Genomic DNA, 71162 nt, shown 5'->3' with positions numbered 1-71162 from the left:
AATAACATCATGAATACTTCATAAATTATAGATACATTGGAGACATATCAACATCCCCAGGCTTAATTCCTACTCGTCCTCGAGTAGGTAAATGATAAAAGAAATAATTTATGAAGTGTGAATGCTAGCAAAGTGCATAAGTTTGATCAAAGATAATTTCAATCACTTTTCCTAGCATCATAACATCAATTCTTTCTGATGAAACTTCTCATGGTATAGTGGCAACCAATTCACATGTTAAGGTTCAAACAATGAATTCTCTTGAAACCCAACAACATATGTTCTTAGTCACCAAGCAATTGCAATTCAACTTATTCAACATAGTTTAAGTAAGAGCTCCACATACTCAACCATCATATAGTCTTCTATGATTGCTAACACTCACCGCATACACATGAGCCAAACGTTTCAACCGGACACATAGAAAGATAGGGGCTTATAATTTTGCCTCCCAACGTATTCACCTCAAGGGTGATGTCAACAATAATAACTTATGCTACCCATATTCAACTGGACATATGTGCCTAGATCTTTCCTCACCACATGATGCTTGCCAAAAGAGAAAAATAAAAAGGAATAGATAGGAATACTTTGACTCTTTGCATAAAAGTAAATACTAAAAAGTAAAAGATAGGTCCTTCGCAGAGGGAAGCAGAGGTTGCCATGCGCTTATTTGTTTGTATGCTCAACCCCTTAGTGCAAAAGAATGTCACATTATATTTCCCCTCATGATAGCAACCTTTATTATGTAGTCCGTCATTTTTGTTACTTTGCTATCACAAGTTCGTACAACGCTCGATTTTCTCTTACACTAAATGATCTTACACTTCTAGAAGCAATTTGTATTGCCTTATTGCACCGATGACAACTTACTTGAAGGATCTTGCTCAATCCTTAGGTAGGTATGGTGGACTCTTGAAAATAAGATTTGGGTTTAAGGGTTTTGGATGCACAAGTAGTATCTCTACTTGGTGCGGAATTTTTGGCTAGCAAAGATGGGGGGGCAAACACCACATGTTGAAGGATCTATGACAATATAACTTCTATGTGAATATGAACAAACATAAACCATTAAATTGTGTTCCTTGTCCAACGTTAACAATTTTGGCATATAATATTTTGATGGGGGCTCACAATCACAAAAGATTTCCATGATAGTGTATTTATATGTGAAAGTTCTCTTCCTTATACTAATTATTCGTGAATTGCTTGTATGACAAATATTGTGATTGTCAAGCCTCAAAAGATTTCACTTTCTAAACCCAATGTGAAGCTACCACTAGACATGATATGATTTCAACTTCATGACATTTAATTCATTAAACAATTTACTCATAGGATATAAGTGAAGCACAAGAGTAATTCCATAGAAAAGAGCTTTGTTGACGAGATGTGAATGTCGTTTACTTGGCCTCCCTGGAAATTATTTGAGGACTCTATTTTATTTAAAAACTTTCAGATCTAAGTACTTTATTAAAACAGCAAGCGCAGTGAAAATAAAATGACAATCCAAGGATAGCACGCATCATGTGAAGAAGCAAAAACTTAGGCTCAACCGATACTAACCGATAATTGTTGAAGAAGAAAGGTGGGATGCCTACCGGGGCATCCCCAAGTTTAGATGCTTGAGACTTCTTGAAATATTAACTTGGGATGCCTTGGGAATCCCCAAGCTTGAGCTTTTGTGTCTCCTTAATTCTTCTCATATCACGGTTTTCCTAAATCTCAAAAGCTTCATCCACATAAAACTCAACAAGAACTCTTGTGATATGTTAGTATAAACCAATGCAAAAACCTTATCATTCTCTACTGTAGAAAATCACTGAAATTATTATTCAACATTGCATACTAAATGCCTCTGCACATTTAATACTCCTATCCTCAAATAAGTGTAATATGGATGGTAGAAATATTTTTTTATAATCCGAATAAATAAAAACAGCAAGGTAGCAAATAGTAAATGGGCACAAAAACGGTATTGCAATGCTTAAAAACAAGGCCTAGGGTCCATACTTTCGCTAGTGCAATCTCTCAACAATGCTAACATAGTTGGATCATATGATTATCCCTCAAAGTGCAGTAATGAATCACTCTCGAGTTCCTATTAGCGGAGAACGAAAGATAGGAAATGTTTGTAGGGTGCGAAGCCACCTCAAAGCTATTCTTTCCGATCCATCTATTCAAGAGTTCGTACTAAAATAACACAAAGCTATTGTTTCCGTTCGATCTATCCTAGAGTTCGTACTAAAGTAACACCAAAGCATATTCATATTCATAATACTCAATCCACACAAAGAACTATAAAGAGACCCCGAAGTTTCCATCGGAGAAAAACATGCATCAACCCCTATGCATAGATTACCCCAATATCACCGCGGGAATCCGCGAGTTGAATGCCATAACATATATCAAGTGAATCAATAAGATACCCCAATTGTCACCTCAAGTGTTCATACTGCAAGACATATATCATGTGTTCTCATCTCTGAATATTCAATCCGACAAGACAAAACTTCAAAGGGTAAATATTCAATTCATCACAACAAGAGTACAGAGGGGAGAAACATCATATGATCCGACTATATTAACAAAGCCCATGATATAGATCATGAGAGAGATAGAGAGATTAAACACATAGCTACCGGTACAAACCCTCAGCCCCAAGGGTGGACTACTCCCTCCTCATCGTGGTGGCCGCCGGGATGATGAAGATGGCCACCGGAGATGATTTCCCCTCCGGCAGGGTGCCAGAACGGGTCTAGATTGGTTTTCGGTGGCTACGGAGCCCTATGGCGGCGGCGGAACTTATGATCTAGGTTAACCCCGAAGGGTTTTGGAATATTTGGGAATTTATAGTGCAAAGAAGGGGTGCGGGGGGCACCGAGGTGGGCACAACCCACCTGGGCGCGCCAAGGGGGGCTGGTGCGCCCTGGTGGGTTGTGCCCCTCGAGGCACCCCCTAGGTGCAGCTCTGGCCCAATGTGTTCCTTCTGGTCCAAAAAAATCTCCATAAAGTTTCGCGGTGTTTGGACTCCATTTGATATTGATTTTTTGTGATGTAAAAAATAAGCAAAAAATAGCAACTGGCACTAGGCACTAGGTTAATAGGTTAGTTCCAAAAAATGATATAAAGTTCCTATAAAATGATTGTAAAACACACAAGAATGATAAAATAACAGCATGAATACTTCATAAATTATAGATACGTTGGAGACGTATCAGTGATCTCATCTGGAAAAATTTTGACAGTTGTCACACTTACTAACCAGATCCTCTGTATCAGCATGAGCCGTCAGCCAATAGAACCCATGACAAAAAGCCTTAGCCATGAGAGACTTAGAGTCTGCATGATGACCACAATCTCCTTCACGGATCTCTCGTAGAATCTCACGACCCTCCTCAGGAGAAATACAATGCTGAAACACCCATGTGACACTGCACCTGTGCAACTCACCATTGACAATAGTCATTGACTTAAACCGCCAGGTTATATGCCTAGCCAATGTTTCATCTTCAGGTAATTCACCCCGGGTCATATAAGCCAAATATGGAACTGTCCAATCAGGAATAACATGAAGAGCCGCCACCAACTGTGCCTCCGGGTCAGGGATAGCAAGATCCTCCTCCGTAGGCAATTTGACTGAAGGGTTATTCAAAATATCCAGGAAAACATTGGGTGGCACCGACTTACACTAAGAGCACAACTGACTTAACGTATCAGCCGCCTCATTTTTCCTATGATCAACATGTTCCACCTAATAACCTTTGAAATGACGAGCAATAGCATCAACCTCTCGGCGATAAGCCACCATGAGTGGATCCTTGGAATCCCAAGTTCATGAAACTTGCTGAGCCACCAAATCCGAGTCACCAAAGCACCTCACTCGGCTTATATTCATCTCTTTAGCCATCCGAAGACCATGGAGCAAGGCCTCATACTCAGCTGCATTGTTAGTACAAGGGAACATCAACCTTAAAACATAACAAAATTTATTACCTCGTGGGGAAGTCAAAATAACTCCAGCCCCCGAGCCCTCCAATTTCCTGGACCCATCAAAATGAATAGTCCAATATGTGTTATCAGGCTTTTCCTTAGGCATATGTAGCTCTGTCCAGTCATTGATGAAATCCACTAGTGCTTGAGACTTGATAGATGTGTGAGGCATGTATTTCAAACCATGGGGTCCAAGCTCAATGGCCCACTTGGCCACCCGGCCTGTTGCTTCTCTATTTTGAATAATATCCCCCAAAGGAGCAGAACTGACCACAGTGATGGGATGACCAAGGAAATATTGTTTCAACTTATGACTAGCCATGAACACTCCATAAACCAGCTTTTGCCAATGTGGGTACCTTTTCTTAGTCTCAATGAGCACCTCACTGACATAGTAAAACGGCCTCTGAACCGAATATTCGTTGCCTAATTCTTTTCTTTCCACAACAACCGATGCGCTGACGGCTCGGCTATTAGCAACCACATATAAAAGCAAGGGCTCCTTATCAATGGGAGCTGCCAGAATTGGCGGCTTAGCCAACTGCTTTTTCAGTGCCTCAAAAGCCTGATCAGCAGCATCACTCCATACAAAGTGATCCATTTTCTTCATCATCTGGTACAAAGGGATAGCCTTCTCTCCCAGGCGGCTTATAAACTGGCTCAAAGCTGCGATACGACCCGCCAAATGCTGGACGTCATTGATACATGCCGGTTTAGCCAAAGAATTAATAGCCTTGATTTTCTCTGGGTTAGCTTCAATGCCTCTCTCAGAAATCAAAAGGCCCAATAACTTGCCGGCTAGTACACCAAAAACACACTTGGCCAGGTTAAGCATCATTTTGTAGACCTGGAGGTTGTCAAAGGTCTCCTTCAAATCATCTAACGAGGTTTCCTTCTTCCTGGAATTCACAATGATATCATCCACATAAGCATGAACATTGCGTCCAATCCGGTTGTGAAGGCAATTTTGAACACAACGCCGATAAGTTGCCTGGGCACTCTTAAGCCCAAAGGGCATAGACACATAGCAGAAGGCTCCAAACGGAGTGATAAAGGCTATCTTCTCCTAGTCCTTAACTGCCATCTTGATCTGATGATAACCAGAATAAGCATCTAAAAAACTCAAACACTCACAACCCGCTGTAGCATCAATGATCTGATAAATACGAGGGAGAGCAAAAGGATCAGCCGGACATGCCTTGTTAAGGTCTATGCAATCCACACACATACGCCAAGTGCCGTTCTTCTTAAGTACTAGCACCGGGTTAGCCAACCACTCAGGGTGAAAAACTTCAATAATAAACCCAGCCGCCAAGAGCCGGGCCACTTCTTCACCGATGGCCTTGTGCCTCTCTTCATTAAAACAACAAAGAAATTGCTTGACCGGCTTAAACACTTTAGATCAACATTAAGCGTGTGCTCAGCGAGTTCCCCTCAGTACACCTGGCATGTCTGAAGGCCTCCATGCAAAGATGTCCCGGTTCTCATGGATGAACTCGATGAGCGCGCTTTTCGATTTCGGGTCCATATTAACACTGATACTGAACTGTTTGGATGAGTTGCCAGGAACAAAATCAACCTGTTTGGTCATCCACCGACTTAAACTTCAACAAAGGGTCATGCTCTGACGTTGGCTTCTTCAAGGGGGTCATATCCGTCGAGTCAACATTATCTTTGTAGAACTTCAACTCCTCTGTTGCACAACTAGACTCAGTGTAAGCAGCGTCGCCCTCTTCACACTCCAAAGCTATCTTCTTGTTGCCATGCACCGTGATAGTACCTGTACGACCTGGCATTTTAAGCTGCAGATAAACATAACAAGGTCGTGCCATAAATTTAGCGTCGGCCGTCCAAACAAGGCGTGATAAGGGCTCTTGATCTTGACCACCTCAAAGGTCAATGTTTCAGCCCTGTAAGCATGCTCATCACCAAAAGCTACTTCCAAAGCTATCTTACCCACCGGATACGTCGACTTACCAGGCACCACCCAATGAAAAACAGTAGAAGACGGCTTAAGATCTTTGTTAGTTAAATTCATATGGCAAAAAGTATCATAATAAAGGATATTGATACTGCTGCCTTCATCCATAAGCACTTTTGTAAATTTGTATCCTCCAACCTGAGGGGCAACCACCAAAGCCAATTGACCCGGATTGTCAACCCGGGGTGGGTGATCTTCATGGCTCCATACAATAGGCTGCTCAGACCATCACAAGTATCGAGGGATTGCCGGCTCAACCGCGTTCACTGCCTGCTTATGAATCTTCTGGTCTAGTTTGCATAAGCTTGTGGTAAACACATGATATTGACCACTATTCAGTTGCTTCGGATTACTATGATAGCCAGACTGCTGTTGTTGATTCCCTTGACTAGATTGATGATTAAAACCACCTTGATTGCCTTGACCCTGAAACTGAAGCTTGAGCCGCCACCTCCAAAGCCAGGTCCATGAGAGCCGGATCCTGACCCGCCATGCGGGCCATGATTGTTCTAAAAAGACCAGAATTTCTATACTCCCTCGCGATGAAGCAATCTTTCCATAGATGATAGGCCGGCATCTCTTGCGTACCGTGTTTTGGGCAAGGTTGATTCATAATCGCCTCAATTTTGAACTTTGGCCTGCCAAACCGGGGTGTTGACGATTTCCCCTTATGATGCTGATTATTACTCTGCTTGTTGGTATTGGCCACAAAGTCTGAACCGCCGTCCATCTGCTTATGCTTACCATTATTACCTTGACCCACCCTATTGTGCTGATGCCCCTTTGCATTGCCATTCTTCTTCCCCTTGTCAGCTTTCTCCTCATCAGACTCAGGATCCTTAGTACTATCAGAGTCGGCGTATTTGACGAGAGCCGTCATGAGCTCTCCCATATCATTGCAATGGCGCTTAAGCCGCCCCAGTTTTTTCTTAAGGGGAAGGAACCGACAATTCTTTTCCAACATAAGGCGCTGAACCGACTGTTCGATGAGTGGATAATTGCCGAGATCCGACGCCCCAATTGGTTGTTGATTCGCCTTCACCCTGCATACAACAGTCTAAATCAAGAATCGACATAGGCTGCTTGCACGTGTCCTTAAATTTTTGGATAAAACATGTTTTCAATTCAGCCCATGATCTGATGGAATTAGGGGGTAATCCTTTTAGCCAAGTATGTGCCGGCCCATCCAACATCATGGTGAAATATTTAGCGTACGCAGCATCGCTGACGTCCAACATCTCCATGGCCATCTCATAACTCTCAATCCAGGCCTCTGGGGGCTGATCCGCCGTGTAATTAGGCACCTTGCGGGGGCCCTTAAAATCCTTGGGCAAGCGCTCATTACGTAAAGCCGGCACTAAGCACGACACACCAAGGGTTCTAGAGGTTATTCCTGCCTCCATAGACACCGATGGGTAAACCGAAGAATGTTGATGAGCTGCCAACTGAGCTGCCAACTCAGCCTCCCAACATGCCCTGCCCTGATCCACCAAAGCCTGAGCATTGTTATCAGCATGCGGCGGGTCATGCCTACGAGGCTGGTTATGGTGCCGCTCACTGCTTGAAACCGCCGGCGAGTCAATATGCTTGCTATAGCTCCGTCTCTGATGAGGGGTTGAATGAATCCGATCACGACTATACAAGTAAGCCGTCTGTTGAGCCACCGTTGTCTAAAGAAGCCCTCCGGCCCTCCATATCTCCATCACGGCTTGGGACTCGCCTTCAACAGGGAGAGCCGCCAATCGCGTGGCTGTCGCGATCATATTGTCCAGAGGGTTAGAATAATGACCCGGCGGTTTCAGAACATGCTGAGGCGGGGTCAAATTCAAACGAGGCGGGTCCGCCACACATGGTTGAACCGTCGCTCTGGTCACGGCGCCTCGACAACCCGGTTTACCATGGGCAGGTCACTGGTTCCTGCCCCAGGTGTGTTGAAAAGGTTCCTAGCCTCAAACTCTATGGGTAGACGAGTCTGGTGCCTCCTCCCCATGACGGCGTTTGAAGCGTTCTGGTCCAAGGTAAGCCGGAACGACTCGGCCTAAATCCGTTGTGTTGCAATGTCCAAAGCGGCTTGTTCTGTTGCCATCCTAGCATTCTCAACATTAAACTCCTCCTTGGCTTGAGCTATCTCATCTTGCAGTCTCGCAACATCCACCTTATGATGTGCCTGATTTTCTGGTGTCACCTCTGCAGCCAATAAGGTCGTTAAAGCCTCCAAAAGCTCGGATAACACTTGAGCCGGCGTGCGCGCAGAGCCGCTCACCCCGGCCGTCGCCGCAACCATTGAACTGGAGGTCATAGCTGTAGTAGTCGTTGAACCGAGCACGGGTTGTGTGACGGCCATGAAGATCGCAACCCTATTCGGCGGCTCATAGGAGTCCGAAATACTATCGCCATCGGAACAACCCCCAAGCCCACCATCTTGCAATTGATATATGGAATTGGTCTTGCCAGTTGAGGATTCATCACCAGAGTAGATGGTCATCTCTCCACCAGAAACAGACCCTTACTCAAGATCCACTCTGTGAGTAAAACCCACAAAAGCATGCTTCACAGCGGCTTGAATCTTGGCGGGTCGTGCACGCCGAGCCGTCTCGACGATGTTGGTGCAGGTGTCCGACTCAGGCTCTGACTCACTGATCTTGCCGATGAAGATGTGTATTCCATCGAAGGGGACCCGGTACCCATACTCTATTGAGCCGGCCTCGGGGCCCCAGCCAGCATCGTCGATGCAGAGCTTGCCACAACGGCTTTTAGTCATCCGGCCGACGGCGTATCCCTTGATCCCTGCGAAGCTGCCCATCAAGAACTCGAAACCACCATGCGCTGGCACCATGGTGGGTGCCAACTGTCGTGGACTTAACACGGCAGATGTCCTAGCAAAAGGACTTAGGTGTGGAGCCATCGCGGCTAGGTTAGATTAAAGGGGTTAAACGGGATAAAGGACACAAAGAGTTTACCCAGGATCGGCCCCTCTCAATGAGGTAAAAGCCTACTCCTGCTTTAGGTTGTATTGCTTGGGTTTCGATTACCAGGGAGCGAATACACTTGGCCTAGTTCTTGATGAGTTGTTTCTTGAGTTAACCCGCCGCCGGGTCACCCCTTTATATATAGGTTGATGCCCGGCGGCTTACAGAGTACCGACCGGCTTACACAAAATGTAACTGGCTCAGTTTCTAATAAGCTTGCATTACAATACAAGTTAAACATATGGCGGCTCATCCCTTTGGGCCTTAAGTCGCCTCTGGGTCTTGGGCCATGAATAAGCCTGCTTCATGAACCGCCATCTGTAGGGGAACATAGTAATTCAAAAAAATTCCTAAGGTCACGCAAGATCTAACTAGGAGATGCATAGCAACGAGAGGGGAGAGTGTGTCCATGTACCCTCGTAGACCAAAAGCGGAAGCGTTTAGTAACGCGGTTGATGTAGTCGAGCGTCTTCATGATCCAACCGATCCAAGTACCGAACATGCGGCACCTCCGTGTTCAGCACACGTTTAGCACGATGACGTCCCTCGAGCTCTTGATCCAGTAGAGGGTCCAGGGAGAGTTCCATCAGCACGACGGCGTGGTGACAGTGTTGGTGATGTGATCCGCGCAGGGCTTCGCCTAAGCACTACGACAATATGACCGAGGTGGTAAACTATGGAGGGGGCACCGCACACGGCTAAGGAACAATTGATGTGCCTTTGGGGTGCCCCTGGCCATGTATATAAAGGAGGGGGGAGGAGGCCAGCAGCCAAGGAGGGCGCACCAAGGGGGGAGTCCATCTAGGATTCCCAATCCTAGTTAGATTCCCTTTCCTATTCCAAGAGGGGGAAGGAGGGAAGGAGAGGAAGAGGGAAAGGAAAGAGGGGGCCGCGCCCCCTCCCCCTAGTCCAATTCGGACTGCCCTTGGGGGGGCGCCACCCTGTAGGCTGCCCTCTCCTACTACCTTATGGCCCATTAGAGCCCATAACTTCCGAGGGGGGTTTCGGTAACCCCTCGGTTCCTCGATAAATATCTGAAACGTCCCAAAACCTTTCCGGTGTACGAATACCTTCGTCCAATGTATAAATCTTTACATCTCGGCCATTTCGAGACTCCTTGTCTTGTCCGTGATCTCATCTGGGACTCCCAACAAACTTTGGTCACCAAAACACATAACTCATAATACAAATCGTCATCGAACGTTAAGCGTGTGGACCCTACGGGTTCAAGAACTATGTAGACATGACTGAGACACATATCTGGTCAATAACCAATAGCGGAACCTGGATGCTCATATTGGCTCCTACATATTCTACGAAGATCTTTATCGGTCAAACCGCATAACAACATACGTTATTCCCTTTGTCATCGGTATGTTACTTGCCCGAGATTCAATCGTCGGTATCATCATACCTAGTTTAGTCTTGTTACCGGCAAGTCTCTTTACTCGTTCCATAATGCATCATCCCGTAACTAACACATTAGTTACATTGCTTGCAAGGATTTATAGTGATGTGCATTACCGAGAGGGCCTAGAGATACCTCTCCGATACTCGGAGTGACAAATCCTAATCTTGATATATGCCAACTCAACAAACATCATCGGAGACACCTGTAGAGCATCTTTATAATCACCCAGTTACGTTGTGATGTTTGATAGCACACAAAGTGTTCCTCCGGTATTCGGGAGTTGCATAATCTCATAGTCATAGGAATGTGTGTAAGTCATGAAGAAAGCAATAGCAATAAAACTAAACGATCATAATGCTAAGCTAACAGATGGGTCTTGTCCATCACACCATTCTCTAATGATGTGATCCCGTTCATCAAATGACAACACATGTCTATTGTCAGGAAACTTAACCATCTTTGATTAACGAGCTAGTCAAGTAGAGGCATACTAGGGACACTCTGTTTTGTCTATGTATTCACACATGTACTAAGTTTCCGGTTAATACAATTCTAGCATGAATAATAAACATTTATCATGATATAAGGAAATATAAATAACAACTTTATTATTGCCTCTTGGGAGTTCCATAATCTCATAATCGAAGGAATATGTATTCGACATGAAGAAAGCAATAGCAATAAAATTGAATGATCAATATGCTAAGATAGCGAATGGGTCTTGTCCATCACATCATTCTCCTAATGATGTGGCCCCGTTATCAAATGACAACTCATGTCCATGGTTAGGAAACCTTAACCATCATTGATCAACGAGCTAGTCATGTAGAGGCTGAAGGAAATATGCCCTACAGTCAATAATAAAGTTATTATTTATTTCCTTATATCATGATAAATGTTTATTATTCATGCTAGAATTGTATTAACCGGAAACATGATACATGTGTGAATACATAGACAAACAGAGTGTCACTAGTATGCCTCTACTTGACTAGCTCGTTGATCAAAGATGGTTATGTTTCCTAACCATAGACATGAGTTGTCATTTGATAAACAGGATCACATCATTAGGAGAATGATGTAATTGACTTGACCCATTCCGTTAGCTTAGCACTTGATCGTTTAGTTTACTGCTATTACTTTCTTCATGACTTATACATGTTCCTATGACTATGAGATTATGCAACTCCCGAATACCGGAGGAACACTTTGTGTGCTACCAAACGTCACAACATAACTGGGTGATTATAATGGTGCTCTACAGGTGTCTCCGATGGTACTTGTTGAGTTGTCATAGATCGAGATTAGGATTTGTCACTTCGATTCTCGGAGAGGTATCTCTGGGCCCTCTCGGTAATGCACATCACTATAAGCCTTGCAAGCAATGTAACTAATGAGTTAGTTGTGGGTTGATGCATTACGGAACGAGTAAAGAGACTTGCCGGTAACGATATTGAACTAGGTATTGAGATACTGATGATCGAATCTCGGGCAAGTAACATACCAATGACAAAGGGAACAACTTATGTTGTTATGCGGTTCGACCGATAAAGATCTTCGTAGAATATGTAGGAGCCAATATGGGCATCCAGGTTCCGCTATTGGTTATTGACCAAAGAAGTGCCTCGGTCATGTCTACATAGTTCTCGAACCCGTAGGGTCCGCACGCTTAACGTTCGTTGACAATATAGTATTTATGAGTTATGTATGTTGGTAACCGAATGTTGTTCGGAGTTCCGGATAAGATCACGGACATGACGAGGAACTCCAGAATGGTCCGGAGATGAAGTTTGATATATGGGACAATAGTGTTTGGTCACCGGAAGGGTTCTGGAATTCACCAGAAGGGGTTCCGGATGTTTCCCGAAGTGTTTGGGTACGAGAACACTTTATTTGGGCAAAGGGGAAAGCCCACAAGGTTTTTGGAAAGCGCAAAAGGAAGTTTTGCAGAGTCCAGGGGCCAGACGCCAGGGTCCCTGGCGTCTGGGTACAGACGCCGAGAACCCTGGCGTCTGGCCCTGGAGTCCAAGGACTCTTGCCTTTCGGGTGAAACCGACTTTGTGGAGGCTTTTACTCCAAGTTTTGACCCCAAGGCTCAACATATAAATAGAGGAGCAGGGCTTGCACCCAAGACACATCAAGAAACACCAAGCCATGTGCTGGCTACCCCGTCCCCTCTAGTTTATCCTCTGTAATAGTTTTCGTAGTGCTTAGGCGAAGCCCTGCGGAGATTGTTCTTCACCAACACCGTCACCACGTCGTTGTGCTGCCGGAACTCTTCTACTACTTCGCCCCTCTTGCTGGATTAAGAAGGCGAGGACCTCATGTGAACGTGTGTTGAACGCGGAGGTGTCATACATTTGGTACTTGATCGAGACGGATCGTGAAGGTGTACGACTACATCAACCGCGTTGATAAACGCTTCCGCTTTCGGTCTACGAGGGTACGTAGACATACTCTCCCCTCTCGTTGCTATGCATCACCATGATCTTGCGTGTGCATAGGATTTTTTTGAAATTACTACGTTCCCCAACAGTGGCATCTGAGCCTGGTTATGCGTAGATGTTATATGCACGAGTAGAACACAAGTGAGTTGTGGGCGATACAAGTCATACTGCTTACGAGCATGTCATACTTTGGTTCGGCGGTATTGTTGGATGAAGCAGCCCGGACCGACATTACGCGTACGCTTACGCGAGACTGGTTCTACCGACGTGCTTTGCACACAGGTGGCTGGCGGGTGTCAGTTTCTCCAACTTTAGTTGAACCGAGTATGGCTACGCCCGGTCCTTGAGAAGGTTAAAACAACACTAACTTGACAAACTATCATTGTGGTTTTGATGCGTAGGTAAGAACGATTCTTGGTCAGCCCATAGCAGCCACGTAAAACTTGCAACAACAAAGTAGAGGACGTCTAACTTGTTTTTGCAGGGCATGTTGTGATGTGATATGGTCAATACATGATGCTATATTTTGTTGTATGAGCTGATCATGTTTCGTAACCGAGTTATCGGCAACTGGCAGGAGCCATATGGTTGTTGCTTTATTGTATGCAATGCAATCGCCCTGTAATTGCTTTACTTTATCACTAAGCGGTAGCGACAGTCGTAGAAGCAATAGTTGGCGAGACGACAACGATGCTACGATGGAGATCAAGGTGTCGCACCGGTGACGATGGTGATCATGACGGTGCGTCACAAGCAGAAGATGATGATGGCCATATCATATCACTTATATTGATTACATGTGATGTTTATCTTTTATGCATCTTATTTTTCTTAGATCGACAGTAGCATTATAAGAAGATCTCTCACTAAATTTTAAGGTACAAATGTTCTCCCTGAGTATGCACCATTGTGAAAGTTCATCGTGCCAAGACACCACGTGATGATCGGGTGTGATAAGCTCTACGTTCACATACAACGGGTGCAAGCCAGTTTTGCACATGCAAAATACTTGGGTTAAACTTGACGAGCCTAGCATATGCAGATATGGCCTCGGAACACTGGAGACTGAAAGGTCGAGCGTGAATCATATAGAAGATATGATCAACATATTGATGTTCACCATTGAAAACTACTCCATCTCACATGATGATCGGACATGGTTTAGTTGATATGGATCACGTGATCACTTAGATGATTAGAGGGATGTCTATCTAAGTGGGAGTTCTTTAATAATTTAATTAACTGAACCTTAATTTATCATGAAGTTAGTACCTGATAGTATTTTGCATGTCTATGTTGTTGTAGATAGATGGCCCGTGTTGTTGTTCCGTTGAATTTTAATGTGTTCCTTGAGAAAGCAAAGTTGAAAGATGATGGTAGCAATTACACGGACTGGGTCCGTAACTTGAGGATTATCCTCATTGCTGCATGGAAGAATTACATCCTGGAAGCACCGCTAAGTGCCAAACCTGCTGCAGGAGCAACACCAGATGTTATGAACGTCTGGCAGAGCAAAGTTGATGACTACTCGGTAGTTCAGTGTGCCATGCTTTACGGCTTAGAACCGGGACTTCAACAGCGTTTTGAACGTCATGGAGCATATGAGATGTTCCAGGAGTTGAAGTTAATATTTCAAGCAAATGCCCGGATTGAGAGATATGAAGTCTCCAATAAGTTCTACAACTGCAAGATGAAGGAGAATAGTTCTGTTAGTGAACATATACTCAGAATGTCTGGGTACCATAACCACTTGACTCAACTGAGAGTTAATCTTCCGATTGATAGTGTCATTGACAGAGTTCTTCAATCACTGCCACCAAGCTACAAGAGCTTCGTGACGAACTATAACATGCAAGGGATGAATAAAACAATTCCCGAGCTCTTCTCAATGCTAAAGGCTGCGGAGGTAGAAATCAAGAAGGAGCATCAAGTGTTGATGGTTAACAAAACCACCAGTTTCAAGAAAAAGGGTAAAGGGAAGAAGAAAGGGAACTTCAAGAAGAACAACAAACAAGTTGCTGCTCAAGAGAAGAAACCTAAGTATGGACCTAAGCCTGAGACTGAGTGCTTCTACTGCAAACAGACTGGTCATTGGAAGTGGAACTGCCCCAAGTATTTGGTGGATAAGAAGGATGGCAAGGTGAACAAAGGTATATGTGATATACATGTTATTGATGTGTACCTTACTAATTCTCGCAGTAGTGCCTGGGTATTTGATACTGGTTCTGTTGCTACTATTTGCAACTCGAAACAGGGACTACGGATTAAGCGAAGATTAGCAAAGGACGAGGTGACGATGCGCGTGGGAAATGGTTCCAAAGTCGATGTGATCGCAGTCGGCACGCTACCTCTACATCTACCTTCGGGATTAGTATTAGACCTGAATAATTGTTATTTGGTGCCAGCATTAAGCATGAACATTATATCTGGATCTTGTTTGATGCAAGACGGTTATTCATTTAAATCAGAGAATAATGGTTGTTCTATTTATATGAGTAATATCTTTTATGGTCATGCACCCTTAAAGAGTGGTCTATTCTTTTTGAATCTCGATAGTGGAGATACACATATTCATAGTATTGAGGCTAAAATATGCAGAGTTGATAATGATAGTGCAACTTATTTGTGGCACTGCCGTTTAGGTCATATTGGTATAAAGCGCATGAAGAAACTCCATTCTGATGGACTTTTGGAATCACTTGATTATGAATCACTTGGTACTTGCGAACCGTGCCTCATGGGCAAGATGACTAAAACGACGTTCTCCGGAACTATGGAGCGAGCAACAGATTTGTTGGAAATCATACATACTGATGTATGTGGTCCGATGAATATTGAGGCTCGCGATGGGTATCGTTATTTTCTCACCTTCACAGATGATTTGAGCAGATATGGGTATATCTACTTGATGAAACATAAGTCTGAAACATTTGAAAAGTTCAAAGAATTTCAGAGTGAAGTAGAAAATCATCATAACAAGAAAATAAAGTTTCTACGATCTGATCATGGAGGAGAATATTTGAGTTATGATTTTAGTCTTCATTTGAAACAATGTGGAATAGTTTCGCAACTCACGCCACCTGGAACACCACAGCGTAATGGTGTGTCCGAACGTCGTAATCGTACTTCACTAGATATGGTGTGATCTATGATTTCTCTTACAGATTTACCGCTATCATCTTGGGGTTATGCTTTAGAGACGGCTGCATTCACGTTAAATAGGGCACCATATAAATCCGTTGAGATGACTCCTTATGAACTGTGGTTTGGCAAGAAACCAAAGTTGTCGTTTCTTAGAGTTTGGGGCTGCGATGCTTATGTGAAAAAGCTTCAACCTGATAAGCTCGAACCCAAATTGAAGAAATGTGTCTTCATAGGATACCCAAAAGAGACAGTTAGGTACACCTTCTATCACAGATCCGAAGGCAAGACTTTTGTTGCTAAGAATGGATCCTTTCTAGAGAAGGAGTTTATCTCGAAAGAAGTGAGTGGGAGGAAAGTAGAACTTGATGAGGTAACTGTACCTACTCCCTTATTGGAAAGTAGTTCATCACAGAAACCGGTTCTTGTGACATCTACACCAATTAGTGAGGAAGCTAATGATGATGATCATGAAACTTCAGATCAAGTTACTACCAAACCTCGTAGGTCAACCAGAGTAAGATCCGCACCAGAGTGGTACGGTAATCCTGTTCTGGAGGTCATGTTACTAGACCATGACGAACCTACGAACTATGAGGAAGCGATGATGAGCCCAGATTCCACAAAAATGGCTTGAGGCCATGAAATCTGAGATGGGATCCATGTATGAGAACAAAGTATGGACTTTGGTTGACTTGCCCAATGATCGGCAAGCCATCGAGAATAAATGGATCTTCAAGAAGAAGACAGACACTGATGGTAATGTTACTGTCTACCAAGCTCGACTTGTTGCGAAAGGTTTTCGACAAGTTCAAGGAGTTGACTATGATGAGACCTTCTCACCCGTAGCGATGCTTAAGTCCGTCCGAATCATGTTAGCTATTGCCGCATTTTATGATTATGAAATTTGGCAAATGGATGTAAAGACTGCATTCCTGAATGGATTTCTGGAAGAAGAGTTGTATATGATGCAACCTGAAGGTTTTATCGATCCAAAGGGTGCTAACAAAGTGTGCAAGCTCCAGCGATCCATTTATGGACTGGTGCAAGCCTCTCGGAGTTGGAATAAACATTTTGATAGTGTGATCAAAGCATATGGTTTTATACAGACTTTTGGAGAAGCCCGTATTTACAAGAAAGTGAGTGGGAGCTCTATAACATTTCTAATATTATATGTGGATGACATATTGTTGATTGGAAATAATATAGAATTTCTGGATAGCATAAAAGGATACTTGAATAAGAGTTTTTCAATGAAAGACCTCGGTGAAGCTGCTTACATATTGGGCATCAAGATCTATAGAGATAGATCAAGACGCTTAATTGGACTTTCACGAAGCACATACCTTGACAAAGTTTTGAAGAAGTTCAAAATGGATCAGGCAAATAAAGGATTCTTACCTGTGTTACAAGGTTTGAAGTTGAGTAAGACTCAATGCCCGACCACTGCAGAAGATAGAGAGAAAATGAAAGATGTTCCCTATGCTTCAGCCATAGGCTCTATCATGTATGCAATGCCGTGTACCAGACCTGATGTGTGCCTTGCTATTAGTTTAGCTGGGAGGTACCAAAGTAATCCAGGAGTGGATCACTGGACAACGGTCAAGAACATCCTGAAATACCTGAAAATGACTAAGGATATGTTTCTCGTTTATGGAGGTGACAAAGAGCTCGTCGTAAATGGTTACGTCGATGCAAGCTTTGACACTGATCCGGACGATTCTAAATCGCAAACCGGATACATGTTTATATTGAACGGTGGAGCTGTCAGTTGAAGCAGTTCTAAACAAAGCGTCGTGGCGGGATCTACGTGTGAAGCGGAATACATAGCTGCTTCAGAAGCAGCAAATGAAGGAGTCTGGATGAAGGAGTTCATATCCGATCTAGGTGTCATACCTAGTGCATCGGGTCCAATGAAAATCTTTTGTGACAATACTGGTGCAATTGCCTTGGCAAAGGAATCCATATTTCACAAGAGAACCAAACACATCAAGAGATGCTTCAACTCCATCTAGGATCAAGTCCAGGTGGGAGACATAGAGATTTGCAAGATACATACGGATCTGAATGTTGCATACCCGTTGACTAAGCCTCTTCCACGAGCAAAACATGATCAGCACCAAGACTCCATGGGTGTTAGAATCATTATTGTGTAATCTAGATTATTGACTCTAGTGCAAGTGGGAGACTGAAGGAAATATGCCCTAGAGGCAATAATAAAGTTATTATTTATTTCCTTATATCATGATAAATGTTTATTATTCATGCTAGGATTGTATTAACCGGAAACATGATACATGTGTGAATACATAGACAAACAGAGTGTCACTAGTATGCCTCTACTTGACTAGCTCGTTGATCAAAGATGGTTGTGGTTCCTAACCATAGACATGAGTTGTCATTTGATAAACGGGATCACATCATTAGGAGAATGATGTAATTGACTTGACCCATTCCGTTAGCTTAGCACTTGATCATTTAGTTTGCTGCTATTGCTTTCTTCATGACTTATACATGTTCCTATGACTATGATATTATGCAACTCCCGAATACCGGAGGAACACTTTGTGTGCTACCAAACGTCACAATGTAACTGGGTGATTATAAAGGTGCTCTACAGGTGTCTCCGATGGTACTTGTTGAGTTGGCATAGATCAAGATCAGGATTTGTCACTTCGATTGTCAGAGAGGTATCTCTGGGCCCTCTCGGTAATGCACATCACTATAAGCATTGCAAGCAATGTAACTAATGAGTTAGTTGCGGGATGATGCATTACGGAACGAGTAAAGAGACTTGCCGGTAACGAGATTGAACTAGGTATTGAGATACCGACGATCGAATCTCGGGCAAGTAACATACCGATGACAAAGGGAACAATGTATGTTGTTATGCGGTTCAACCGACAAAGGTCTTCGTAGAATATGTAGGAGCCAATATGGGCATCCAGGTTCCGCTATTGGTTATTGACCAGAGAAGTGTCTCGGTCATATCTACATAGTTCTCGAACCCATAGGCTCCGCACGCTTAACGTTTGTTGACGATATAGTATTTATGAGTTATGTATGTTGGTAACCGAATGTTGTTCGGAGTTCCGGATAAGATCATAGACATGACGAGGAACTCCAGAATGGCCCGGAGATAAAGTTTGATATATGGGATAATAGTGTCTGGTCACCGGAAAGGGTTCCAGATGTTTCCCGAAATGTTTGGGTACGAGAACACTTTATTTGGGCCAAAGGGGAAAGCCCACAAGGTTTTTGGAAAGCGCAAAAGGAAGTTTTGCGGAGTCCAGGGACCAGACGCCAGGGTCCCTGGCGTCTGGGTCAAGACGCCGGAAACCCTGGCGTCTGGCCCTGGAGTCCGAGAAGGAGTCTTGCCTTTCGGGTGAAACCGACTTTGTGGAAGCTTTTACTCCAAGTTTCGACCCCTAAGGCTCAACATATAAATAGAGGGGCAGGGCTAGCACCCAAGACACATCAAGAAACACCAAGCCGTGTGCCGGCTACCCCGTCCCCTCTAGTTTATCCTCTGTAATAGTTTTCGTAGTGCTTAGGCGAAGCCCTACGGAGATTGTTCTTCACCAACACCATCACCACGCCGTCGTGCTGCCGGAACTCATCTACTACTTCGCCCCTTTTGATGGATCAAGAAGGCGAGGACCTCATCGAGCTGAACGTGTGCTGAACACGGAGGTGTCGTATGTTCGGTACTTGATCGGGACGGATCGTGAAGGTGTACGACTACATCAACCGCGTTGATAAACGCTTCCGCTTTCGGTCTACAAGGGTACGTAGACATACTCTCCCCTCTCGTTGCTATGCATCACCATGATCTTGCGTGTGTGTAGGATTTTTTTTGAAATTACTACGTTCCCCAACAGAGGCTCACTAGGGAAACATTGTTTGTCTATGTATTCACACATGTATTTAGGTTTCCGATCAATACAATTCTGGTATGAATAATAAACATTTATCATGAATAAGGAAATATAAAATAACAACTTTATTATTGCCTCTAGGGCATATTTCCTTCAGGGTGCTTATTTTTGCTAAGTTCTTACAACTCTCGTTCTTGAAACTATTGCATTTTTGAGTTGTAACACTTAAACTTGATGGTCGTCTGCCACTTTTGCTGCTACCTTATGATGCAATGATAAATCCCGCATGAAGTCATTCTGCAGACGCCCATTTTGCATTATGCATTTCATTATCTTCATTACTTTTATGTATGCATGATGAATTGTCTTCATGTGTTGAAGAAGATCTCCACAAAGCAAAATCTGCCATGTGCATTTGCATTCAAAGGCAAACTACTTATATGCACATCTTGAGGGGGAGCCTCTTACAACCTATGAAGACAATGCCTATGAACTTTAACTTTCACATACTTTTATCCCCGTTGAAAACTTCAACCAGTTTGTCATCAATCACCAAAAAGGGGGAGATTGTAAGTGCATCTAGTGCCACTCCTAGTTGGTTTTGGAGTTTTGACGACAAACATGGTTGAAGGACTAATGTGTTTGTGAGAATTGCAGGATAACATAGGTAGTAGTCCCTCAGTGATTCAGTTTACCTACCAGAGATGACCCCTAAAAATGTATGAAGACATTGAAGACAATGCTGGTTCGTGAAGACATTCACGTTGAAGATACTGACGATGAAGACATTCACTTGAAGACTATGGAGTGCGAACACATACTTTCTTTCGTAGTTTCCTTTTATTCTTTCTCGAGTCATAGGAACCACCGTACTGTTAAGTGGGGTCCAAGTGAACAAAGTCAGATGACTAAAGTGATGCTCAACCAAAATCCTATGTCTTCGAGCGAAGACAATGATAGAAAATCTTGTCCAGAGTTGGATGAGTCAGCTTTGCTTGTAGCCCAAGTCAAGCTGCCGCGTGTGTTTGAAATCCGACCGTTGGACATGTGTTGGTTCCGTAGTGACCCAGGGTCATTTCAGACATATCATGTTGGGTTGCATCCTGACTATAAATAGCCCACCCCCTACACCATAAATTGGTGGCTTCTCTTAGTGCACGGCTTTTGTCGTTTGAGAGCAACCCACCTCCGAAGCCTTTGAGAGAGAGATCCTTGCGAGGACAAAGCCCAAAACACCCAGAGCCAAAGAGTGTTAGGCATCACTGAAGTCTTTCTGTCCGCGTGACCTGAAGACATGTTACACTTGAGGACTGTGCATCCTCCAGTCGGTTAGGCATCACGTTTCGAGGATCCAAGATTCATTGTGGATCGCCAGCGAACGGAGTCTGTGAAGGTTTAGAAGTTTACCTTGAAGACTTACCAGAGTGATTGGGCGAGGACTGGGTGTCCTTAGCTCAAGGGGAATAAGGTGAAGACACAGTCTTCTGAGTTCAATCTCGGCCTCCCTAACTAGACGTACAGTTATTACAGCAACTGGAACTGGTCTACCAAATCCTTGTCTTCACCAAGCTACTGGTTCTATCCCCTACATTCTTTACATTTCAATTTGTCTTCGTGAAGTCATTGCTTGTTTGCCTGATCTGTTTGACTTCACTGTGCGAAGACTATTACCTGTTTGGCTTCATATTGTCTTCCATTCGGTTCCGCACTACCTAGCTGCTATTAGTCTTCGTGCTTTCTCTATATTGCTTACTTGACTATGGCTTGTCTAGTGTAGTTCATCTTTCGCTGCATATCATATAGGCTCAATTACTTGTTTGTCTTCAAAGACCTCGGGTTTTGAAGACTTTCATAAAAATCGCCTATTCACCTCCCTCTAGTCGATAAGTAGCACTTTCAACAACTGTGTCGATCTGGGATGATAAGTGGATCCCAAACATACTAAAAATGACCCCAGTAGCAAGGCTTGGTAATGCTCAAATTTCTCTTGTCTCGGATCTTATTGATAATGAGAACTGGACTTGGAAAAGTGATCTTGTGAAAGCTTCTTTTATACCCCGGACGTTGATGCAATTCTTAATATTTCTTTGCGCATAGGAGGGGGAGATGATTTTTTGGCTTGGGTGGGTGAGAGGAATGGGACTTATACTGTAAAGTTGGTGTATCAATCTCTAATGATTCAGAACAAGCAACATGCTCTAGAAGAAGGGACGATAACGAAATCTTCAGAGACAGATAAACAGTTGTGGTCCTATATTTTCAGAGGTTGATAGGGCAAAGCTTGCACCAATCATGTGGTCTATCTGGACATCTCAAAATAATATTACCCATGACAATGGTCGGATTGATCATGTTCAATCTATGAAGCTGATGAGAGAAACACTGGCGCTTCTTAATCTACCTCGCGAGCATGTACGCATTATGCTTGGGCATGGCTGGCGACCTCCAGAGGATGAAAGGATGAAGATTAACACTGATGGTAGTGTTTCTATGGACGAGCGTCGTGGAGGTGTGGGAGGGTGGCTCGCTCCTATACTTCCCTACACACAATATGGTGTAAACCATATGCCGGCATCACGGACCCGCTTATTGCCGAAGCTCTGTTATTTTTGCAAAGCTTCGGGACTATGATAAAGTCGTCGTCGAGACGGACTGTTTGGAGATTGTCAATTTCTGCAACTCGCGTCAGGTTCTTCCAGCTGTCACGGCGCCCATGCACCTTTGTTTAAATTTTTTGTTATTCAACATGTATTTAGATCAGCAAACTTTGTTGTCCATCTTTTTGCGAAGTAGGCTAGCACATTGGAGGTGACAGAGTGCTGGATAGATTCTACTACTCCTAGTTTTCTTGTAACTTGCGATTCTGCTGGGATGGTTGATGTTGAATAAAGCTCCCAAATTAACACGCAAAATAAAAAAGTTGAGGACCAAGCGTGCAGTCGGCAGTCTCTTATCCCACGCGAGCACCGCCCCCCCTTCCCACAACACACCTCCCTAATTCCCACTCCCTACCACCCGACCCCCTCCTACCTGGCCGCTGTTAGCCGTTCCCGGATCTCCGCATCCAGATCGCCGAGACGCCCCCCTCTGGAGTAGCTGGCGTCCTCACCGCCGGACCCAACCTCTGTCGCCTATTCCCCCGCCCAGCTCACTCTTCACCGCCGGGACCCCCTCCGCCGCGTGCTACCTCGCCAACTCGTCACTCTCGGGATCAGGTTAGCTTGTTTGCCATGGGGTGAGGTTGGTTCTAGTGGATCAGCAACTTCATGCCTACCTCGAATTGTATACCGTAGATTTGACTCTCTGTGTTAATTTTATACGGGTTGATCCGAAAGTTCATCTGACCCTTCATGTGCTACTATGATGTATCGTAATGATTGAAACTACATATAACTGATGCACCACATTTCAGTTTGCTGATTAATACATTAAGTGCTGCTTAACCTTTAGTTTCCTGATCACAACATGTTCTGTATGCTAGCAATTTGTCCCTGTTTTTCATCTTTGGGATTATGCTGCCAAGACCAGATTCATGTGCACTTTTAATGCCGGCCTTCCTTTTGCTGGCATTGATATGCTTTTCTTCTCTCTAGCATTCTTTTCACCGTTCATTAGCGCAGACAATGTTGAAAAGGTACTACTATATGGCCAGTAAACAACCATACTAAGGCTGTGTTCGGGAATCCTCTGCTCCTCCGCCAGAGAGCGGAGCGGACGGAGCACCCCTTTCGCTGCTCGCTAAAATTGAACTGCATGCCGCTCCGCTCCGCGGCGGAGTTACAGAGCGGAGTGATTCCGAACGGCCCCTAAATTCTCAGTGCTTTTCTCAACGCTCACCGCTTATACCAATGCTAAGCATAGTACATTGTGTGATTCTATTTTTTAGATGAATCATTTTGGTAGGAAACGACAACACCTAATTGTGAGACTAGCCAAACCAGTTGTTAAATGTGGACATACATGCTGTTTAGCTTAAGGGCTAGAGAAAGTACACATGATATAACATATGGCCATTTGGTCGATAGATATATCTAGTATAGGAAATCAAACTTGAGATAGTACTCCAAGGACACAAATTGCTCAAATCAGCTTAGGATAACAAGGGCCCAAATTTTCATTTGTGCACTGCCGTACTTCGTTTAGAGATTGAGAGCTATTGTAGAGCAGCATCCTATCTCTGCTGGGGAACAAGTAGTCATGTTCCTCTTAGTACTCGACCATAACCACAGGTTTAGGTCTATGCAACCGACGTTGGGTGGGGTAGGCAAAATTCTGGACGGCATGAGGCAGGGATGTGGGTCGAATCGGGGTGTGAAGAACAAGAATCTGTTGAGGAGGCAAATTCTGTAGAAGTTGAGGTCTTCGGCATCAATCTGTCAGCTGCTGCTGCTGCCTAGCCGCAAGGTTGGAAGGAGTCCGGAGACCAACGAGGTGGTGAGATGAGACCACAAGAATTTCAAGGAGACCATTCCTACATGACACTCCACTAATTCTCTTATTAAAGCTCTTCTGAGACCAATCCACGTCCATGTTGTGACATGTCAGCGTCGCAGGATTGTATTGCTAATGTTTTGGTGCCATACTGATCTTATGTAGATTGTATATATGCGCTTATTATTATTTACTTCCAATAGAAAGCTACATATTTTGGGCCGTTCCATACTTACATTAAGAGAGTCTTAATTACTATAATGCCAACATCTACTCCCAGTTTCAAGTCAACTTAATAATTTATGCTAAAAAGATGCACAGATCATACTGTCCCTTAAGTTGGCAAAAAGCATGATAGCTTTTTCATCAGCGGTATTCCAGAAATTTTGGACTTTAATTACAGCTCAGGAAACCAGCCTAACTAAAAGCCAGCCCACCCATGTCCCTGGGCAGCCAGCCAAAAGCCATTTCTGGAGAAGCTTTAGCCTCCAACATGTCAAATCATATGGTTGAATGAACATGTTACAAGAGTTTGTCCTCTGCGGCCTTTGCTAAAGATGACATTTACTGCATTGAGTTTGCAATAGGTTGTTAGCGCACAATGGGCAAATTCAAGGATAGTTCAGACTATAGGTTTTCTCTGTGCATTTATACTAACTTTTTATAGAATTTGGCCCCGCTATAGCCAAGGCTTGGGAGGGAAGCAAGGTATGATTAGGATTCGCATGCTTCTTGCTTAGGAGGCAATCAACATAATCTTCATCACTGTAGGATATGTGACAGTGAAGCTTTTTAATCTGGTTCAGCGACCTGTGAAGAGGCAGGGAGTTGATAGGCCATAAGGTGTGCCGAGACTCTGATTGTCAGTGGCGGAGCTACATTCATTTCTCTGGGCGGGCCAAAACAGGCCAGGTTAACAAATACCATTAAAACTTTGCTCTTAGGGCCCAGATTCAGCGCTGCTCTTGACTGAAATCTTGCTGGATTGGGCGGGCCATGGCCTGGTTTGGCCCAGCCGTAGCTCCGCCACTGGTGATTGGTATCTAATGTTGCCATTGGTTTCTCCATATAGGCTACCTGCATTATAGCTTCTTGTACTCATAGTCCCATGGACCATATGACTTGAAATGAATCTTCTCTTGACTCCTTAAAGGTCAGCAGCCTAATGCGTAAAATGCGGTTCTTACCGTTCATCTTGGGAGATCGACTGATCATTGACTATTGTTAGATGTCCTGCTCGATTACTCAATGTTTTTCTGATCTTTTTCGTTTTTGGGTTGGGTGGCATGGAGGTCATGTTATTGAACATCTGTTGTTCAAGCTTGAGATTATGAGGGTGTGGTTGTATTAATCTCTGTCTCACAGCAACCCAGAGCATGTTGTAGTTTACTTTGTCTGAATCTCTTTCTCTTCTTATTATAGGATGTGAAATACTTACGAAGGTCGCTTTTGAGCCATTCCTATTCTGGCCACTTATGCAGTTCATATTTTTGTCCTGTAAATTATGACCTGAACTCAGTAGTTGCTTTTGCAGGTGGATGTCCACCTGTACTTTGATTGAAGACAACTAACTTTGTTGTTCCTGAGGGCAAGAAGTAATGATCCGACCAGGCTCCAAGGAGTCACAAATTTATGATAACAATAGTCAGAAAGTTTATCCTCAGCCAATTGATGAAACTATGAATCAGAACATGGACACGATGGACAGTATGATTGGAAGGATATTCAACAACATATCCTCTTTAAAAGCTGCATACATTCAGCTGCAGGAAGCTCACACCCCTTATGACCCGGACAAGATCCAAACTGCTGATAAGCTTGTCATAGATGAGCTCACGAGGCTTTCAGAACTCAAGCATACTTACAGAGAGAAAAATCCTAAGCCAGTAGCAGCATCACCTCAAGATTCACGCTTGCTTTCTGAAATACAGGAGCAGCAGAACTTGCTAAAGACATATGAGGTCATGGTGAAGAAGTTCCAGTCACAGATCCAGAATAGAGATACCGAGATTACCCTTTTACAGCAGCAAATCGATGAGGCGAAGCATCGGAAATCAAAGCTGGAGAAGAAATTGAAACAGAGGGGCTTACTTAACAAAGAATCTGAGGAATCTGATGAAGAAGAGAACTACTTCTCTATTGAGCTGACACCAAGTTTATTTACATCTGCTGCTGATAATGCATACCAATCAATACACGATTTCTCAAAGCCCTTGATCAACATGATGAAAGCTGCTGGGTGGGATCTCGATGCGGCTGCTAACGCAATTGAACCTGATGTAGTTTACACAAGGAGAGCTCATAAGAAGTATGCATTTGAGTCCTATATCTGCCAAAGAATGTTCAGTGGTTTCCATGAAGAGAGCTTTTCCATCAAGGCTGCTACTGCCAGTGTGTCCAATGAGGCTTTCTTCCACCAGTTCCTTGCAGTGCGAGCCATGGATCCTCTTGATGTATTGAGCCAGAACCCAGATTCGGTTTTCGGGAAGTTCTGCAGAAGCAAATACCTGTTACTTGTGCATCAAAAAATGGAAGGCTCTTTCTTCGGTAACATGGATCAGAGAAACTACGTCATGAGCGGTGGCCATCCAAGGACAGCTTTCTATCAGGCATTTCTCAAGTTGGCGAAGTCCATATGGTTATTGCATAGGCTGGCATACTCTTTCGATCCAAAGGTCAGGGTCTTCCAAGTGAAAAAGGGAAGCGAGTTCTCGGAGATTCACATGGAAAGTGTGGTGAAGAACATGGTCTTGGATGAAAGTGCCGACAGGCCTAAAGTAGGTTTAATGGTGATGCCTGGTTTCTTGATTGGGACTAGCGTCATACAGGCCCGAGTGTACCTTTCAGATGTTAAATATGCTGACTGAAAATGCTGCAGTTGCTTGGGAAGATTCAGGGCGTATTAGTTCCTGTGGGCTCATTTAGTTGCATCTGAAATGGCGGGGGACTTTGTGTGTCTGTGTCGTGTGTGATGCTACCTGAAAGGATGTTATTCAGATGAAATGTGGTAGTCTATAGCAACACGTTTGTGAAAGACCTTCATATGCTTGTCTTTTTAAGACTAGAATGTTTATTCTCTCTGTTGCGTGATGTAATCCTGTCCAGTGTTTGGTATATATATATTGTTGGTCTGATTTGGATGTTGCAGCCTATGTGATGACTGCACAACCCTTTTCATGTTGCCATGTACTGTATGTAAGTATTCTTGTTGGTGTCTAATCTGGTTTTTGTACTGTAATACTATATGTGTACAGTAATTTTGTTTGTGTTCTGTACTGTGTAAATTTTGAGGTTTCACAGTTTTTCGTGAATACGCAAAATTCTGTGTATCTTACATTTTTTTTGACATCACTGTGTATTTTCCCATTGATATAGGAGATTCGGAGGTTTACACACTTGGGATATGTTTTTTTTGAGACATACACACTTGGGATACGTACACGTACAAATGGAATAACTGTAAGCATCAACGTCCAGCGATGGGGATTTATTTCAGGATTTCCTGCGATGTGCATTCGATGAGGAGACGTTTCTGTCGACGACGAGACGCCTACAGTGACTTCGTGAATCTCAAGATGATATGCCGGTTCAGTCTCTCGGAGGTGTTTATAGGGGTAGTGTGTGTGCGCGCGTTTATAAGGGTAAGCGTATGCGCGTTTATATGACCGCTTGCATCTGTACGGTGTTAAAAAAAATGTCCCAGTGATGCCCGGCTGCCGATTTCTAGCATTTACGCCCTGGCTCGTTGGGCTAGGCCTTCTAACTGAATGGGCCCGAGCCTTTCCAAAATGGGCTGCACGGCTTTACCATCGTGCGGGCTTCTTCTCTTCTACCAACCCCCCCATCCGTTCTGGCCAATCTCATTCTCGCCGGCCCTGTTCGTGCGAGAGCAGAGGAGACGGGGGTTCTTTGCTAGGTTTTAGAGCGGGTGCGGCGGCGCGGTCCTGCCGTTGTGTGTTAGGTTGGCCGGAGCAAGCGAGCGGGATGCCAAAGGGCGACGACGCGCTCGCGCGGAAGCGCGGGAAGGTGCGCCGCAAGCGGATGCGCAGCAGCGAGAACGCCGTCTCCACGCGCGTCGCCGCCATCATCGCCTCCAAGCGCCGCCGCAAGACCGGCAAGCGCCGCGGCTGCGAGGGCATGTGCTTCTCCCTCCCTTGCCCCGAGGACCCCTTCAACGAGCGCCACGGCAAGAAGCGCAAGGCCGAAGACGCCGCTGACACCAACGACGACCACGACAAGAAGAGCAAGGGTTCCAAGAAGCAGGAGCGGGCCACCGGTCCTAATGCCATACCCGTGCGGAAGAAGGAGACGGGGGAGGACCGGCTGGAGTATGACCGGCCGTCCAAGTTCCTGGTGGTCTGCCTCAACGCCATCCGGGACGGGGCTGGGGCATCCGAGGAGGACGGCGGCGGCATCCACGACACCGCCTCCTGGGGCATGGAGCTCTGGAAGTCCTGCGCGGCGTCCCCGCCTTCGGACGTGCTCGACACCAGCTACCAGTACGCCACCCGGGAGCAGACGGCGTGGCTCGTCTCCACGGCCTGCGACATCGTCGCCAGGAAGGAGAAGCTTGGAGTGGTCGTCTCATGCCCCTTCCTCCTCTACCTCGTCCCTTCCCAGGAAAAGGCGGTGCAAGTGAGTATTAACATCCGGCTCTCTCCACCTTCTTGTTCTTGATGCTGCAATGTCTAGTAGTACCACCAGGAACAAGGGTTAATTGATCTAGTGATTTATTTGGTATTGCTTCATTGCTTGAACAGGCCCGTTCAATATGTAAACCGTTGAAGTCTCTTGGAATACATTCAGTGAGCTTGCATCCTGGCGCTTCCATAGAACACCAGATTTCTGGGTATGTTTATTTCAATCACTAGTCTCAGATACAGTATCATGAATGTGAATATCTTGTGACTGTAGAGCCTATGGATGCATTTGTATGTGCAATCCTAATTCATTTTCTGTTGTCTCTATCAGACTAAAGAGCTGCGAGCCCGAGTTTCTTATATCTACCCCGGAGAGGCTCCTTGAACTGGTCTCACTAAAGGCAATTGACATATCGAATGTATCAATGCTGGTGCGAAAATTTGATATTTTGGTGTCTTCTTGATGATATTTCATATCAGTTCACTTGTACTTATCATCCTGATGCTTGTCAGTATTTCACTTTGAAAGCTATGTGCTCTGCAATTCTTTTAGCAAGCAGTATAGCCTTAACCCAGTATACTTAATGGCCTCACAAATTTTATTTACTGTCAAGTCCTAGCATTGTCAGTAATCTAGTTATGCTAACATCAAGAATAACTTCTTCTAACAGGTCATTGATGGACTAAAGGATTTCATGGACCTTAATATCATCAAAGAACTTTGTTCTATTCGAGGTACCATATCAAGTGATGCACAGGTAACTATATTTAGTGGTCAATGTGACCAGAGTGCGGCAACAGTGGCAAGAAATCTACTACATGGGAGAATTACAAAGCTTAGCACAAATGATTCTGTTACTTCTCGAAGCGCATTTGTAGCACAGCATGTACACTTCTGTACTAAAGGGGAAAAGACATCAAAGGTAATTGGAGTATGCAGACGGAGAAGCCCCGTTCATTCGTACTTCATTACCTACTGACATGCATGTCCTGAATTCATGATTCATAGTTTTTTAGCTGCAGTTGATTAAACTTTAGAACATTTTGCTGATTACTCAGGACACTGACAAGCTCTTTACTTATTTTCAGGTTAAGGAAATTCTTGAGAATGTTTTAGAAAACCATGCTAGTAAGACAGCAAAGGTTTTGCTAGTGGCCGTGAATGATAATGAAGCGCAGAAACTCTCTTCATCCCTTAAACTGGAAATTCTCACAGTGAATGATGGCTCGCAAGGCAGCACCTTTACCGTATGCAGCAGGTACAGCGAACCATTTCAATATTTCTTTTTGTGACATTCCCTATCTCAGAAGACAAACTGAGAACATGTGAAACATAGCCAATCCCCCCCCCCCCCCCCCCCCCCCCCCCCCCCCCCCCCCCCCCCAAAAAAACTTTTCAATTTGAAGCCATATTTGGCAAGGCACCACATTTCAAAACTTTTCAATCTGAGAAAATGTGTTTTCACTTTCAGATAATTTTTAGCTGCACCACTTTTTTGATTAATAACTGTGTTGTGGCACTGTGACATTGACAACTTGCGTGTTCCTTTGTATCTAATTGCAGCATGGGGCTTATCAATGTCCTTGTGAAAGGCTGTGAGAGCTTGGCAACATCAGGCGTGGATGAATTTGAGATTGTGTTGGTCGCGGACTTGCCTGCTTCATTTGACGATTATGTTGAGATCCTCACCAGGATAGCTCGTCACACGGTTGCAGGGGAGGTGCATGTTATCGTCTCTAAGACTGATGCTGCTCATGCAAAGCCCTTGGCTGATGTTCTTGCAAACAGTGGACAGGCGGTGCCTAAGTTGCTAAGACAATTAATTGACCAGAATCACTCCTGATGCAATATTCCTTTCTACTTATGCGGGGCCACCGAGCAATTTTGTCAGCGTCTAAGTGTTTTGCCTTCTTCTTTTCCATGTAATTCTCGTGTGTCGATTATTATCTCTTGCCTTGATGTAGCGCATTTGAATTTAAATTTTATGATGAATATGCGACAAGGCCCTTCCTTAAGAACCAAAGTGCATTCTATATATTATTATCTGAAAGGAACTGTTGCGATGAGTTTTGTTTGAAGACGAAATGTAAGTTTTTGCTGTGCTCACCAAATCCTTGTATGTTCTGACAGAATTTTGCAACACACAAAAATAGTTTATGTTGTACCATACGTCTTCTTGAATGGAAGGCGTAATTTGTAAAATCCGCGTCCTACGGGTTCTTCTTCGGGGACATCTTCGCGGGAAACTCGACCCAAACCACACATCCTTCTGGGTACCGTCCAAATCAGAGGGGCGGATAAAATCCCACCAATGCTCCTCCTCGCTCCCACCCCGCCGCCGTCGCCGGCCACCGCTCACCGGCGACCGGGTGGCAGCGCTGCCTCGTGCATCCGCTGCTCGAGCGTGCGAGAGCTTGATAGGTCCCCGAGCCGCCCGCCGCTGCCGGCGCTGGCGGAGGCAAAGCGGGTGGTGCTGGTGCGGCACGGGCAGAGCACCTGGAACGCGGACGGACGCATCCAGGGGAGCTCCGACTTCTCCGTGCTCACGCCCAAGGGGGAGTCCCAGGCCGAGACATCCCGCCTCATGCTCCTCGCCGACTCCTTCGACGCCTGCTTCACCAGCCCGCTCGCCCGGTCCCGCCGCACCGCGGAGATCATCTGGGACAGCCGCGATAAGGACCTCATCCCGGACTACGACCTCCGCGAGATCGACCTCTATTCCTTCCAGGTGGGCACCTGCTCGCTCGCTCGCTCGCTTGATGTTTGTGCAAATGCTTGGCAGCCGGCAGGTGCCTGCGGAAATGCCACACTGACGAGCGGGATTTGTTTGCAGGGGCTCTTGAAGCATGAAGGGAAGGAGAAGTACGGGGCTCTGTTCCAGCAGTGGCAGAAGAGTCCATCAGACTGCAGCATCGATGGGCACTACCCAGTGCGGGAGCTCTGGGACCGAGCCCAGGGCTGCTGGGAGAGGATCCTGACACACGAGGGCAAGTCCGTGCTTGTGGTTGCGCACAATGCAGTTAACCAAGCGCTCGTCGCCACATCCCTGGGTATGGTGTAACCAGATTTTGATTTGGATGTTATAATGCTTAGAGCGTGTTTACAGTTGGCGTGTTTGTGTTTAGGACTTGGCACGGAGTACTTTCGGACTCTGCTCCAAAGCAACTGTGGCGCTAGTGTGCTGGATTTCACCCCACAGCCCGGTGGACGCCCTCCAAATGTGTGCCTTAACCGCTTAAATCAGGTGAGTGTAACTTTGTTCGCATAACTGAACTTTACTTCCCTTTGCAACCAAAAAATTTCTGTTGACGCAGTGTGCTGAAACTTGACTTTCATGCTTATTGAAAATCCGAAACACACTATTAATATGAACTTTCTACTCCTCGCCTGTTTCTGTTAGCACAAGATCTTCTATTCTTAGATCAACTTCGAGATTAAAGGAACTAGCAGGGTAGCCGGCTTAATTTATATTGCTAGATTTGCTGCAATCTTATTACCATCAGCGGATACAACTTAGGTGCTTTAGAATAATGTGCAGGATAATTAGGTGTTCATAAAACATTGTAAATGTTGTGGGAAGTTTGAACTTTGAAGCAACAATACATCTTCAGTATGGAAAAATTGCATTGAGCATATTTCCTCTGCTTCTAGATAGTTGCAGGAATGCAACTAATGTTAATGAAAGTTGTCGATTCCACTGCACTTACTTGCTATTATTATTAATGACATATTTCAACCACCGAGCATTACTTATCTGTCTCAATACCATTGTTTGACAATGTTGACTTGTTGTGAGGTGTCCTCTTTTTTCAGGCTTCTTGCGAAGTAATAGATGAATTATTATTGTTATTTGTCATGTCAGTTTCTAGCACTTATGAGCAAGCATGATGGCTTATTTCCACTGTTTTAATAAGACAACACATATGTTTCCAGAGAAAACAGAGATGAAGTAATCAAACAAATGAAAAATGTGGTTTAGTCTTTTGCTCATGTTTGTATTTTGTACAGACCCCGAACTCTCCTATTTCTGCCGAAAGTTCTGCAGGTAGAAAGTCGAGCAAGCGGATCATTCTAGTTTGTCAAGGGGCTACACAGAGCAGTTCTGAGGTATGGATTTTCCTTGTGTGCACGCATGCATGAAGAAAGTTGCACTTGTTCTTGGGATCAAGCCGTGAAGGCACCAGGATCTTATTTTCTAATTCCTAGAATTAATGATCTAGACACCTATGGCAGTGAAAACTATATATCTTTAATAGCACACCGCACCATTTGTACTCTTTTGAGTTACATATAATGTCCTTTTGAACTCCAGGGTAGTTTAGGCGGAGTGGGTTATGCACCGCTGAACATGCTGGGTGTTATACAGGTAATTCACATTTTGTCTGTCGTACAGCACCAATTTATTTCCTTTCCAGTACAACAGCTAAGCTCATATTCGGTCACACACTTTCAGGCTCAGAAGACCGCGGAACTGCTTCTAGATCTGAAGGTGAACAGTATTATCTGTAGCCCACAAGTCGCAGCTGTTGATACCGCAACTGCCATATGTGAGGTAAATATAAGTTTCACTAACCGCAACATTTAGTTAGTTGCTTTCTATCTTATTTGTACCAATTTTTCACCTGCGCGATCTGATCTCATGGAGTCACTTGCAGGTCCAAGAGGCTGCTGATTGCTTAGGTGCTGACTGTGTGCCTCGTTACGTTGAAATGAAGAATTTGCTTGGACTCGAAATTGATGATGCCTTTCTAACAAAGCAAAAGGTTAGACCATTTACAGTTTCTGTGGTTATGATGAGCGGCATTACACTAGCTCTACTTTGAAGGCCTTTTATATGTCCTGAAAGGCTGAAACGTCATTGAGATGAATTCATTACGAAGACACCATGACATCTGTAATTCAGAACTACTATTAGCAATGATCATATACTTCCTTTTATTGTTAAAGCTATCTCATGCGCACATTGGCTGGCACCTTTCTCTAAGGGAAATTAGACTGTTACTCGGAAACTTTACAAAACCAAACATAAACATTTCACATTTCCGGGGCTGAAAATTAACAATCCCCCCGTTCTCTGCAGAGCCTTGAACAGATAGTTCAGTCTGGTTGGATGGGCGGCATGGAACACCAAAAGCTAAAGACATTGTGGGCTCAGTCAGAGGATGCATGGCAAGCTTTGGTAAACGAATTGCCAGAGGATGATGGTGCTGAGTCAGACCAAGTCGTTGTCGCCATCGGCCATCCTGCCATCCACCTAGGACTGCTCTGCAGGTGTCTGAACCTAACAATGGATTACATGCCATCTTTTCATCTGGACGACGGCAGCATCAGCGTGATCGATTTTCCAGATGGGCCGAAAGGAGGAGGTATCGTCAGATGCACGAATTACACGGCCCATTTGGGCAGATGGTCGTTACCCATCACAAAATCAACAGAAAACAATGATGAATTCTGAATTAATTTTTGTACAGAGGTAATTAACATCTCCCTTTCTTTCGCTGTAAAAAGAAACATCTTCCATTTCTTGGTGGGAGTACGATCCTTAAGGAAAATGAATTGAGCTTGTAGATATCATACACTGATGTAAATGGCATCTTCCTGGTTTTTATTTGTGAAGATTATTTCATTCACTATACAGCATAAGTTTCCAAAAGAAGATTTGTCAAGTAGAGTATTATTTATGGGAAGAAGATTTGGAGCTCCTGGGCGCACCCCCTATATGAACATTAAATTAAAAAAATACCGGGGAAAATAAAAAAAATCTGGGATTTTGGATATCAAACTGTGTGCCCAATAAACTCCAGCGTGAAGTTCCTTGAAAAAAATACCAGAAAAGAATTGTCTGGATGGATCATAGGTTGGACTGTATTTTCTTCGCCATATATACATTTCATGGTATTTTTTTCATGAAACTTCACACGGGAGTAGATTGGTCACCCAAGTTTGATATCCCAAGATTTCACGTTTTTCTGAATTTTCCTGGTATTTTTTAATTTAATATTTATATAGGGGTGGAGCACCCAAGGGCTCATGTGTATTTCCCATTATTTATGCTACTATCCTATTGTTTCAACAGTATTATTTGTGTACTGGATAATTTGTTTAGAATGTTCCTGTTGTGATGTGTATGCTCCCAAACTCGGTGGTTATCAACTGCTGACTGGTGAGAGATTACGTGGACGGCGACAGAGCGGTTGCCCATGATCGATCTGCATGGAGGCATGCATGCGACACGTGGACCCCTCCTTCCACGTGTACCTCGTCATCCTCGAGCAGCTGGACATGGCTACTGCATGCGCCCTCGAACCTTCGCCTAGTTCGCTCCATTCCCTACGTAGTACGGTGCTAGGCTCCTGGTGTACACCTGTTAACCTGCAGCTCATCCCCGATGGATCCAGGACCCCACCACCCGTCCACGTACAACCACCACCACCACTACCCCTTCTTGCCGGCCGCCGGACCGCCCACCGCTGCCGGCGACACCCTTCTCTTCCTCCTCGCCGTACCGGCAGGCTGGCTCATCCGGCTGGTTGCCTTCCTCGGCGAGCGCGTCATCTCCGCGGTCCTCACCCTCGTGGTCCTCCCCGGCGCGACGCTCGTGGGCGAGCTGCGCGCCGTCCCTGCGGCTGCGGCCTCCCTCGCCCGGCGCGCCGCCGTGGGCGTGCTCGCCGCGGCCTTCACCTTCGCGGCCCTGGCGGTCGCGTTAGTCGCGTCCCTGCTGCTCGGCTTCGTCCTTATCCGGCACTGGGTGGAGGACCCGGTCACCGTGCACCAGCCGCTCTACTTCGACTACACCGAGCCGCAGCCGAGCGCCGCCGTGGCCCTCTGCCCCCCGGCGGGACACTCCGTCAGGGTGTCCATATCGCTGCTGCTGCCCGACTCCGACCACAACCGTCAGATTGGCGTGTTCCAGGTCCAAATTCGCAGCCCAAATCTCTTGGAATTTCACCTGATCATCTGCAACCTATTGACTTCCCATCTGTTAAAACCTCACATTCAGATTAAAACAGAGGCCATCACCCCAAGTGGAAGCACCATCGCATCAGCCACCCAGCCATACATGCTGCGGTACAAGAGCGCTCCGGTGCGGCTAGCACAGTCCGCGCTGACAATCGTGCCGCTCGCCTTGGGCATGCGCAGCGAGAGCCAGTCGGCGACGCTGAAGCTCCTGCAGTACTGGGAAGGCCACGGCCGTCACAAGAGGACACGGCTCATCAGAGTCTCTCTGCAGCCAAGAGCCATGACAGTGCACCTGCCCCAGGTGTACAGAGCAGAGATCACCGTGCAAACTGCGCTTCCATGGTTCAAGGCCGTGGCGCGCAGCTTGAAATGGACAATGTGTGTGTGGCTCTCTTTCTGGGTCTATGTCATTCTCTCCCTGCTCGCGGTTCGTTGGGTCTGGCCACTCGCGCTATCTGCATGGGACAGTCACAGGGGGTTATCTGATCATCAAGTCAATGGGAAGACAATTGCTGCTAATCTGGGTGGAGGAGATACAGGCCAGAGCTCACATGAGGGATCATCGAGTGGTGGTGCTGTGAAGTGGAGGGACAGGAGAGGCAGGAGGAAAGCACAGAAAACGAGGCATGGTGGCATGGTTGAGCTCAAGCTCGATGAGGGCTCGTCTTCTAGCTCTGCAGTGGCTGAGACTGATGAAGTTGTCGACGACGATCATGGGGAGTCACCTGCTGCTCCATTGTCTGAGTCCGAGTCCTGTTAGTTCAGTCAGTGCAGTGGGCTGCAAAGTTTATGCTGACCATCGATCACAGTTTGTTACACGCCATGTGTAGGAGATCTGAAGGGCTTCCGTGCAGAACGACATATAATAACGAAAATAAATGGCAAAGATATATATATGTATTAATCGATAAGCTGCAGGGAGTCACGTAATTTGCGTTCCTTATTCATGTTGGTACCACGCTTTTAGTGTTTGGTTGACATGAACTGTCTATGGTCTCCTTTGGTCACAGATGTTGGATAGATGAGGATGGAGTAGTAGCTTGTTTCCGTTTCAGACTTTCAGGTCAGCCTCTCAGCAATTATATGTCTTTGTACACTTTCTAGTCATGGAGATTATAACCACTTGCTTTCCTGTGATACCTGTTTTACTGCTAATTGTATTGTGTTTTCTTTTGTTTGGATTCATATCTAGTTGAATCACTTAAATACAGAAGCATTTTATGTGAATTATTTTTCAGCCGTATGACTTAGGAGATGAAAATGGGAAATATAAAGTTTGTAACTCAGATAATGTACAGTTAGATGGTTGAAAATCCAACTTCGCTTGCTTAGCTACATGAATTTTGCCGGTTTATGGGATCATGTAACTTTGATGTTAAAAATTGTCCTTTGAGTATTTTAATCATCATCAACTTCCTTCAGAGAGGAGTTATATAAAGATGACAGGGACAATTTCAGAAACAGCGAGCCATATCATTTTTGCGGTATACAGATAAACATTTTATACCTTTGAGGATCCATTTGTTGGTTGTCTAGAGACTGGAAATTAAATTCGTAGCAGTGAAGTTCCCATCGTCATCATTTATAGCGGTGGACCATGTAGCACATGCTGTCATAGTACACATAAGCATATACCTACCATGTCATTTTCTTCGCCAACTAATCATATACGAGTATATTTTTAGCCAACTCTTCTGCAGCAGGCATCATGGCTTACCGATGCATGCTCAAGTCCTGATTTTGCATGACAAGGAAATCGTGTATGTGCTAGTATATGGAAAGAGCCAGATTGAGGTGGTCCGCTCATAACGTCTTACTATGCACAAAGTGCTCATGCATGTGATGGTCTTAGCTCCATGTTTTCTTGTGATAGGGTCAGTCACTTCAGAAATAAATGTGTGCGTTTGAGGTCCTATTTGCGTACAAGGTTCTAATTGTATTGCAAGTGCACAAAACTGTTGAAGCTGGGGGCAACTAAGTTGAGGTCCTTATAAATCTGTGGGTTTCACAGGAGGATGTCTAATGATCAAATCGTTCGCATGAGCAGCGCATATCTTTTAATTTGCTGGGCAGTGTTGATCGCCAGAAAATGACATGTCTGTACGTACTCCAGCGGTGATAATGAGTCGCTTGCAGACTAATGAGACTGCGAAAGATTCTTCAGTTTCTGGGTGTTCCATGCCAAACAAGAGCCAAGTAGGCTGATGTTGGAACAGAAGTCCTGATATTGATAGAAACCTTATTCTCTTGAGCAGGTGCAACTTAGATATAGCTTCTAGGAGTATTCCAACACCCAACCACATCATGGAAGGAAGAGGACAAGTGAGCAACCTGCCCTCCTCCTTCCTGATGCATGCATGCTTACCTTATGCAACTGCCTTGCTTCTGCCGGCTAGCGTAATAATATACATATACATATCCTCTCCCCAGTTGCATAATGTTATCTTCTTGTCCATCAGTTTCCTAGTGGGTCTGAAACCGAAAGGCCTCATTTGTCAACTTGTGCCTGCTGCATTTTGAAAACCTTTCGTTCCTGGCTTGCTCTGGTTTAACGAAGATTAAGAGACATCCATTGCCCACTGCAAAAACTTCATCTATCTATCTATCTATCTGTCTGTTTTATTTCTGAAAAAATAATGATTTTGCTGCTCTAAACATAAAGGAATGCACTCGTGTCAATCCCCTCTTAATCAGAGTTGTACTTGGGCTGCACAATATTATTTGCATCTCCCTGTGGTGTCTGTACATTCATCTTTGTGCCAAGTGGATTAATGTATGCCGATTTCTCTTGTGAAGCCCACATCATTTGATCATCATCTACCATCTGATAAGTTAGCTGATCTACCGTACCAGCATTTGACAGTGCTCTCACCCGCAAAAAAAAAAAAAAAGCATTTGACAGTGCTCTAGGATCAAGTCCTACGCTTTGCCAGTGAGTTGCATTCTCACCCAATTAACATAGCAGACGCCGTAAATCTAGTGCATGCGGATTGCGCATCTTGTAACATTCTTATTTATCAGATATCATTCGAGTCGTAACTGACGGACCATGGGGGGGCTGGCGCAGGGTTTTGCAGTTGCGTTTCGGCGCGGCGCATCTCATGCCATGTGTTTGTTGGAAAGATACGGGGTAAGTGACAAGGTAGAAAGCCTTTTGCTACTCTTATTTTCCACCCATCTCACCTTGTGTGATGTTGTAATTTCGTTACTTGGTCCTCAATCATTGAGAGGTTGGAACTTCCTGCTCCGCATTAAAAGAATGAAAGTAACAAGAGAGGATGCGTTAGTATTCAGCTGGGATCATATTTTTCATTCATATGCACATGTTGTCATGGGACCATGAAGAGTGGCACTTGCGTGATCCATTCCCATTGGCCGCCCTCAACATTTCGCTGTCTGAGACAATGATCGGATCAGCCTGTCTTAGTCACTTGTTTCACCGTGCTGTTTGGTTTCTGTTATTTTTACCTGAACAGTTTTTGCAACTCAAATCATGCCCACCTAAACATGCACCTTTTTTTTGTGTGTATGTCATCCTTGCCCGGGGTTATGCTAATTAACCTAGTGTTTGTGAGGTAAGTGTATGTGCGTGTATGTGGTATCTGCATTTGTACTGTGTTTAAAAGAAACATGGTGTTCCAGTTTTACGTAATGCCCCCCAAAGGACACATGAGAAGAACGAGCTTCACACTAATTGGCTTTGCACAGCCATATGCAATCTGTTTCGTGCTATCAAACCATGTGAATCCATTTGTGATTCACGATGCTTTTATTTCTTTTTCATCCAAGATATATTCATATTCAAATAAAATAATAATACTAATTGATTTTGTATATCGTGTGTGCAACCACAACCGCAAAAGAAGGATCAAACATACTATCTTGCACAAAAAGGACAAAAAATAACCATGCAACTATCCCACTATTTGTTTTTCCTTTTGGCAAGAGTGTGCACCAAATATTTAACTATACGCATTTACCACAACCGTACAATGAAGATCTGAGGGGCCCTCTAGCATCCCCTAAAACCTATATTTAAAAAGAAAGGTGAGATGCATGTAAGTTGCTTGACTTTTTTTTGGCGTAAGTCGATTTCGCCTGGGAAGGAAGATGGACATGAGGAGAAAGTAGGCTCGAGGTAGATGACACACCACGACCGTACGATGAAGATTTGAGGGGCCCTCTAGCATCCCCTAGAACATATATTTGAAAAGAAAGGTGAGCTGCATGTAAGTCGCTTGACTTTTTTTTGGCCTAAGTCGATTTCGCCTGGGAAGGAAGATGGACATGAGGAGAAAGTAGGCTCGAGGTAGAAGACACACCACAACCGTATCGGTGAAGATTTGAGGGCACGTCTAGCATCCCCTAAAACCTATATTAAAAAAAAGTGAGTTCCAGGGAGTTTAACCAACATATCCCCTAAACCTAACTTTACCGAAGCAACGAAGATCCCCTAAAGCACTTTGGCTCCTTAAAAGCCATCCTAAATGACTATATTTGGTTTAGCTAGCAACCCTGTAGTAAAAGTAGGGAGACGTCTGCGCAACCCCCACGCCACGCCGCAACCATCTACCTTACTGCCAGTCACCCCCCTAGCCATCCCGCAGCCGTTAGCAGCTGCCCTAAGCCGATGATGTGTTGCTAGATGCTCGGGAGAAGCAAGGCCAAGTCAAGGATGCAATATCATATCAATGAAAAGCAAGTCCAAATCAATGAGAAGCAAGGCCAAATCAACGGAATGTAAGACGAAATCAAGTCGATGCAAGCCCAAAGAAGAAAATTGAAGAAACTTTGTCCTGCACTCGTAGTGGCTTCCATGATTTGGTTCTTTATCCTTGGATCATTTGCAGCTCTTGTTTGGCGGAAACTATTGCCCGTTGATGTTCTTGGTTTGGGCTTAGAGCTATCTAGTAGGAGTATGGTGTTATGTGTGTATGATATTATTGTCTAAAAGCTATCAAATTATGTTCTTATTAGGTTAAATATGTGTTTGACATGAATTTATGTTAAAAATGTTTTTTTGAGGGGCTAAAAGTATAGGGGATTTGCTAGTTGAGAAACAATAGTTCCCTTTAAAAAGAGGGGGGCGGGGAGTCAACTTACACCAAATTTATTTTCAGATGACATACAAATTGCCACAGCCTTTTTTTCACCAGAACTAGAACAAAGCATGCCAGGATTTTGAATTTGACATTAGTTGTGATCCCCATGAACTATCGTATTTCCCCGGTGATCTTGTGAAGTGGAGAGCTGGACAAGGTTGCCAACAAAATAGCATTATGTTGCAAACCTTTATGAGCTCCTCAAAAGGATCAACCCACAAACTCGCAAGAAAACAAACAGCCTAAAAGGGGCAAAAATCTTCATCCCAAACGCTCCCTCCCTGATCTAGAATCACCTTCAAAGAGTAAAGTTAGATGACCGGATGAGAATAGCACGCACTCCTGTCCCACTCTCTCGATGTATGTTTTGAATTTTGAAAACGAAAAAGAGAAACTTAGATGTGAATAGTCCACAGGTGTCGAGTTTCTCTTTTTTGTTTCTCGATGTATGTTTCGAATTTTGATCTGAATTTTTTAAGGGTTATCTTAATATGTGCTGTGAAGATGCAGGATTCTTTTTCAAAAAATTTCACAATGTTTAAATTTAAATTCCGGCCGCAAGTCACACGGTAACATGCAAACGTGCATGTCACCTGATCTGTGTCCCGTTGGCACCATCCTGGTCGTAGGACTCACGGGCAACCGCCGCCTGTCCCACTCTCTCGAGCCAACGTGCTAATAGTGAAGGCAAAATCCCAAGTGGACCAAGTTCCACCTACTAAGCTGGGGTGCTCGCCCAACTTTAAGAACAAAGCCAGGTGATTTCCTTGGGCAGTCTACTTCTTTTCTCCGCCTTTTCTATTATTACCGCGAGTTTTGACCATAGAAATGTCATAAACATTCTGATATACGGGAAAAAAGTGAAGAATTTTTTGGAGCACGGACAGAAAATGGCTCGGATGGGTCATGGATTGCCCTTCCATTTAGCCTTTCAGATGACTCGGCACTTCATCTCGTCCTACTCGGCCAGTGCGATCGGATGGTTCAGGTTTCTCCGTTCCTCATCCAACGGCTGAGCGCTCTTCCCCGACGCACTTAAATAATGGGCACGATCGAAGTCGAACGCGCCTCTCATCCCTCTCCCACTTTTGGGTCCGGCAGTTGCCAGCGGGGACTGGGAGCGGGAGGAGAGCCTCGCCGCCGGGTCGCTGCTATGAGTTGAAAACCACTGGCCACCACCTCCTCCTGCTCCTCCTCTCTTCTTGACACCTCAGATCTCATTACAATGGTCAGCGCCTCCAGCCTGCTGCTGCTGCCGTCCTCCGTGCGGGACCTCGCCTCCTGCGTCGTCGCCGACGTCGCCGCCTGCACCACCCCCTCCTCCACCCTCACCTCCCCCGCCTCCCCCTCCACGCTCTCCGTCACCGTCTTCTACCGCGCCGCCGCGCTCCTGCCCGGGCAGAGCTCCCCCGCGCACCTGCGGCTCACCTGGACCCGCTCCCCGCTCGGCCCCACGCTCTCCTTCTCCCCCTCCGCCTCCAACCCCGCCGTGGTCCTCCGCAGGCGCAGGGGCACGCAGTCCGTCCCCGTCGACGACGCCGCACGGCCACAGCTCGTCGTGTTCTGGGACCTCACCGCCGCGCGCTACGACGCCTCCCCGGAGCCGCACTCCGGCTACTACTTCGTCGCCGTCGCCGGCGCCGACGTCGTGCTGGCCGTGGGCGACCTGGCGGCCGAGTTCGTCGAGGAGAGGTTCGAGGGCCGGATCCCCAAGGCCGCGGCTTTGACCGTCCCGTTCGCGCGCAGGGAGCGCGTCGTTGCGCCGGACCCGGCGGCGATGCACACCGCGCGGCGCGTCCGGTTCGCCGAGGGCGGCCCGGATCACGAGGTAAGCGTAGGGTGCTCCGGCGGCGCGGAAGAAGAAGAGCTGTGGGTGAGCGTCGACGGGAAGCGCGCGGTGCAGGCGCGGCGGCCGCGGCTGAACTTCCGGGGGAACCAGACCGTGTTCGTGGACGGCGCGCCGGTGGACGTCATGTGGGACCTGCACGGCTGGTGGTTCCGGGAGCCTCCGTACGGCAGCGCGGTGGTCATGCTCCGGGCGCGCAGCGCGCTGGAGAGCCGGCTGTGGCTAGAGGAGGAGGAGGTCGCCACCGCCGCGCCGGGGTTCTCGCTCGTCCTCCAGGCCTTCAAGTCCCGCACTGATGGGCGGCTATCATCTGCCCCTGCCCATTGATCATACATGTAGCTACTCCATTCAAATGAGAGGACGGCGAACTTCGTGGAATTAAGCAAACTGCCTGTTTCACTGAAGCCGAAGGGATCAGTAAGCTTACAAGCAACATGATCATGAACATAACAGGTGAATACATTGATGTGAGTGTGTAGTGTAGGCAAATTTCATCTCCCTTGCTAGTTGATTTTACTCTTCTCCGAATCATAACTTGTGATGTGTGCAAGTACAGTTAACAAAGAACAGCAACATAAAAGTGTGCAATAGTTTGGATCCTTCTGTGTTGAATGATGAAATCATACTTTAGATCCTTCTGTGTTGAAAGATGAAATCTTACTTTAGATCCTTCTGTGTTGAATGATGAGGTGGTGTAGATATCGGGGGCAATAGTGTCTGCTTGTTGCCACTTACCTTCACTGCTGACTGTTCTTATGTAAATACGTCAATAACAGTGGTGCAGTTACAAGTGATTGTTGCAGCATAAATAATCTATCAACAGGTAATAGTAGATGTAATTCTACTAACGCTGACGGGTATTATCAGCCTACTGTTTGATGGCCATTGACATTCACATGTTATCCTGGTGAGACCAGTCATGAAATTTTAGTTACCAAAAGAAAAGAAAAAATGGACACATGATGCTTCGCTAGACATAGACTGTGCGTTGTCTGATTAAGCACTTCCCAGTTCCAAGTAGATGCAAACAGTTGATGTTCGGGAAGAAACTGTGCATGCTTGCCTGAGTACTTGAGTGTGATAAACAGTCAACTGCTTGAGTGTGATCAACAGATAATGTGGTGCTTTAAGAAGAAACCCGAATGAATTCTCATATTTACATCAACTCTCTGAAAACTACTGTAACATATAACAGCCATCCTCGCACACATGAAAATGTTTCTGATTCTACAGGTCTGCTCAGACTGCAGGAAAAGGAACTGCAAGCAGCTTCTAGCTAGGCTTTACATCATGGCAGCATGCCAACTACGCGAGGACTCTCTATGTTCAACTTCCCTGTCTGGTTGTTATTCTCACCAGGAGAGCCAACCTCAGATGGCGTCGGATTGTTTCCCTGATCCTCCGATGGATGGCATACTACCTGAATCTGATTCGCCTGGCCAGGTTCGTTTGTAAGAACCTGTGACGATGTCGTTGGCGAATGCCCTCTGCCGGAGAACAGGCAGCGGCATGGGTCAGATCTCGACACTTCAGGCGAGCATGGGGGAATTACTATCACCGCGCTCGGCAGAGGCGGCGCAGCATGCTTTCTGCCAGGGTCATTCCGCAGGGAAACTCTACAGACAGGACATGTCGAGTGCTGCTTTAGCCAGATGTCGATGCAGGCCACGTGGAAATCGTGGCCACAGTAAGGAAGAACGCGGAGTACGTCGTCATCTTCGTACTCTGCAAGACAGACGACACACCTGCAAACGAGGATGCAAATGGTTCAGGATAAAGGTTTTGTGTAATCAGGGTAGAATTGCTAAACAAGCATCAATAAATAACAGAAATCGCAATTCAGAATATTACTCAGAGCCCTGCTTCCTTCTTATCGAGCACGGGTGAGCATTTGACCTATTTGATAACAGTTCCCCCATCTTTCATATTCGTGTGATGTCCCATTATAGAACATAGAGGCACGCCCCCAGACGCCAAAATGACATTGCTGTGAACGCGCCCAACTTCTAGCTAAACTAGAAGAGCTAGTAGAAGAACTAAGGCGACAGACTGCACATCAAACTAGTGTTATGCCCCATTATATTCAGTAACAATGCAAGCTCAGTCACCCATGGTTCAGTAGCAAAAATCTAGATAACCACAGCCGTCAACACTCTGGTACTAAAGTGGCATGGTTTGACTTAGGCACCAACATTCACTAGGACATCCAATTTTTCTATCAATGTGACGCTGTACCGCTGCTTGTTCAAGAATCAAGATACGTTAGCACTTATAGCAACACTCAAATATATACTTGTTCCTTGGCACGGAAGAATCTTTCGAGAGCACGCCAAGAGAAAACATCACTAGTGTTGCAACACCCGATTCCCCCAATCACCGATCTGATTCTACCAAAGAGTGCGCGATCGCTCGATCCCCGCTACAGTTAATTCCAAAATGCGATTAGTTCTACAGATGGCGCAGGCGCGAAGTGAATCGCGATCGGTAGACGGGAACCGAGAGGCACATACATGGCTGAGGCGTCCGCCGCCTCGCCGCGGGGGCAGCCTGCGGCGGAGAAGGCGCGGGTGGGGAAGGCGGCTACGGCGGCGGGGTCGACCCCTCCCCCTCCAGCGGCGTGTCCCTGGCGGTCGAACGGAACGTGGGAGGAGTGACCGGCTCTGACCCCGACGGGGAGGAAGCGGGGGAGAGGCGGCGAGGGGCGGCGGCCGCGGCGCACGCGGCGGGTGAGGGCGCAGACGAGCCGGGAGCACACGAAGACGATGAAGAGGACGCTGGCGCAGAAGCCCAGCAGCGTGAGCACCGTGCTCGCCGGCACCATTGGGGCGGCGCCGTCGGCGCCCCGCCGGCGCGGCTCTCTCTCTCTCTCTCTCTCTTCTCCTCCCTTGTGCTGTCGGTTATACGGTTGGAGAATCCGGCCCTCGTTTCTCACAGTTCGGTTGCGTTTCTGTTCCGTTTATGCCGTGATGGTCAGGTCTTTTGTTTGGGAAAAGGCAATTCGATGAAAATCTGAAAACTAATGCCATGGGTCATTAGATCAATAGCGAAGGGCAGAGATGAAACCTGAGATTGCTAACTCACCACTTAACCCCTTCCCCTCATTAGAGCATCTCTAGCAAACGACGGCCCGCAAAACACGTTTGCAATTTGCGGAAAAAAAACTTTACGGGTCGGCGCGGGCGGCCGTGGAGTCAGATCCCACAAACGGACACATATAAAGGATATTTGCAGAAGATGCTTTTTTACGGATCGGCTACCCCGAGTCTGCTCAGGCACCGCCGCGTCGATTCGCAAACCGAAAAACTTCAATAAGCGAATTTGACAGTGATTCTGACAAGTGACTTCAAATTCAAATGCTAAAACATAGTTCGCGCGCAAATAAAAGCATAGTTTTATAGCACAAACGCAAAAGGACTTGCAAAAGCGACGACCACATCCTTGATCATCTTGTTGCTCTTCACTCCGCACCACCTCCATCGAGGTCATCGCCGCCCTCGAATCTATCGCCGACACTTGTTCCCACTCCGGCACCGAGATCACCAGCAGGCTCACTGAATGCATCGACAATATTGGTTCCAAATCCCGATGAGGAAACATCACCGACAGTGTAACACACATCGGCCGACACAAGCATCCTCCTCTTCAAGATGTCCCTCCTTGTCATATCATGCCACTCTTTGGTGATGTTGTCCATGTCATTGCGGTTCAATGTCATGATCCTATTCTCTTCGGCAAGAAGCTTGGACATGGCTTTGTTTTTGGCGGCATGTGCTCTTCTCACCTCAATGGCCGCATTGCGCAACCCCTCGTCCTTAAGCAATTGCCACTTATCCTGCTTCTCCCGTGCCTTCTTCTCAGCCAACTCTTTATTTGTCTCCAATGTCTTCACTAACATCAACTCATTTGATTGCACCATGGCATCTATCTTGTCCCGCAAGCTCGATGCTTCGTGGTCCCTCTTGATCTTCTCCTTTGTCTTCTTGTCACCATCGGGCTTGTTCAAGTTTCTTGGGCCATCATCATCTTCATCTTCATCCATGTTGGTAAATGAACCTCTCTTCGGCGGGGATTCCTTGTCAATCAACTTCCACTTCTCGCAACCTTTTAGCATATCCCAACAATGCTCTAGCTTAAAAAGTTTGCCTTCAGAAGCTTCCATGTCTTTGTATCTTTGTTGGGCAATTTTGTCCTACACAATTTAAACAAAGTCAAATGATGCAATCACTTCATATGATGCAAAATGATATGCACAACTTGGGACGTGAAAACGAACTCACATAGTCGAATTCCACGGTTCCACTTGGAGGTGCATTGCATACTTGTTCCAAGCAAGCTGCCCAACGGCTGCAAATCGGCTTGATCACGTCCCAACGCCCTTGGAGTGACCGAAAGGTCTGTGGTATCCTATTGGGATGCTTGTCCATCATGCGGAAGTATTGATCTTCGATTCTTTGCCAATATATCTTGGAGGTTTGAGATCTACCCGTGCAAGCATCAGGAGACACCACACTCCTAGTCTTGATCAAGATTTGATCTTCCAAGATCGTGTACTTCTTCGATCTCACGCTTTTTTTGCTTGTGATTCCTCATACACCCCTCATCTACTTCCTCCACTTCATCTTCACCACCGTGATCATCCACGCCACCCTCCATTTCATTGTAATCGAATTAGCGAACGGGGCCCTATCGATGTCGACGGTGTTGGTGTCCAACAAGTTCACGAACTCGGCAATGGCATTGTTCGAACCACTGCTACATTGAGCGACATCAAGTCAAGAACAACCACAATGCCAAAAAGCTAAGCAAGAACAAGAGGTCAAAGATGCATATCTTGCGGACATTTCGTCGAACACCTCGCTTGCGGTGGAAGCAGCGCCGTTGAACGGCATCATCGGGGAACATCTTGCAGGGGCGGAGGGAGTGAATGAAGGCGTCGACCTTTTCCTAGGGACCTTCTTCCGCTTCACGTCTGAAACCTTGCTCACCTTCTCCGCCCGCGGCCGGGCAGATTACGCAGCGTAAGCGGCGCCCGGCGCGCGCGTCTTTCCGGCAGGACCAGCCGGATTGCCGCCCTGCACGACAATGTTGCCCTGCCACTTGCGGGCAAGCACATTGGGGCCTTAGGTGACGGCGGGGCCGACATGGCCGGCGACGAGATTCGCCGGAGGGGATTGCGCATGCGTGACCTCCACGGTGACGGGGGATGGCTGGGAGGCTTCCATGGCGGCGAAGAATGGCGGGGAAGATGGACCGGAGCGCGCGATGGCGGGGCAATGGCGGCTGGGAAGGGGGGGTGGAGCGGGAACGGTCGCGCGAACATTTCCCTCGCGCCAAATCTCGCCGCGGATAAGGGGCGAGCTCGGTTTGGCCTCCCACCCCGTGAATCTAAAGGTTGAGGGCAAACTTTTGCCGCGCTCCGCAAAAACTTTTACGGGTCGGACGCGTTTGCGGGGTCTGTTCGGGCAGGATTTTCCGTGCAGACCCGTATTTTAGCGGTTATTTTGCGGGTTGGGGCTTTTTACGGGGTCTGCTAGAGATGCTCTTAATCAATTCAATTTACTCGACCCCGCGGGCTTGCTCACACAAAATGCCTCGCTCCATGGTAGCGCCGCCAAATGCGATGGGACCTTGGTGCCCAACAATGGTGACGCGGCAGCGCGACGCTCTTCCCACACGATAGCGACCCGATGGTGCGGGACTCTCCCCACACGATGACACATAATGAGAAACCTTTGAAAACCTCATGTGTGAAGTGCATGTTGTTGGGGAACGTAACATGCAATTTCAAAAAAAAATCCTACGATCACGCAAGATCTATTTAGGAGATGCATAGCAACGAGAGGGGGAGCATGTGGTCACGTACCCTCATAGACCGAAAGCGAAAGCGTTAGTTTAACGCGGTTGATGTAGTCGAACGTCTTCACGATCCAACTGATCAAGTACCAAACGTACGACACCTCCGAGTTTAGCACACGTTCAGCTCGATGACGTCCTTCGAACTCTTGATCTAGCAAAGTGTCGAGGGAGAGTTTCGTCAGCACGATGGCGTGGTGACGGTGATGGTGATGTGATCCATGCAAGGCTTCGCCTAAGCACTACGACAATATGACCGGAGCAGTAAACGGTGGAGGGAGGCACCACACACGGCTAAGAGACAATTGATGTGCTTTGGGGTGCCCCCTGCCCCCGTATATAAAGGAGGAGAGGGGAGGAGGCCGTCCCTAGGGACGCGCCAAGTGGGGGGGGGGAACCCACTAGGACTCCTAGTCCTAGTCGGCCCCCTTCCTTCTTTCGGAGGGGGAAAGGGGAAGGAGAGGGAGAGGGAGAAGGAAAGGGGGTCGTGCCCCCTCCCCTTCTCCAATTCGGACTCCCATGGGAGGGCACCCCTTGTGGGCTTCCCTCTCTCCCCCTATGGCCCATGTTGGCCCATTACTTTCCCCGGGGGTTCCGGTAACCCCTCGGTACCCCGATAAATATCTGAAACACTCCGAAACCATTCCGGTGTCCGAATACCATCGTCCAATATATAAATATTTACCTCTCGACCATTTCAAGACTCCTCGTCATGTCCGTGATCTCATCCGGGACTCCAAACAATCTTTGGTCACCAAAACACATAACTCATAATACAAATCATCATCGAACGTTAAGCATGCGGACCCTACGGGTTCGAGAACTATGTAGACATGACCGAGACACAACTCTGATCAATAACCAATAGCGGAACCTGGATGCTCATATTCGTTCCGACATATTCTACGAAGATCTTTATCGGTCAAACCGCAATGACAACATATGTTATTCCCTTTGTCAACGGTATGTTACTTGCTCGAGATTCGATCATCGATATCCTCATACCTAGTTCAATCTCGTTACTGGCAAGTCTCTTTACTCATTCCGTAATGCATCATCCCGTAACTAACTCATTAGTCACATTGCTTGCAAGGCTTATCATGATGTGCATTACCGAGAGGGCCCAGAGATACCTCTCTGATACTCGGAGTGACAAATCCTAATCTTGATCTATGCCAACCCAACAAACACCTTCGAAGACACCTGTAGAGCATCTTTATAATCACCCAGTTACGTTGTGACGTTTGATAGCACACAAGGTGTTCCTCCGGTATTTGGGAGTTGCATAATCTCATAGTCAAAGGAATATGTATAAGTCATGAAGAAAACAATAGAAATAAAACTTAACGATCATTATGCTAAGATAACTGGTGGGTCTTGTCCATCACATCATTCTCCTAATGATGTGATCCCGTTCATCGAATGACAACACACGTCTATGGTTAGGAAACTTAACCATCTTTGATTAACGAGCTAGTAAAGTAGAGGCATACTAGGGACACTTTGTTTTGTCTATGTATTCACACATGTATCAAGTTTTCGGTTAATACAATTCTAGCATGAATAATAAGCATTTAACATGATATAAGGAAATATAAATAACAACTTTATTATTGCCTCTAGGGCATATTTCCTTCAGTCTCCCACTTGCACTAGAGTCAATAATCTAGATTACATTGTAATGATTCTAACACCCATGGAGTCTTGGTGCTGATCATGTTTTGCTCGTGGAAGAGGCTTAGTCCACGGGTCTGCAACATTCAGATACGTATGTATTTTGCAAATATCTATGTATCCCTCCTTGACTTGATGACGGATGGAGTTGAAGTGTCTCTTGATGTGTTTGGTTCTCTTGTGAAATCTGGATTCCTTCGCTAAGGAAATTGCTCCAGTATTGTCACAAAAGATTTTCATTGGACCCGATGCACTAGGTATTACACCTGGATCGGATATGAACTCCTTCATTTGTTGTTTCCGAAGTAGCTATGTACTCTGCTTCACACGTAGATCCCGCCATGACGCTTTGCTTGGAACCACACCAACTGACAGCTCCACCATTCAATATAAATATGTATCCGGTTTGCGACTTAGAGTCATCCGGATCAGTGTCAAAGTTAGCATCAACGTAACCATTTACGACAAGCTCTTTGTCACCTCCATAAACGAGAAACATATCCTTACTCCTTTTTAGGTATTTCAGGATGTTCTTGACCGCTGTCCAGTGATCCACTCCTGGGTTACTTTGGTACCTCCCTACTAAACTTATAGCAAGGCACACATCAGGTCTGGTACATAGCATTGCATACATGATAGAACCTATGGCTGAGGCATAGGGAATGACTTTCATTTTCTCTCTATCTTCTGCAGTGGTCGGGCATTGAGTCTGACTCAACTTCACACCTTGTAACACGGGCAAGAACCCTTTCTTTGACTGATCCATTTTGAACTTCTTCAAAACTTTATCAAGGTATGTGCTTTGTGAAATTCCAATTAAGTGTCTTGATCTATATAGATCTTGATGCCCAATATATAAGCAGCTCCACCAAGGTCTTTTGTTGAAAAATTCTTATTCAAGTATCCTTTTATGCTATCCAGAAATTCTATATCATTCCCAATCAACAATATGTCATCCACATATAATATTAGAAATGCTACAGAGCTCCCACTCACTTTCTTGTAAATATAGACTTCTCCAAAAGTCTGTATAAAACCATATGCTTTGATCACACTATCAAAGCATATATTCCAACTCCGAGATGCTTGCACCAGTCCATAAATGGATCGCTGGAACTTGCACACTTTGTTAGCACCTTTAGGATCACCAAAACCTTCTGGTTGCATCATATACAACTCTTCTTTAAGAAATCCATTAAGGAAAGCAGTTTTGACGTCCATTTGCCAAATTTCATAATCATAAAATGCGGCAATTGCTAACATGATTCGGACAGACTTAAGCATCACTACAGATGAGAAGGTCTCATCGTAGTCAACTCCTTGAACTTGTCGAAAACCTTTCTCAACAAGTCGAGCTTCGTAGACAGTAATATTACCATCAGCGTCAGTCTTCTTCTTGAAGATCCATTTATTCTCTATGGCTTGCCGATCATCGGGCAAGTCAACCAAATTCCATACTATGTTCTCATACACGGATCCCACATTAGATTTCATGGCCTCAAGCCATTTCTCGGAATCTGGGCTCATCATCGCTTCATCATAGTTTGTAGGTTCGTCATGGTCTAGTAACATGACTTCCAGAATAGGATTACCGTACCACTCTGGTGCGGAACATATTATGGTTGACCTACGAGGTTCGGTAGTAACTTGATCTAAAGTTTCATGATCATCATCATTAGCTTCCTCACTAATTGGTGTAGGCATCATGGGAACAGTTCTCTATGATGAACTACTTTCCAATTCGAGATAAGGTACAATTACCTCATCAAGTTTGAGGGAGTCCTGGATTAGGGGGTCTCCGGATAGCCGGACAATATCCTTTGGCCGGACTATTGAAGATACAAGATTGAAGACTTCGTCCTGTGTCCGGATGGGACTTTCCTTGGCGTAGAAGGAAAGCTTGGCAATACAGATATGTAGATATCCTCCCTTGTAACCACTCTGTGTAACCCTAGCCCCCTCCTGTGTCTATATAAACCGGAGGGTTTAGTCCGTAGGACAACATACAATCATACCATAGGCTAGCTTCTAGGGTTTAGCCTCTACGATCTCATGGTAGATCAACTCTTGTAATACTCATATCATCAAGAACAATCAAGCAGGACGTAGGGTATTACCTCCATCAAGAGGGCCGGAACCTGGGTAAACATCATGTCCCCTGCCTCCTGTTACCATCCGCCTTAGATGGACAGTTCGGGACCCCCTACGTGAGATCTGCCGGTTTTGACACCGACATTGGTGCTTTCATTGAGAGTTCCACTGTGCCGTCACCGTAAGGCTCGATGGCTCCTTCGATCATCGGTAACGATGCGGTCCAGGGTGAGGTTTTCCTCCCCGAACAGATCTTCGTATTCGGCGGCTTCGCACTGCGGGCCAATTCACTTGGCCATCTGGAGCATATCGAGAGCTACGCCCCTGGCCATCAGGTCAGGTTCAGAAACCTAAACTACACTTCCGACATCCGCGGAGACTTGATCTTCGATGGATTCGAGCCCATGTCAGGTGCGCCGCACAGTCACGACGAACACGACGTAACTCTGCCGTCGGACAGTGTTCGGGAGATCGCATCTGCAACTACTCCGACCTTCAATCCGGATCAGATTGCGCCATCCAAGGACGGAGGGATAGACCCTGCCATGGAGGCCGCACCCTCAGTGGTGATGGAGCCGGATACTGACTTCACCCCTTACGAGAGCCGTGTCGCCGAACCACTGGATTCGTCTCCGGCCATGGACTCCGAGCCGCCTGCATCCGTGCCTATCGAATCCGATTGGGCGCCGATCATGGAGTTCACCTCCGCGGATATCTTTCAGCACTCGCCTTTCGGTGATGTGCTAAAATCATTAAGGTCTCTCTCCTTGTCAGGAGACCCTTGGCTGAACTATGTCCGACTAGGATGGGATGCAGACGACAAAGAAATTCGCTGCCCACCCACCACCCATTTAGTAGCCACTGTCGACGATTTAACCGACATGCTCGACTTTGACTCCAAAGACATCGACGGTATGGACGATGATGCAGGAGACGAACAGGAACCACCGCCCACAGGGCGCTGGACCGCCGCCTCATCATATGATATATACATGGTGGATACCCCCGAAGAAGGCACTGGCGACGAAACAGCTGAGGATGACCCCTCCAAGAAGCAACCCAAGCACCGACGTCAGCGGCGCTGATGTCTACTACACAACCTTCTTCTTGTAGACGTTGTTGGGCCTCCAAGTGCAGAGGTTTGTAGGACAGTAGCAAATTTCCCTCAAGTGGATGACCTAAGGTTTATCAATCCGTAGGAGGCGTAGGATGAAGATGGTCTCTCTCAAGCAACCCTGCAACCAAATAACAAAGAGTCTCTTGTGTCCCCAACACACCCAATACAATGGTAAATTGTATAGGTGCACTAGTTCGGCGAAGAGATGGTGATACAAGTGCAATATGGATAGTAGATAATGGTTTTTGTAATATGAAAATATAAAAACAGCAAGGTAGCGAATGATAAAAGTGAGCACAAACAGTATTGCAATGCGTTGAAACAAGGCCTAGGGTTCATACTTTCACTAGTGCAAGTCCTCTCAACAATAATAACATAATTGGATCACATAACTATCCCTCAACATGCAACAAAGAGTCACTCCAAAGTCACTAATAGCGGAGAACAAACGAAGAGATTATGGTAGGGTATGAAACCACCTCAAAGTTATTCTTTTCAATCAATCCGTTGGGCTATTGCTATAAGTGTCACAAACAACCCTAGAGTTCATACTAGAATAACACCTTAAGACACAAATCAACCAAAACCCTAATGTCACCTAGATACTCCAATGTCACCTCAAGTATCCGTGGGTATGATTATACGATATGCATCACAAATCTCAGATTCATCTATTCAATCAACACATAGGACCTCAAAGAGTGCCCCAAAGATCCTACCGGATAATCACGGTGAAAACATGTGCCAACCCCTATGCATAGGTTCATGGGCGGAACCCGCAAGTTGATCACCAAAACATACATCAAGTGAATCATGTGATATCCCATTGTCACCACAGATACGCACGGGAAGACATACGTCAAGTGTTCTCAAATCTTTAAAGACTAATTCCGATAAGATAACTTCAAAGGGGAAACTCAATCCATTACAAGAGAGTAGAGGGGGAGGAGAAACATAAGATCCAACTATAATAGCAAAGCTCGCGATACATCAAGATCATGCCAAATCAAGAATACGAGAGAGAGAGAGAGATCAAACACATAGCTACTGGTACATACCCTCAGTCCGAGGGAGAACTACTCCCTCCTCATCATGGAGAGCATCGGGATGATGAAGATGGCCACCGGAGAGGATTCCCCCTCCGACAGGGTGCCGGAACGGGTCTAGATTGGCTTTCGGTGGCTACGGAGGCTTCTGGCGGCGGAACTCCCGATCTATTGCGCTCCCCGATCGTTTTAGGGTATATGGAGATATATAGCCGGAAGAAGTACGTCAGGGGAGCCACGAGGGGCCCACGAGGGTGGAGGGCGCGCCCAGGGGGGTGGGCGCGCCCCCTACCTCGTGGCTTCCTCGAAGCTCCCTTAATGTGGACTCCAAGTCTCCCGGGTTGCTTTCCTTCCAAAAATGAGTTCCGTGAAGTTTCAGGTCAATTGGACTCCGTTTGATTTTCCTTTTCTACGATACTCTAAAACTATGAAAAAAATAGAAACTGGCACTGGGCTCTGGGTCAATAGGTTAGTCCCCAAAAATAATATAAAAGTGTATAATAAAGCCCATAAACATCCAAAACACATAATATAATAGCATGAAACAATAAAAAATTATAGATACATTGGAGACGTATCAACATGCCCAAGCTTAATTCCTGCTCGTCCTCGAGTAGGTAAATGATAAAAACAGAATTTTTGATGTGGAATGCTACTTGGCATAATTTCAATGTAATTCTTCTTAATTGTGGTATGAATATTCAGATCCGAAAGATTGAAGATAAAAGTTCATATTGACATAAAAATAATAATACTTCAAGCATACTAACTAAGCAATTATGTCCTCTCGAAATAACATGGCCAAAGAAAGTTCATCCCTACAAAATCATATAGTTTAGTCATGCTCCATTTTCGTCACACAAGAATGCTCTCATCATGCACAACCCCGATGACAAGCCAAGCAATTGTTTCATACTTTAGTAATCTCAAACTCATAAACCTTCACGCAATACATGAGCGCGAGCCATGGACATAGCACTATGGGTGGAATAGAATATGATGATGGGGGGTATGCGGAGAAGACAAAAAAGGAGAAAGTCTCACATCAACGAGGCTAATCAATGGGCTATGGAGATGCCCATAAATTGATTTTAATGCAAGGAGTAGGGATTGCCATGCAACGGATGCACTAGAGCTATAAATGTATGAAAGCTCAACAAAAGAAACTAAGTGGGTGTGCATCCAACTTGCTTGCTCACGAAGACCTAGGGCACTTGAGGAGGCCCATTGTTGGAATATACAAGCCAAGTTCTATAATGAAAAATGTCCACCAGTATATGAAAGTGACAAAACAAGAGACTCCCTATCATAAAGATCATGGTGCTACTTTGAAGCACAAGTGTGGTAAAAGGATAGTAGCATTGTCCCTTCTCTCTTTTTCTCTCATCATTTTTTGGGTCTTCTCTTTTTTAATGGCCTTTCTCTTTTTTTGGGCCTTCTCCTTTTTTATGGCCTTTCTCTTTTTTTATTCCTCACTTGGGACAATTCTCTAGAAAATGATGACCATCACACTTCTATTTATTTACAACTCAATGATTACAACTCGATACTTAGAACAAGATATGACTCTAAATGAATGCCTCCAGTGGTGTACCGGGATTGGCAATGAATCAAGAGTGACATGTATGATAAATTATGCATGGTGGCTTTTCCACAAATACGATGTCAACTACATGATCATGCAAGACAATATGACAATGATGATGCGTGTCATAATAAACGGAACGGTGGAAAGTTGCATGGCAATATATCTCGGAATGGCTATGGAAATGCCATAATAGGTAGGTATGGTGGCTGTTTTGAGGAAGATATAAGGAGGTTTATGTGTGAAAGGGCATATCATATCACGGGGTTTGGATGCACTGGCGAAGTTTGCACCAACTCTCAACGTGAGAAAGGGCAATGCACGGCACCGAAGAGGCTAGCAATGATGGAAGGGTGAGAGTGCGTATAATCCATGGACTCAACATTAGTCATAAAGAACTCACATACTTATTGCAAAAATCTACAAGTCATCAAAAACCAAGCACTACGCGCATGCTCCTAGGGGGATAGATTGGTAGGAAAAGACCATCGCTCGTCCCCGACCGCCACTCATAAGGAAGACAATCAAATAACACCTCATGTTTCAAATTTGTTACATAACATTTACCATACGTGCATGCTACGGGACTTGCAAACTTCAACACAAGCATTTTTCAAATTCACAACTACTCAACTAGCACGACTTTGATATTATTACCTCCATATCTCAAAACAATCATCAAGCATCAAACTTCTCTTACTATTCAAAACACTCATAAGAATTTTTTTACTAATCTTGAATACCTAGCATATTAGGATTATTTAAGAAAATTACCATGCTGTTCTAAAGACTCTCAAAATAATATAAGTGAAGCATGAGAGTTCATCTATTTCTATAAAATAAAACCACCACCGTGCTCTAAAAAGATATAAGTGAAGCACTAGAGCAAATGACAAACTACTCCGAAAGATATAAGTGAAGATCAATGAGTAGTCGAATAATTATGCAACTATGTGAAGACTCTCTAACATTTAAGAATTTCAGATCTTGGTATTTTATTCAAACAGCAAGCAAAATAAAACAAAATAAAATGACGCTCCAAGCAAAACACATATCATGTGGCGAATAAAAATATTGCTCCAAGTAAAGTTACCGATGAACAAAGACGAAAGAGGGGATGCCTTCCGGGGAATCCCCAAGCTTAGGCTCTTGGTTGTCCTTGAATATTTCCTCGGGGTTCCTTGGGAATCCCCAAGCTTAGGCTCTTGCCACTCCTTATTCCATAATCCATCGAATCTTTACCCAAAACTTGAAAACTTCACTACACAAAACTTAAAGTAGAAAACTCGTGAGCTCCGTTAGCGAAAGAAAACAAAACACCACCTCAAGGTACTGTAATGAACTCATTATTTATTTATATTGGTGTTAAACCTACTGTATTCCAACTTCTCTATGGTTTATAAACTATTTTACTAGCCATGGATTCATCAAAATAAGCAAACAACACACGAAAAACAGAATCTGTCAAAAACAGAACAGTCTGTAGTAATCTGTAACTAACGCAAACTTCTGGAACTCATAAAATTCTCAAATAAATTGATGGACCTGAGTAATTTATCTATTAATCATCTTCAAAAAGAATTAACTAAATATCACTCTCCAATAAAAAATGGCAGCAATTCTCGTGAGCGCTAAAGTTTTTGTTTTTTACAGCAAGATCAACAAGACTTTCCCCAAGTCTTCCCAACGGTTCTACTTGGCACAAACACTAATTAAACACATAAAACCACATATAAACAGATGCTAGATGAATTATTTATTACTAAACAGGAACAAAAAGCAGGGAACAAAAATAAAGTTGGGTTGCCTCCCAACAAGCGCTATCGTTTAACACCCCTAGCTAGGCATGATGATTTCAATGATGCTCACATAAAAGATAAGAATTGAAACATAAAGAGAGCATCATTAAGCATATTGCTAACACATTTAAGTCTAACCCTATTCCTATTCATAGGGATTTTGTGAGCAAACAATTTATGGGAACAATAATTAACTAGCGTAGGAGAGCAAAACAAGCATAACTTCAAGATTTTCAACACATAGAGAGGAAACTTGATATTATTGCAATTCCTACAAGCATGGGTTCCTCCCTCATAATAATTTTCAGTAGCATCATGAATGAATTCAACAATATAACCAGCACCTAAAACAATCTTTTCATGATCTACAAGCATAGAAATTTTTATTACTCTCCACATAAGCGAATTTCTTCTCATGAATAGTAGTGGGAGCAAACTCAACAAAATAACTATCATGGGATTGAAAAATGAAATCAAGATGACAAGTTTCATTGATATCATTATTCTTTATAGCATACAAGTCATCACAATAATCATAATAGATAGCAAATTTGTTCTCATAATCAATTGGAACCTCTTCCTAAATAGGGGATTCATCACAAAATAAAGTCATGACCTCTCCGAAACCACTTTCATCAATATAATCATCATAAATAGGAGGCATGCTTTCATCATAATAAATTTGCTCATCAAAACTTGGGGTACAAAAAATATCATCTTCATCAAACATAGCTTCCGCAAGATTGTGTCTTTGCATATCATTAGCATCATGGATATTCAAGGAATTCATACTAACAACATTGCAATCATGCTCATCATTCAAATATTTAGTGCCAAACATTTTAATGCATTCTTCTTCTAGCAATTGAGCACAATTATCGGAATCCTTATTTTCATGATAGATATTAAAAAGATGAAGCATATGAGGTACTCTCAATTCCATTTTTTTGTAGTTTTCTTTTTTAAACTAAACTAGTGCTAAAACAAGAAACAAAAAGATTCAATTGCAAGATCTAAAGATATACCTTCAAGCACTCACCTCCCCGGCAACGGCGCCAGAAAAGAGCTTGATGTGTACTACACAACCTTCTTCTTGTAGACATTGTTGGGCCTCCAAGTGTAGAGGTTTGTAGGACAGTAGCGAATTTCCCTTAAGTGGATGACCTAAGGTTTATCAATCCGTAGGAGGTGTAGGATGAAGATGGTCTCTCTCAAGCAACCCTGAAACCAAATAACAAAGAGTCTCTTGTGTCCCCAACACACCCAATACAATGGTAAATTGTATAGGTGCACTAGTTCGGCGAAGAGATGGTGATACAAGTGCAATATGGATAGTAGATAATGGTTTTTGTAATCTGAAAATATAAAAACAGAAAGGTAACGAATGATAAAAGTGAGCACAAACGGTATTGCAATGCGTTGAAACAAGGCCTAGGGTTCATACTTTCACTAGTTAAAGTCCTCTCAACAATAATAACATAATTGGATCACATAACTATCCCTCAACATGTAACAAAGAGTCACTCCAAAGTCACTAATAGCGGAGAACAAACGAAGAGATTATGGTAGGGTACGAAACCACCTCAAAGTTATTCTTTCCAATCAATCCATTGGGCTATTCCTATAAGTGTCACAAACAGCCCTAGAGTTCGTACTACATTAACACCTTAAGACACAAATCAACCAAAACCCTAATGTCACCTAGATACTCCAATGTCACCTCAAGTATCCGTGGGTATGATTATACGATATGCATCACACAATCTCAGATTCATCTATTCAACCAACACATAGGACCTCAAAGAGTGCCCCAAAGTTTCTACCGAAGAATCACGACGAAAACGTGTGCCAACCCCTATGCATAGGTTCATGGGCGGAACCTACAAGTTGATCACCAAAACATACACCAAGTGAATCATGTGATATCCCATTGTCACCACAGATACGCACGGCAAGACATACATCAAGTGTTCTCAAATCTTTAAAAACTCAATCCGATAAGATAACTTCAAAGGGGAAACTCAATCCATTACAAGAGAGTAGAGGGGGAGGAGAAACATAAGATCCAACTATAATAGCAAAGCTCGCCATACATCAAGATCGTGCCAAATCAAGAACATGAGAGAGAGAGATCAAACACATAGCTACTGGTACATACCCTCAGCCCCGAGGGAGAACTACTTCCTCCTCGTCTTGGAGAGCACCGGGATGATGAATATGGCCACCGGAGAGGGATTCCCCCTCCGGCAAGGTGCCGAAACGGGTCTAGATTGGCTTTTAGTGGCTACAGAGGCTTCTGGCGGCGGAACTCCCGATCTATTGTGCTCCCCGATCGTTTTAGGGTATACGGAGATATATAGGCGGAAGAAGTACGTTAGGGGAGCCATGAGGGGCCCACGAGGGTGGAGGGCGCGCCCAGGGGGGTGGGGGGGTGGGCGCGCCCCCCTACCTCGTGGCTTCCTCGAAGCTCCCTTGACGTGGACTCCAAGTCTCCCGGGTTGTTTTCCTTCCAAAAATAAGTTCCGTGAAGTTTTAGGTCAATTGGACTCCGTTTGATTTTCCTTTTCTGCGACACTCTAAAACAATGAAAAAACAGAAACTGGCACTGGGCTCTGGGTCAATAGGTTAGTCCCAAAAATAATATAAAAGTGTATAATAAAGCCCATAAAGACCCAAAACACATAATGTAATAGCATGGAACAATCAAAAATTATAGATACGTTGGAGATGTATCTGGCGTCGCTCTAAGTCCCGCCATAGCAAAAGTAGTGATACCGGCACAAGAGACAATAACACTCTGGATAGTGCCGAAGACAACCACAATCCCCTCCAGCACCATGTAGAGCCGGAGGATGAACAAGTTAGCCCTCCAGAGCAGGCAGCAGATGGAGAACCGGAGGAGGACAATTACATGCCTCTCTCCGAAGACGAGGCGAGCCTCGGCGACGAAGAATTTATCGTGCCTGAGGATCCCGTCGAGCAGGAGCGCTTCAAGCGCCGGCTTGTGGCCACAGCAAATAGCCTGAAGAAAAAGCTACAACAGCTTCAAGCTGATCAAGACTTGTTAGCAGACAGATGGACCGAAGTCCTTGCGGCCGAGGAATTCGAACTCGAGTGCCCCTCCAAGAGTTACCCAAAATGCAGGTTGCTACCTCACCTCGAGGAGGAAGCATTGAAACCTCCATCACCAGTGTACGATGCGGCTGACCGGCCACCGCGTGGCCGAGCTAGAGAGGCGTTTCAGCCCGAAGTTCAGCCCGCACCCCGCCGCCACTCAATCAAAAATACCAAGGCCCGGGGCAACACACGGGACCTGCGAGACGTATTGGACAGTAGGGAAAAACTTGCAAGATCAATATACAGGTCACGGGGGCGCGCGCCAACGCGGGACGATGATCGTCGCGCCGGATATTCGCCTCCATGATCAAATCGTAGAAACTTAATTTTCTTGTTATGATGATTTTCCACTTCACTCTGAAATTCTTTGAACTTTTCAAATGTTTCAGACTTATGTTTTATTAAGTAGATATACCCATACCTGCTCAAATCATCTGTGAAGGTCAGAAAATAATGATACCCGCCGCGAGCCTCAACACTCATCGGACCGCACACATTAGTATGTATTATTTCCAATAAGTCAGTGGCTCGCTCCATTGTTCCGGAGAATGGAGTCTTAGTCATCTTGCCCATGAGGCATGGTTCGCAAGCATCAAGTGATTCATAATCAAGTGATTCCAAAAGCCCATCTGCATGGAGTTTCTTCATGCGCTTTACACCAATATGACCTAAACGGTAGTGCCACAAATAAGTTGCACTATCATTATTAAATTTGCATCTTTTGGTATCAATATTATAAATATGTGTATCACCATGATCGTGATTCAACAAAAATAGACCACTCATCAAGGGTGCATGACCATAAAAGATATTACTCATATAAATAGAACAACCATTATTCTCTGATTTAAATGAATAACCTTCTCGCATCAAACAAGATCCAGATATAATGTTCATGCTGAACGCTGGCACCAAATAACAATTATTCAGGTCTAAAACTAATCCCGAAGGTAGATGTAGAGGTAATGTGCCGATGGCGATCACATTGACCTTGGAACCATTTTCGACGCACATTGTCACCTCGTCCTTAGCCAATCTTCATTTAATCCGTAGCCCCTGTTTTGAGTTGAAAATATGAGCAACAAAACCAGTATGAAATACTCAGGTGCTACTACGAGCATTAGTAAGGTACACCTCAATAACATGTATATCAAATATACCTTTTACTTTGCCATCCTTCTTATACGCCAAATACTTGGGGCAGTTCCGCTTCTAGTGACCAGTCCCTTTGCAGTAGAAGCACTCAATTTCAGGCTTAGGTTCAGACTTGGGCTTATTCCCAGGAGCAGCAACTTGCTTGCTATTCTTCTTGAAGTCCCCCTTCTTTCCTTTGCCATTTTTCTTGAAACTAGTGGTCTTGTTAACCATCAACACTTGATGCTCCTTCTTGATTTCTACCTCCGCAACCTTGAGCATTGCGAAGAGCTCGAGAGTCGTCTTGTTCATCCCTTGCATATTATAGTTCATCATGAAGCCTTTATAGCTTGGTGGTAGTGATTGAAGAACTCTGTCAATGACACTATCATCTGGAAGATTAACTCCCAGCAGAGTCAAGTGGTTATGGTACCTAGATATTCTGACTATGTGTTCACTGACAGAATTGTTCTCCTCTATCTTGCAGCTATAGAACTTGTTGGAGACTTCATATCTCTCAACTTGGGCATTTTCTTGAAATATTAACTTCAACTCCTGGAACATCTCATATGCTCCATGACGTTCAAAATGTCTTTGAAGTCCCGATTCTAAGCCGTAAAGCATGGCACACTGAACTATCGAGTAGTCATCAGATTTAGCTTACCAGACGTTCATAACATCAACAGTTTCTCCTGCAGCAGGCCTTGCACCTAGTGGTGCATCAAGGACGTAATTCTTCTGTGCAACAATGAGGATAATACTCAAGTTACGGACTCAGTCCGTGTAGTTGCTACCATCATCTTTCAACTTAGCTTTATCTAGGAATGCATTAAAATTCAAGAGAACGGTAGCACGGGCCATTGATGTACAACATAGATATGCAAAAACTATCAGGACTAAGTTCATGATAAATTTAAGTTCAATTAATCATATTACTTAAGAACTCCCACTTAGATAGACATCCCTTGAGTCATTTAAATGATCACGTGATCCATATCAAATAAACCATGTCTGATCATCACGTGAGATGGAGTAGTTTTCAATGGTGAACATCTCTATGTTGATCATATCTACTATATGATTCACGTTCGACCTTTCAGTCTTAGTGTTCTGAGGCCATGTTTGTACATGCTAGGATCGTCAAGTTTAACCCGAGTATTCTGCACGTGCAAAACTGTCTTCCACCCATTGGATGTGAACGTAGAGCTTATCACACCCGAACACCACGTGGTGTCTCGGCACGACGAACTGTCGCAACGGTGCATACTCAGGGAGAACACTTATACCTTGAAATTTTTAGTGAGGGATCATCTTATAATGCTACCACCGTACCAAGCAAAATAAGATGCATAAAAGATAAACATCACATGCAATCAAAATATGTGACATGATATGGCCATCATCATCTTGTGCCTTTGATCTCCATCTCCAAAGCATCGTCATAATCTCCATCATCACCGGCTTGACGCCTTGATCTCCATCATAGCGTCGTTGTCGTCTCACCAACTATTGCTTCTACAACTATCGCTAACGCATAGTGATAAAGCAATGCAATTACATGGCGATTGCATTTCATACAATAAAGCGACAATGATAAGGCTCCTGCCAGTTGCCGATAACTTTTTACAAAACATGATCATCTCATACAATAACCTATATCACATCATGTCTTGACCATATCACATCACAACATGCCCTGCAAAAACAAGTTAGACGTCCTCTACTTTGTTGTTGCAAGTTTTACGTGGCTGCTATGGGCTTCTAGTAAGAACTGTTCTTACCTACGCATCAAAACCATAACGATTTTCATCAAGTTTGCTGTATTAACCTTCAACAAGGACCGACCGTAGTCAAATTTGATTCAACTAAAGTTGGAGAAACAGACACCCGCCAGCCACCTTTATGCAAAACAAGTTGCATGTCTGTCGATGGAACCGGTCTCATGAACGTGGTCATGTAAGGTTGGTCCGGGCCGCTTCATCCAACAATACCGCTAAATCAAAATAAGATGTTGGTGATAAGCAGTATGACTATGATCACCCACAACTCTTTGTGTTCTACTCGGATACCACAGTTGGGGAACATAGCATGCAAGTTCAAAAAATTTCCTACGATCACACAAGATCTATCTAGGAGATTCATAGCAACGAGAGGGGAGAGTGTGTCCACGTACCCTCGTAGACTGAAAGCGGAAGCGTTAGTTTAACGCGGTTGATGTAGTCAGACGTCTTCACGATCAAACCGATCAAGTATCGAACGTACGACACCTCCAAGTTCAGCACACGTTCAACTTGATGACATCCCTCGAACTCTTGATCCAGCAAAGTGTCGAGGGAGAGTTTTGTCAGCATGATGGCGTGGTGACGGTGATGTGATCCGCACGGGGCTTCGCCTAAGCTGTGCAACAATATGACCGGAGGAGTAAACGGTGGAGGGGGGCACCACACATGGCTAAGAAAAAAATGATGTGCTTTGGGGTGCCACCTTCCCCCGTATATAAAGGAGGAGAGGGGAGGAGGCCGGCCCTAGGGGCACGTCAAGTGGGGGGGGGCAAAACCCACTAGGACTCGTATTCCTAGTCGCCCCTTCCTTCTTTCGGAGGGGGGAAGGGGAAGGAGAGGGAGAGGGAGAAGGAAAGGGGGGTCGCGCCCCCTCCCCTTGTCCAATTCGGACTCCCATGGGGGGGGGACTCCACCCCTTGTGGGCTGCCCTCTCTCTCCCCTATGGCCCATGTTGGCCCATTACTTTCCCCGGGGGGTTCCGGTAACTCCTCGGTACTCCAATAAATATCCGAAACACTCTGAAACCATTCCGGTGTCCGAATACCATCGTCCAATATATCAATCTTTACCTCTCGACCATTTCAAGACTCCTCGTCATGTTCGTGATCTCGTCTGGGACTCCGAACAATCTTTGGTCACCAAAACACATAACTCATAATACAAATCGTCATCGAACGTTAAGCGTGCGGACCCTACGGGTTCGAGAACTATGTAGACATGACCGAGACACATCTCTTATCAATAACCAACAGCGGAACCTGGATGCTCATATTGGTTCCTACATATTCTACGAAAATATTTATCGGTCAAACCGCAATGAAAACATATGTTATTCCCTTTGTCATTAGTATGTTAGTTGCCCGAGATTCGGTCGTCGGTATCCTCATACCTAGTTCAATCTCGTTATCGGCAAGTCTCTTTGCTCGTTCTATAATGCATCATCCAGTAACTAACTCATTAGTCACATTGCTTGCAAGGCTTATCATGATGTGCATTACCGAGAGGGCCTAGAGATACCTCTCCGATACTCGGAGTGACAAATCCTAATCTCGATCTATGACAACCCAACAAACACCTTCGGAGACACCTGTAGAGCATATTTATAATCACCCAGTTACATTGTGACGTTTGATAGCACACAAGGTGTTCCTCCAGTATTCGGGAGTTGCATAATCTCATAGTCAAAGGAATATGTATAAGTCATGAAGAAAGCAATAGCAATAAAACTTAACGATCATTGTGCGCGCCCAGGTGGGTTGTGCCCACCTCGGTGGCCTACCGCACCGCCTCTTTGCTCTATAAATACCCCAATATTGCAGAAACCCTGGGGGAGTCAACGAAAATCAATTCCAGCCACCGCAAGTTCTAGAAACACCAGTTCCAATCTAGACACCATCACGGAGGGGTTCATCATCCTCATTGGTGCCTCTTCGATGATGCGTGAGTAGTCTTTTGTAAACCTTCATGTCCGTAGTTAGTAGCTAGATGGCTTCCTGTCTCTCATTTGATTCTCAATACAATGGTCTCTTGGAGATCCATATGATGTAACTCCTTTTGCGGTGTGTTTGTTGGGATCCGATGAACTTTGAGTTTATGATCAGATCTATGTTTTTATCCATGAAAGTTATTTGAGTCTTTTGATCTCTTATATGCATGATTGCTTATAGCCTCGTATTTCTTCTCCGATATTTGGGTTTTGTTTGGCCAACTTGATCTATTTATCTTGCAATGGGAAGAGGTGCTTTGTGATGGGTTCGATCATACGGTGCTTGATCAAAGTGACAGAAGGGGAACCGACATGTATGTATCATTGCTATTAAGGATAACAAGATGGGGTCTATTTCTACATAAATAGATCTTGTCTACATCATGTCATCGTTCTTATTGCATTACTCCATTTCTCCATGAACTTAATACACTAGATGCATGCTCGATAGCGGTCGATGTGTGGAGTAATAGTACTATATGCAGGCAGGAGTCGGTCTACTAATCTTGGACGCGATGCCTATATAATGATCATTGCCTGGATATCCTCATGATTAGTTGAAGTTCTATCAATTGCCAAACAGTAATTTGTTTACCCACCGTTTGCTATTTTTCTCGAGAGAAGCCACTAGCGAAACCTACGGCCCCCGGGTCTGTTCTTTATTATATTTGCCTTCACGATCTACTTTTATTTGCTTTTATTTTAAGATCTATTAATCCAAAAACCCAAAAATACCCCGCTCAATTTTATTTGCTTTTATTTTCATTTATCAATTTTATCCCGTCTACTTGCCAATTTCTGGAGCCGTTACCTGAAGGGGATTGACAACCCCTTTAATACGTTGGGTTGCGAGTATTTGTTATTTGTGTGCAGGTGCCGTTCAGGTAGTGTTGCGTGGTTCTCCTACTGGTTTGATAAGCTTAGTCTCATCACTGAGGGAAATACCTACCGTAGTTGTGCTGCATCATCCTTCCTCTTTGGGGAAATACTGACGTAGTTCAAGCCACATCATTTGCACTTCCAATTTTTTTCCTTTTTATTATTTTAGGTGGTGATATTTTTATAGTATATTGTAGTTTACTTTTATCAAATTTATATTATTTTAAATGGAAACACTGACATTTTTTAAATATGTACTTTGAGACTTCAATTTTTTTGTACTTAGTTTGAGACTTGAAATATGTAGTTTGACACTTCCAAAAAAATTCTGTTTTATTATTTTAGGTGGTGATCTTTTTATAGTATATTGTAGTTTACTTTCATTAAATTTATATTATTTTAAATGTAAATACTAACATTTTTCTAAATATGTACTTTGAGACTTCAATTTTACTTCTTTTTTTGTTTTTAGTTTGAGACTTCAAATATGTAGTTTGACACTTCCAAACTTTTTCCTTTTTATTTTTTCAGGTGGTGATATTTTTTATAGTATTTTAAATGGATATACTGCCATTTTCAAAATTTATATTATTTTAAATTTCTTATTGGGTCAATCCCAAATAGTATTAGGAGGCCGTGGAGGTCAAAACCAAGGGGGCAACGACCCCCTCGGTCCACTCCCTCTCTCTGCCCCGCTGCTCTGTTCTCGTTTTGTTCCCCTTTCTCTCCTCTCCCGTGCTCATCGTCGCCACTTTGATTCCGGCCGACTCCGGCGATTTCTGGCATTCTCCAGTCCTGAGGTACACATCTGACCCTATCCCTCTCATCTGGTCCATTTGGATTTGTTTTTAATTAGAGGTGTGATTTGCGTTCCCTATGCTAGGGTTTTGGCGACGGCGACGGATTAGACTGCAGGCGACCCTCGGCTCCAACCCAGGTAAGCATATCATCCCTCCCTCTTTTGTTATAGGTCACTACCACTGTAAAAAAATTGCATCGCCAGGGTTCATCACTAGGCAGTGACAATTTGCTATAGTTGTCTAGAATTAAGGTAGATATATTTTTCAATCTTCGGTTAGCACTTATTATAGAAGCTGGAAGGGTAATCTGTCAATCAAAATAAGGTAGATATATTTTTCGAGTCATCTTCTTCGGAAGCATATGAATTCTAAAACAAAGTGTTTGAGTTGTTGTTGTAATCCACAAATACCTTGGGGAAAATCAGCTGGGTGCTACCTCTTGAGCTTGTGTTGGATTTCCCCGAAGAGGAAGGGATGATGCAACAGAGTAGCGTAAGTATTTCCCTCAGTTTTTGAGAACGAAGGTATCAATCCAGTAGGAGGCCACGCTCAAGTCCCTCGTACCTGCACAAAACGATAGCTACTCGCAACCAACGCGATTAGGGGTTGTCAATCCCTTCACGGTCACTTACGAGAGTGAGATCTGATAGATATAATATTTTTGGTATTTTTGGTATGAAGATGCAAAGTGAAAAGTAAAAGGCAAAGTAAAAAGCAAAGCAAGATAAAAGTGATGGAGATTAATATGATGAGAATAGACCCGGGGGCCATAGGTTTCACTAGTGGCTTCTCTCAAGAGATAAGTATTCTACGGTGGGTGAACAAATTACTGTTGAGCAATTGACAAAATTGAGCATAGTTATGAGAATATCTAGGCATGATCATGTATATAGGCATCACGTCCGTGACAAGTAGACCGAAATGATTCTGCATCTAATACTATTACTCCACTCATCGACCGCTATCCAGCATGCATCTAGAGTATTAAGTTAAAAACAGAGTAACACTTTAAGCAAGATGACATGATGTAGAGAGATAAATTCATGCAATATGAAATAAACCCCATCTTGTTATCCTCGATGGCAACGATGCAATACATGCCTTGCTACCCCTTCTGTCACTGGGAAAGGACACCACAAGATCGAACCCAAAGCTAAGCACTTCTCCCATGGCAAGAACTACCAATCTAGTTGGCCAAACCAAACGGATAATTCGAAGAGACTTGCAAAGATAACCAATCATACATAAAACAATTCAGAGAAGATTCAAATATTATTCATAGATAGACTTGATCATAAACCCACAATTCATCATTCTCAACAAACACACCGCAAAAAGAAGATTACATCGAATAGATCTCCATGAGAGAGGGGGAGAACTTTGTATTGAGATCCAAAAAGAGAGAAGAAGCCATCTAGCTACTAACTATGGACTCGAAGGTCTGAGGTAAACTACTCACATTTCGTCGGAGGGGCTATGATGATGTAGAAGCCCTCCGTGATGACGGCCCTCTCCGGCGGAGCTCCAGAACAGACCCCAAGATGGGATCTCGTGGATACAGAAAGTTGCGGCGGTGGAATTAGGTTTTTGGCTCCTCTTCTGATTGTTTAGGGGTACGTAGGTATATATAGGAGGAAGAAGTACGTCGGTGGAGCTCCGAGGGGCCCACAAGGCAGGGGGCGCGCCCTAGGGGGGGGGCCCACCCTCGTGACCGCCTCTCTGATGCCTTAGCGTAGGGTGCAAGTCTCCTGGATCACGTTCAGTGAGAAAATCATGTTTCCGAAGGTTTCATTCCGTTTGGACTCCGTTTGATATTCCGTTTCTTCGAAACACTGAAATAGGCAAAAAACAGCAATTCTGGGCTGGGCCTCCGGTTAATAGGTTAGTCCCAAAAATAATATAAAAGTGGAAAATAAATCCCAATATAGTCCAAAACAGTAGATAATATAGCATGGAGCAATCAAAAATTATAGATACGTTGGAGACGTATCACTGGGTAGTACTTTTTCACCATCTCACATATATCACTAGCTTTGAATCCTCTGAATTTGTTTCTAGGAATCTAGGTGGCACTAATGGTTAGAAGATCCATTACCTTCTCATTGAATCTTCGGTTTAATTCAAATAGTTGAGTGTCTAGTGTCGAAAAGAAAATTTCCACTCGAAAGTAATGCTCCAAGTTAGGTGTGGCAATATGTGGCAAATATAGTCACAATCCAAGCAGGCCCTTAGGGATTGTTTGGTTCCAAGACACAACTTGCCACACTTTGTCACAACTCAACTTAGGCAAGTTTGACCAAGTTAATTAGGTGTGTGTTTGGTACTTGTCACAACTAAGGCAAGAATTTGTTTTATTAGCACTAAGGCCCACATGTTATAGATACAAACTGGCATATATATACTACACTTCATCCACATTATTTTGTGAATATATCGATAGTGCTATATTGTTGTTGTCCAAAGCTAGTTATGCACATGTCATCATCTTTAAACAAATTTGCTTGTGTACAAATTGGCATGGGTTAGATAATTTGACCTGACTTGTTATTATTTTGTAGTTTCAGCCATGAGTAGCCGGAACAGCCACTGCCAGTCCTCGTGCAACTTTGCGGCGTATGACGAAGTCGACAAAGGTGAAGTGAGCAACAACAAGGTAATATTACGAAAACATCCATGAGTAGTGCAAACACATGCATATATACATATGTCGGAATCGGGGCTCCGCGGACCCGAAGTAAGGTTCGAACTCTGGGGTGTGCGCGAAGAACTCCACTAGGCTACAGCTAACTGCTCACTGCCTCACAAAGATGCTCCGCCGTGCTTGAGCCAGCGGGAAAGAGAGTGGGACACGATGATTTACCCAGGTTCGGGCCACCTTGCAGTGTAAGACTCTACTCCTACTTTGTGGTGGATTGCCTCGCGAGGAGGATGAGTATGAACTAGTACAAGGATGAACTGCCTCGTGAGGGCTCAGGGTTCGACTTGGTCCGACCCCTCGGTGAATCTCCACCCATCGACGAATCTCCCTCGTCGGTCCATCTCTCCCCCTTCCCGCGGTGGCGCCCTAGCTATACTTATACTAGCCTGGTCCTCTTCCCCCGAACGCTTTAGGCAGGAAGGGATACCACAACGACCAGTTTTGAAAGGGGACATGAGTACATCCTATCATAACTGAAGGTTGTCTTCGCCTACAAAGCTTCTAGGCATGACACACGGGTAGGCTCGGTGATGACCTCCGTCCTACCGAGCCCATGGTATTGGTCTTGTTGCACCGAAGGGGAAACCTCTGGGAATGCCTTGGGAACGCACGCGATGGCCTTGTCCCTTTAGCACCAAAGGGGAAAGCCTCACCATCCGCGCCCGCTGGTGAAGGAAATATGCCCTAGAAGCAATAATAAAGTTGTTATTTTATATTTCCTTATTCATGATAAAGGTTTATTATTCATGCTAGAATTGTATTGATCAGAAATCTTAATACATGTGTGAATACATAAACAAA

At 44.8% G+C, this 71162-nt stretch overlaps 6 protein-coding genes across 8 annotated transcripts; 5 read left to right on the top strand and 1 right to left on the bottom strand.

Annotated features, from left to right (window-relative positions):
- Window positions 1-22781: 22781 nt before the first annotated feature.
- On the top strand, window positions 22782-27391 carry LOC123086360 (protein GRAVITROPIC IN THE LIGHT 1). 2 transcript variants are annotated; one of them, XM_044508118.1, is made up of 2 exons: window positions 22782-23035; window positions 25786-27391. In XM_044508118.1, exon 2 carries the CDS (start codon window positions 25850-25852, stop codon window positions 27116-27118), a length of 1269 nt encoding a protein of 422 aa, XP_044364053.1. In that variant the 5' UTR covers window positions 22782-23035; window positions 25786-25849; the 3' UTR covers window positions 27119-27391. The 2 variants fall into 2 exon arrangements, with proteins under 2 accessions (XP_044364053.1, XP_044364054.1); XM_044508119.1 differs by having other exon boundaries at window positions 22792-23035; window positions 25774-27391.
- A 713-nt stretch (window positions 27392-28104) lies between these two features.
- Window positions 28105-30970, top strand: LOC123086358 (probable ATP-dependent RNA helicase ddx5). The gene is made up of 6 exons (XM_044508116.1): window positions 28105-28886; window positions 29012-29100; window positions 29223-29322; window positions 29563-29814; window positions 29981-30150; window positions 30456-30970. Exons 1-6 carry the CDS (start codon window positions 28236-28238, stop codon window positions 30733-30735), a joined length of 1542 nt encoding a protein of 513 aa, XP_044364051.1. The 5' UTR covers window positions 28105-28235; the 3' UTR covers window positions 30736-30970.
- Window positions 30971-31144: 174 nt separating this feature from the next.
- Window positions 31145-34529, top strand: LOC123086357 (2-carboxy-D-arabinitol-1-phosphatase-like). Of its 2 annotated transcripts, XM_044508115.1 has the most exons (8): window positions 31145-31620; window positions 31726-31942; window positions 32018-32136; window positions 32901-32999; window positions 33205-33258; window positions 33346-33444; window positions 33548-33655; window positions 33973-34529. In XM_044508115.1, exons 1-8 carry the CDS (start codon window positions 31204-31206, stop codon window positions 34345-34347), a joined length of 1488 nt encoding a protein of 495 aa, XP_044364050.1. In that variant the 5' UTR covers window positions 31145-31203; the 3' UTR covers window positions 34348-34529. The 2 variants fall into 2 exon arrangements, with proteins under 2 accessions (XP_044364050.1, XP_044364049.1); XM_044508114.1 differs by having other exon boundaries at window positions 31145-31942.
- Window positions 34530-35063: 534 nt separating this feature from the next.
- LOC123086359 (seipin-1) lies at window positions 35064-36989 on the top strand. Its single transcript, XM_044508117.1, has 2 exons — window positions 35064-35805; window positions 35893-36989. Exons 1-2 carry the CDS (start codon window positions 35281-35283, stop codon window positions 36610-36612), a joined length of 1245 nt encoding a protein of 414 aa, XP_044364052.1. The 5' UTR covers window positions 35064-35280; the 3' UTR covers window positions 36613-36989.
- A 5043-nt stretch (window positions 36990-42032) lies between these two features.
- On the top strand, window positions 42033-43430 carry LOC123086355 (uncharacterized). The gene has a single exon (XM_044508112.1). It carries the CDS (start codon window positions 42180-42182, stop codon window positions 43125-43127), a length of 948 nt encoding a protein of 315 aa, XP_044364047.1. The 5' UTR covers window positions 42033-42179; the 3' UTR covers window positions 43128-43430.
- Window positions 43431-43903: 473 nt separating this feature from the next.
- Window positions 43904-45751, bottom strand: LOC123086356 (E3 ubiquitin-protein ligase EL5). Its single transcript, XM_044508113.1, has 2 exons — window positions 45311-45751; window positions 43904-44545 (listed from the first exon to the last, which is right to left on the bottom strand). Exons 1-2 carry the CDS (start codon window positions 45619-45621, stop codon window positions 44089-44091), a joined length of 768 nt encoding a protein of 255 aa, XP_044364048.1. The 5' UTR covers window positions 45622-45751; the 3' UTR covers window positions 43904-44088.
- Window positions 45752-71162: the final 25411 nt, after the last annotated feature.

Source organism: Triticum aestivum, chromosome 4A (genome assembly GCF_018294505.1).
Source record: "Triticum aestivum cultivar Chinese Spring chromosome 4A, IWGSC CS RefSeq v2.1, whole genome shotgun sequence".
Taxonomy (NCBI): Eukaryota; Viridiplantae; Streptophyta; class Magnoliopsida; order Poales; family Poaceae; genus Triticum; species Triticum aestivum.
This window is presented reverse-complemented; position numbering and strand designations above follow the sequence as displayed.

Excerpts from the sequence above, each read along its gene's own strand:
- LOC123086360 (XM_044508118.1), top strand. The coding sequence starts at position 25,850 with ATGATCCGACCAGGCTCCAAGGAGTCACAAATTTATGATAACAATAGT.
- LOC123086358 (XM_044508116.1), top strand. The coding sequence starts at position 28,236 with ATGCCAAAGGGCGACGACGCGCTCGCGCGGAAGCGCGGGAAGGTGCGC. Across the intron at positions 28,887-29,011 it reads CCCAGGAAAAGGCGGTGCAA|GCCCGTTCAATATGTAAACC; the intron begins GTGAGTATTAAC and ends TTGCTTGAACAG. Across the intron at positions 29,815-29,980 it reads AAGGGGAAAAGACATCAAAG|GTTAAGGAAATTCTTGAGAA; the intron begins GTAATTGGAGTA and ends ACTTATTTTCAG.
- LOC123086357 (XM_044508114.1), top strand. The coding sequence starts at position 31,204 with ATGCTCCTCCTCGCTCCCACCCCGCCGCCGTCGCCGGCCACCGCTCAC. Across the intron at positions 32,137-32,900 it reads GCCTTAACCGCTTAAATCAG|ACCCCGAACTCTCCTATTTC; the intron begins GTGAGTGTAACT and ends TATTTTGTACAG. Across the intron at positions 33,656-33,972 it reads CCTTTCTAACAAAGCAAAAG|AGCCTTGAACAGATAGTTCA; the intron begins GTTAGACCATTT and ends CGTTCTCTGCAG.
- LOC123086359 (XM_044508117.1), top strand. The coding sequence starts at position 35,281 with ATGGATCCAGGACCCCACCACCCGTCCACGTACAACCACCACCACCAC. Across the intron at positions 35,806-35,892 it reads GTCAGATTGGCGTGTTCCAG|ATTAAAACAGAGGCCATCAC; the intron begins GTCCAAATTCGC and ends CCTCACATTCAG.
- LOC123086355 (XM_044508112.1), top strand. The coding sequence starts at position 42,180 with ATGGTCAGCGCCTCCAGCCTGCTGCTGCTGCCGTCCTCCGTGCGGGAC.
- LOC123086356 (XM_044508113.1), bottom strand. The coding sequence starts at position 45,621 with ATGGTGCCGGCGAGCACGGTGCTCACGCTGCTGGGCTTCTGCGCCAGC. Across the intron at positions 44,546-45,310 it reads GCGGCGGACGCCTCAGCCAT|GTGTGTCGTCTGTCTTGCAG; the intron begins GTATGTGCCTCT and ends CCTCGTTTGCAG.